The sequence below is a fragment of the Rhagoletis pomonella genome, unplaced genomic scaffold (genome assembly GCF_013731165.1).
Source record: "Rhagoletis pomonella isolate Grant_MI unplaced genomic scaffold, Rhpom_1.0 Rhpom_scaffold_00002, whole genome shotgun sequence".
Lineage (NCBI taxonomy): Eukaryota > Metazoa > Arthropoda > Insecta > Diptera > Tephritidae > Rhagoletis > Rhagoletis pomonella.
The window spans coordinates 29,479,888-29,536,138 of NW_023458556.1; the positions used below are offsets into that span (position 1 = coordinate 29,479,888).

A 56,251-nucleotide genomic window follows, 5' to 3' on the forward strand; every position below is an offset into this window, starting at 1 on the left:
TACTATAAAAAAAAATTGCATTTCTTCCGTAAAGCAAATACCGGGGTCTTAAAAAACGAACAGCATACATATACTCAACGGCAAAGGCAAATTAAATTAAGGATATAACTTAATTCGCAATTTGCTGAATCAGCAAAATTTGTATCTGTGTAATATAGCGCCAACAGTGGGTTTTATTACTTCCTTTCAGCAAATACTCAAGCTTCCTCTAAATATTCACCCCAGAAGCGGAATTTGCGGTTATTGGAGTGATAAGGCGAAAATAGGAAGGCTATAAATGGTGGCGTTTGGGTGTGCATAGAACACTGAACTATACAGTATTTACAAGTGCTTAAGTATATATGTTTATCCAACTGACGCTTGCACACTAAGGTGGTGCAAAATAAGTAAATTCGGAATTTTAATGCGCTCACCCCTTATATTTAGAGGTCGCTCAAAGCGCTTAAAAATTTTCTATGTATTTCATATGAAAATCTCCTGAAAAGAAACTTCTAGGAAAAGTTATTTTTTCCCCATATAAAATACATGGAAATCTTTGAGCGTCTTGAGCGACCTCTAAATATTTTTTTGATTTCAAAATAAAAAAAATGGAGGTATATTTTTTTCGGTATAGAACAATCCTAGGAGGGAAAGCATAAAAATTCCGACATTACATTTTCACATACATTTTGGGACCACCCTATTGTACACATTATTATGCAGATTGGTAAACTCAACCCGATGTCAATAAAATCAAACTCTAATTACACAGAAAAAATGGTGAGTAATGGCAAGTGGTCTAGGTATGTACTTAAGAGTCCTGTGCGATAGGTAAGTTTGGTACATACTTAGGTCAGGTGTACGCACGCACAAAAATGTGAAGCTTAGCTGCCTTATGTATTCTTTAAATGCTTCAAATAGTTCCAACCAACGCTCTCCGCTCGGCATAATTGTTTTATCGTCAACCTAATCACCCATCGAGTTGGTAATCAGTATTAGCAACCTCATTATCGTCATCAACAACAACGGTCGCATTTTAATCAGCATCACTTGTTAATGTTGTTGTCGGCAGACGCCTCGCTAGAACGCCCGCCTTAAGCACATGTAAGCTTATGTGTATACAGATAGCACCAGAGTGACCAGATGAGATTTTCGCGGCTGGATTTAGGATTTAGTTTTATGCCATAGCCTCATAAATTTAGATCTGACTTCGTGGCTTTTTTTCTGGCTTTTTTTTATTATTAAAATCTTCATAATAAAATTCGAACCGGAAATATAACAAGTAATTTGTAAGCAAAAAACCCAACCGACTTCAATTTTCATATAAAAATTTAGGAGTGCCGTTAATTTTTTCATGATCCAATTTTCGGATCTAAACCAAATTAGTATGGGATCACCTGTGAGACCCTACCTTTCCGATAGAAAAATTATCGAAATCGGTTGACGTTGTACAAAAAAAGCTTCAATATTTCTAAAACTACTATTTACCGTTGAAAAACTACAATAACAGTGCAAAGTTCTTTGAGAAAATATTTTCTCCGCTTTTTATAGAACAATACTAAGAACTTTGCTTTAAAACGTATTTTTCCAAATTGAGTTTTGGCGTACTACTTGTGTACTATGATGTAAAATATATTAAAATTTTTGCATTTTACTTATCCTTAACTTTTTTTTTTGCATATTTTGAAGTTATGTAGCCGTTATTGGCCTGATAGATGCTATTCTGTATTTCAACGAGAATTTTTTAAGAAGTTATTTACAGAAAATCGGATTTGCGGAACTTATAGAGTTTTTAGGGAATGAATATACTAGCTTATTTTTAACTTAAATTTTCATTGCGTCTAACTTGTTCTAACCTTTTTTGAAAACGAATTTAGCTTCGCTTTTTGCGATCATCTGGGCACACTGGATAGCACATTTCTCAGCATTCGATGAGCAGCAGCCTTGGCTGGCCTGCCAAATGTTCGCTTTAATTAGAGTCAATATGCGACACGGAGGCCAAATGAAGAAAATCCCATGTTGTCTTTTTTTTTGCAAGTATATGCCTGCGTACGCAATTACTTTCGTTAGCAATTTAGTATGCCTTGTATCGCATATCACATAGTTAAATGTCCATTTGTATTAGTAAATAATCGGATGGCAGACTTAAGTATTTGTTCATGCACATACATTTCTGTGCACGTTATACCCAAGTAAGTAATTGGCGAAATGTATGTATGTTTGCAGCTCGGAATGGCGCCAAATCGTTTTCGTTTTGCCTTATTACAACGCATCGCAGATTAAAACCGTTAATTAAATTGAAAAGCGCTAGTAAAACGTTTGGGGATTATGGCTTAGCTGTAAATTATCGTGAATTTAAAATCAGTTAACTTGTGCATTTAAGAGTCTTTCTTTATGTCCATTTTTGTGAGTTTTTTAAGCCATTAAGAATTTGCTTTAATTCTTAAATTACGAAGGTTTTTAGATTTCAATTCTTAAAATGTGATCGAATGTATAAGAGATTTTTGTAATGCATAACATTTCTACTACTACTACATTACTAACTGTGAAGTTACACGATCAAGATCTCACTTTCAAGTTGATCACTTGGAGCGGCCTGATACCGTTTAATTATTCCTCAGATAGTAAACGCTTCGTGACCCTATCCTATACCATTTGGCGCTGTAATCGCCTAATCAATTTTGGCTCAGTGCAATGAAGGACGCCAGTCTTTTCTCTTTTGTGCAAATTGGGAATGCCTAGTGAAACTAAATCCTACGAAGAGAAGGACTGCCTCTTCTACGAGCATCGTGTCCATTCGTACGTCATGGCAGTGCTGGCGGAGCCGCTGGCTCTTCGTTCCATCCAAAATCCCGGTGGCTCCTTACACATATAATGGAGTAGACGTTTATTAAAATATTGTACTTTGTCTACATCCCAAAAATGAGCAGCCAATCGACTACATTCTTAATGACAGCTGCCTTAGCCGGGAAAACCTTACCGTTATCTGGAAACCTAAACCTACTTTTTCCCAACATTTTTTTTTTTCATAGGCAAATACTTTATTAGCAAGTGCTGTATTCTTACCGGTTCAAAATTGACCTTAAATACTAAATAATAATTTGGGTCAAAATGACCCAGAAATCCTGTGGGTGCGTGGAAAAATTATGTTGTCGCCTAGAAAACAAAATAAAATAAAAACCTTTTTATTTTTTGCAAAATTATCATAGCTGATTATGCTTTTAACGAACAGACAACGCCGCAGCTTATTTAAAATTGCCTAACTCTGTAATTGAAGAATTTGTTCATGAAAATTGAGTCATTTTAACCCAAAAATTGCAGCAGGGTTAAAAAAATTTCGTTATTTTCAAATAAATAAACATTTAAAAATTCTCGAGATTATATATTTTAAATACATAATTAAGTTCCTCCAATGCTACACAAAGTAGGCGGTACTGCTTCTCATAAATCAAAACACAGTAAAAAAATACAGACGCATTAGGTATTTCATTCCACCAAAACTTGTACCAATGCAGGCATGAAGTAGACATTTGTCCAGCAATTACGAGTAGCAAAAGAAAAATATATCAGATTACAGTTGCTATCTCGCAGTGCCCATCGGTAGGCTATTCGTCACGAGCTCATTGCGGTCTCAAATTCTTATTACTTACATACCTATGTATCTGGGAAGGGAAATATCTAATGCAAAAATGAAAATAATTTCTTGAGGAAAAAGTAGAAAAAGTTGCAAAGCCGAATTCTTAAATGTAGTGTAAAATATTATTCAGGAATTAAGATATGGCTCATTAGCCAGGAGGAATGGAGATTAGTGGAGCACAAAAGGAATTTAAATGCGCAGAGTTCACTGATAAAAAAGCAACGGCAACGGAATTAACAGATCAAGCAAAAAGACTGTCCTTACAATGCGTGTGGACAGTAAATGAATGTGGGAAAATAGAACCATTGTTGACTTAAAAAATCGATTTTTAAAAAGTGAAATGAAAATGCCAGGCACGTGTCTCGATACGACTTAAGGGACATTAAAGCAAGTGGGTAAGAAATGAAACGCTTACTAATTTTATTTAAAGGCATGAATATTCAATTCAGAGTACATATTAGGAATGTTAATCCCGGGATCCCGGCCTTTTTAAGGTCCCGAAAATCCCGGGATTATTGGAATATAGTCCCGGGATTTACGGGATTTGTAATTTGCACTGATGGCAATAAAAGAAACTCCTTTTCTTGACCATTATTGGTTATATTTCTTTTTTTATTTAATAATTAATATTTTTCATAAATGTATAGCTCGAATTAACCCTTTGAGGTGCGAGTGCTACGTTTGCTATGGATTAGCATCAATTGAAACACATCTTAATAAATACATATGTATATACAAATGTATCCTAAATTTGTGAATTAAGTACTTCAAAACTACATTCAAAGAAATTAAACTGCATTTATTTGCATTTTCTGCAAACAAAATCAAAAAAATATTTTATGAAATAGTTTTAGGAATTTATTTTGTTTTTTACTCACCTAATGTGCTTGCACGTTTAATTTGTTATTAAATACCAATTTAATGTTTTCTTTGAAATTTATATGTATGAGGACTTAACTCTAAAAGTTTGTTTATTAAATTTTTGCAAAAACAAATTTCTTTCGCTTTGAAGTTGTTCTGAAATTTCGGGTGCCTCAGGACTGGGACTACGCAGGCATGGGAACTGCACCTACATACATGCGTATATAGTTGGCTGCAATGGGCAAGCAATAAACTCACCCGAAATGTCGAAAAAAACACAAAAAAATCACTTTTTTAGTGAATTTTTAATGAATAAATATAAAATGCCAACGGGAAAATGGTTAAAATTTGTTCATCATTTGACATTGCAGTCGGTGTTTAAAATTGCCGAAATCACTTCTTCCCTTTTTGAATATGCCTTGGTACGGACTAAATAATATAGTCACTTACAAATACATATGTATGTATGTATGTGTTTCTACTTTTGTATTTAAGAGTATTTTAAGTTTTGAGTAAAGAATGCAGAGTTAAAATATAAACTAAAAATAAAACTTAGTTCCCGGCGATTTGATGTTTGATGTTTGTGTAAGGCTAATATGAAAAAGTCACAAATATTGTACACTTTATGCCTGCATTTTGTCAGTTTTATTCAACGAAACTTTTTAGACAAATTTTAAACTGTTCACAATAAATTGACATCGTTTAAATTCTTGCCGCAACAACCCAATCTAAACAGAAGTAAAAAAAAACTTTGTTTGCTCAAACAGTCAAAAACTTGCTCCTCCTTCACCTTATCTATAAGTTTGAACTTTCTGCTTCGCCCCTTCTACAAAAGTACACGAATAAATGTCCCTTGAAAATTGTTGTCTGCTGCCACCGCAAAATTCGCCAAAATTCGCTTGTAACTCCACCAAGTTTTTGCTATTATTCGCTCAGCGAGTTGTCTGTTGTCTCGCCAAAATTGAAATGTTGCTGCGATGCCTTCTGACATTTTTGAGGCTATTTTACAATGTCATTGTTAATGATGTTGTTGTTGAAAACGCATACATATAAGCAACAATAATATCCTTTTACAAACACAATATATATGAAGAGATTCTAAACTAAATACTTGGAAATTGTCAAATAAAAAACAGCGCAAATAAAAAGTCCGAAGAAACTTTGACAACTTTCTTGCTGGTTATGCATTTCATGTGAAACAAACCACATTGCCACAGTTGAGAAGACTTCAAGTTGGAATTAACTTGCTTGTCGCATAAAATATGTATCTAGTAGTATGAGTTACAGCGAGGGGAAAATGTCTTAGTTGTTACACTATTATACGTTATTCATTTCTTTTCAATGGTTCTGGTGCTGAAGGCATTTGGCAAATTTAAAAGTATTAAATTATTGAAATTAAAAATTAATCTCTTTCGAGTTCTGGAAACGTTTATGCACAAATGACAGTACTTAAATTCTTTATTTAAATTTTATTTAACATTACAAGACTTTTCGCGCATACATGGATCGTTGAAATCGTACAGGACACATCCTTGTCCGTACGAACGTTCTTTCCACATTTGCTGTTTCCCCAACCACAGGGCACTCTCCATAACAAAGAGTCTATCTATCAGTGGCATGTGGCAGATGAAATTCTAGGCGTTCGTGGAACATGATCCGCGGACATATTCCAGTTTAGTTTCGCTGTAAGTATGAGTCCCAAATATTTTTCGCTGGATCGTGTACAAAGAGCTGCAGAGGGAATACCTAGCATGCACACTTGAGTAAGGTAGGTTGAAACTAGGAAAATTTGTGTCTTTTGTGTTGAATAAAAGTAGTGCTGTCTTCGAGGGATTTACGTTGAGTCCGCAGCTTTATCCAAAGAACTCAACTCCCTGGTTCCCTCTGCAGCATTTCGCTTATTAGCTTATCACCTTTATGCACAACCCGAACGCCATAATCACTTGGACTCCATCACTATTGCGCCTTAGAAAAATGTTTCTTTAATAAGCAAAACCTCAACATAGACGACAGTATAGCGTCTGGCAGAGTCCCCCACTGTGGATATTTGGAGACTTCGCTCTGGACAATCCCCGTATGAAATATGGTTGAAATCTACTACGGCACGAAGTGCTCAAACTCTCGACTGCTGTGTGTATTATCGCCTCTAGGGGGATGTTGCTGAACGCTGCTTCTGTGTCCAGGAAAGTCACACACTTTGCTGCCGCCGCTTTTGACTGATGCGACCTTCATAAAGCCCAATTGCCAACGGAGTTTTTAGGTTAGGTTATTTTTTGATTTTCTCTTAGTTCAAAACCATTCCATGTTACGCCTTGGCATGGGAAGTCCAAATGCTAGTGGCATTAACAAATATTGAAATTGTTGTGCCCTCGAATGGTGAGCTTGTCACCTAGAGAACTACGTCTGTTGAGCTTTTTGTGGATAGACACAGGACTACCTTGCTGACCTATGACAGTGCCAAGAACTTCACTATAGAGCCATCCACTGAATTCGAGGTACCGATCGTCACCTGATCCTCCCTCATCACTCAGGGAGAATCTGGAGGACTTCGTGAAGGCGTAAGGGGAAAGGGGACATTGTATGAGCGAAATCAGTAACTTTTAATTTTGGAATTCAATCGTATAAAAAAGGCATAGGACGCTAAATGCCAACGAGTGGTATATGAATTTCCTGAAACGGCACCGAGGAAAGCCGAAACGCTCAATATCTGGACTCGATATTTTCTTGCGATAGCAAATCTTAGGAATATCATAGGCGCAATACACACCTGGTAAGTTACATTTGGCGATAGTAGAACCGTGTAGCTGTAAAAACTAGCTACGGTCTACGCAGAAGTTCATATAGAAGATATTGTAGCCCCACACATCGCACAATGATCAAGTTGGTAATCATCGCGTTCAGCTGAAATCTTTGATTTTTTTCAAAAGTTTAGGCTCTATTATCGAACAAATATCATGTACAGCTTCTTAACAACTTAAAAACTTTCCATGTATGTATATGCATACGATATTATGCCAGAAAGAAAAAAATTTAGAGGTCACAACAAAAATTCTCATATTCTGAGGCATCCTAATGTATATACCATTTTAATGGAACAATTTTAAATGCCAAACATATGTAAGTCGCCTCGAATTGCCTTAAGAGCAGGAAATTTAATTCATCTCAAAACTTTGCCACACGTGGTTGGAAACCCTAAACCTATCTAATTTTTCATTTGCGCTATAACCGCCAAAGTGAGTTTTGTTAAGCTAACGAGTAAAAACTACACATAGGGGTAAACAAAAGTTGAGAAGCTTGTATGTGTAATGTGAGCTTGATAAAGAGTAAATTGTTCTTTTTAAAGCAAATACCACAGAGTCTGCTGTGCAAGGGCTAATAATGAATTTAATAATTTTAAAGAGATTTAAAATTAATTTAGATGAAGACAGCCTTTCTAACTTAAATGTTGATGAGAAAATAATATATTTGAATATTTGTGGCATGTTTTAAGGTATTTAAGGCTATCCGGCTTGAAAAAATCTAAACGAAGAAATTAAACAAGGAAAGGAAACGAAGATGGTAAACTATAGATTTTAAATTAATTTTGACTGGAGGTAGACCAAAAAATTATAAAATAAAAGCAAGCAAGGTTTGCGGAAGTCTCAATGCAGTTAACGGGCACTGCTTTGTTTGAGCTGAATCGGCAGGCAGTTTCCCCGTCAGTAAGGAATGGATGAGTGGAAGGGGACCTACCACTGCGGCTTAAGGCTGGTTGTCACTATGTCAAATTCGGTAGCATTTTTCCTCAAATAAGTGAAGACACATTTTCAAATGGGATTAAAAATCGGTTTAGCGATTGATTTGCTTGAGGATAGGTCTTTAGTCGGGTACATGCGCTTCTGAATCGGATATCTGTCAGTTTTTGGCCCATAATATCATCGGTAAAGGTATGGATAAAGGAGATAAAGATGTATCAAAATATGTCGCCAAATTTTTACGTTAAAATATGACATAGTGAAAACCAGTCTTTTATGAGATTGTTCACAGACAAGCCAAACTTTTATGGCTGGAGATCAGGAAGCTATTTTTGTCTAGAAATTTTCATCGTTTTTTTTTTTAGATTTTCAGATTACTGCAGTGTCTTTGAATAAGAGAAGAAGCCTGCAATCAGGGCCTTACGGTAAGTTCCGACGAACACCTCTAGTTAGTCTTCATTTTGGATGTTGATTCTTCTGACGAAGTGAGAAGCTGGTGGTTCATGTTTGGGCTGAAAAGAAATACGTTTCGACGTTGTGCCGTCTTCAGTGTCGTTTTTCCTGCTTCGATCACAGCAATTATTTCCAAAATACACCATATTCTTCTTTAGTTGTTGTATGCATTTCTCTGGCTTTTGCGTCTTTTCTCGACATTTTTCTGATAAGTTTAAGGGAGGTTATGAATTGTTTGTTATCTCTCGGTAACTAAATTTTACGAATTCGACATAGGCCTTGGAATCTCGCTTAGTAAAAATTTAGAGACTTTTACGTTTTTACCCCTAAGTATTGTTAGGTTTGTTAGCAGTTTATTCAAAATTGTGGAAATAATTCCATGAAGCGAGGTTACAGGAAGCTTTATGGATGACAAATTGGCTAGGTGTGATGGCCGTCTTGAGTAGGAAAATAACGCAGCTCGTTTGGGTAATAGTGCACCATTCCTAAGCGGAAGGGCCCAAAAGCTCTTAAGCAAGCCTTTGACTTAGTGATCTTTTAAGAGTTAAAGGATCTTTTTCGGGCGCGCGCACCTATGTGTTTACAATAGGGTGGTCTTTCAAACATCAACATATATATTTTATATGGACCGCCCATTTATTTTGTTCTACGTTCAAATTAAAGACATTAACGAAAACCAAGGTTAGAAAAAATTTCATTTTTTTTTTAATTTTTAAAAATTTACTTTCACCACCTATAACTCAGCGTATTGGAATTTATTCATATAAATTCATAAACTTGTTGAGTTATAGCTGGTCAAGTCAAAATTTTGTAAAATTTTCGCGATAAAAAAAAATATTTTTTTCAAACCCAGATGGCGACCCTAAACAATCGTAAGGGGTGCCCCATGATTTCAATATTTTTAGGGACCACCCTAGCATACATATCTCGTCCATTTGCCAAATTTCTCTATTAATTCCAGAGGTGAAGTTTGATGTACAGCTACAAAATTGGAAAACCGACTTCAACTCTCATATAAAAAAAAATATATATATATATATATCTCACGATCCACTGATCGGATCTTAACCAGATTAGTATCGGTTGACGTGGTCCAAAGTTATGCGGTAACATACATAAAAAAAAAAAAAAAAAGATTCCGACTAACTGATAACCTCCTCCTTTTTTGGAAGTCGGTTAATAAAGCTGTTCATAACTAGAAAGTCAACGCAAACTCAGTTACAAAATGAAGCACTAGGAAATCACTACTTTCAACAGAAGTTGTACCAAAAACATACATATGTATGTACGTTCCAACTTTCAAATGAAAAACTTCATTCGCCACAAATGCACTTTGATAACTATGAAGAGCAAGCAAGTATTTCAGTTGAAATGAAATCATAGAACGTGGACGTCGTCTAAGGCTTTAGAGCAACAAATTTATGAGGTGCAGAGTAAAATCATGTGCAAATTAGTTGAGGTGATGTTCGGTGTAGGCGTCCTGGCAGGCGTCGATCGTCAACACCTGAAATAGCATTACGACGTCGCTAAGGCGCCATGCACTAGAGGCGCCTCGACAAACTGGCGCACAGGAAGTAGTATTAATGACACGCAGACATAATATTTACTTTGGAATTGAGGAATGAGTTTTCAAAGCACATACATAGACACATAAATAGGTATGTATGCATAAGGTGAGTAATATAAATAGATTTTCATGTATGCATGTAAGTGATTTCATGCGACTACTGGCCAGTGGCAGGGACTACACTACTAGCGAAAATTTTACGTTTTCTGGCGCGCTACTGTTGCATGCCAGTGGAGGCAACACTTCTGACGCCTTGCCTACTCAAATGCATACATATGCACATACATAAGTATGCATGCACATCGGTTAATGCTTAGGTACATACATATTTAAAGCATACCCCTGTGCCCTTGCACCTTTTGATGGTACCTACTGGTGGCGACAAGCTGACTGGCAGTTCATGGCACCCTGACTCCTTCGACCACTTTGCTTAGTCAGTCAGTTGGCGGCTGGCAACAGGTATATTACACGCACAAACAAAAAGCAAAAAAAAAAACTGGAAACATTCTTAAGTGACTGCAGACAGTTATCCGCATGAATGCACACACATACATATGTATGCCTGTTGAAATCAGCTTATTTATGTGAGCGTTACTGAGTTGAGTGCACTTCACATTCTTAGCTGCTGCTTCATGCATCCTTCGCTCGATGGCAAGTCCTTGTCACTATTATAGTACGCTTTGTGTCGTTGCACTTGTCGACAATGACCTCTGTCCGCCTCAAGAGCATTCCACTCGACGCGCTATTGTCATTAAATTGTTGTCCTATAGCTGCATTGTTGGCATTGTTTCTTCTTTTTTTTACGCCTAATTGTACGCATTGCTGTCGCAAATAATTGTTGGTGAGTATTTTTGGTGTATAGGCTTTGTTTTTGTTGCCACCATTGGGTAGACAGTTGTATGTATATGGATAGTTGCGTACGTAGAAAAAGCAGTTACTTCTTAAAATAATGCTTATTAAAATTATTTGTATTTTTAGACAATGCGTATGTCCTTGTTGTGGCCTTTCTTGCGTTACCCAAAATTTTGGTGAATTTTATTACGGCGACGTCATTTTTTTCAAGTCACGAATATTCTTGGGCATTTAATTACATATTTATCTAAATGCCATAATGATTTACAGAATTTTTAGTTTACTCATTCTCAAACAGTGAGTTAAGAAAACATATTCGGAATAGTGAATGCATAATATTCATACTCTCTCACGGGCTCAATGTTTATTGAGTTGTCGAAATTTATAGGCACAGAAAATTATCAAAATTTACGGATAGCTATCGAACTCTAAAAATTTATCGGATTATCGAAATTTGTCAAGTTAATGAAATTTATCATGTTATCGATATTTATTGAACTATGATTATTTAGCGAGTTAACGAAATTTATCGAGTTATCTTAATGTATCGAGTTTCTTCAACTTGTCGAGTTATTGATACTTATTGATTTACGAAATTTGTGGATTTATCGATTGGAAGTTTTTGGAATTTCCAAAATATATCGAGTTATCGAAATTTTAATGTTGTATAAGTCTATCGAGTTATCACTGCTTATCGAATTTCATGGTGTTTGTCGATAGCTTTCGAAAAATATCGAACTATCAAAATTAACAGAGCTTTCGAAATTTGTAGAATTATCCAAAGTTTATCGAGTTGTCGATTTATATCGAGGTATATACATTTTTGAGTTATCGACATTTATAGAAATTAGTCAAGCTATCGAATATTGTTGAGTTATCGGATTTTAGTGTTTTTAAAATTTATTGAATTATCGATATGTATCAAATTATCGGCATTTATCGACAAACTGGAATGCATTGGGTCAACTTCAAGTACTGCCAAAGTCCTCCAAAGACCTTTACATATGTAAAAAATTGTAGACATATTTCAGTTCCAGAGCAGGAGACGTGCTAAGTTAGAAAATCTCCCTAATGGTCTTGAAAAAAACTAGAAAAGTGGTTGAATTTCGACAGTAACTGGCGCTCCTAGTTAATTCCTAATTTCCTAGTTTTCTAATTAACGGGGAACTGACTATGGATAGTTGGACGTTTGAGCTCATTAGGGGGTCAACTCGAGGGGTTTGACTGGTCATATTCGGTTTAACGCGCCCCAAAAAACATTGAAATACACAAACATTTCACAATTTTATGAAAATTTAACATTCAACCTCTCCGTTTCAGGATGTATTAAGGGGGTTCTAGAGAGTGAGGGAGCGGTCTAAGTAATTTTTTGTAGCCATTTTCGATTTAAGTGGCGAGGAAAATATAGGTACACGCAGCCATCTATGTAAACTTTTCATGAAAAATTAAATTCACAGGGGTGGTTGAAAGGGGCGCTAGGCGGGAAGATGGTCACTTGAAAGTATTTTTTTTTTTGGTCATATTCGTTTTCAATGGGGTCTACCCTCTGGTTCACAACATTTCTGTTTTGTGTGCCTATGTAATGAATATACTACTGCTCTCGCATTTTCCACCTAAAAGTGTCCAAGACTTATTTATTTTTTAGGATTTGATATCTCCACAAAAGTTAAGGCCTGAAATAGTTTGAAGAACTTTGCAAAGAAATTTCAGCGAAAAAGCCAACCAGATAAAATTTAGTCACCATAAAAGAGGGTATAATACCAGAAAAATTCACTTGTAGGCAATATTAAAAAAAATATATATATATATATATATTGTAGTCGTTCGATTCCATATACCCGAAATAGGTTGAAACCGTCCTCTCCGGCCATACCTTCTTTTTACGGCTGTGTTATTGTTAAGATTTCATAGATCTTCTGTGCGCTTAAATCAATTTTATGTCTTATACACTCGCTCGAAAGACTTCAATGAAAATCACGTTCACAGAAGTTAAATTAAAGGTTAACAAGCAAAATTACTTCACTCTTCCTTTAGCAGTTTTGTGCGATTTCACAAATATTCGCTTCGACCACAAATTTACTGTCTAACCATAAAGTTTTATGGCCACAAACACCTGTCTGTTGGTATTTTCAGACAACTTGCTTACTTTGCGGAATTGAACAGATGATGGTGAAAATATGCAAAATAGTGTTGCCAAAGTAAAGCTCAAACAAACAAATTTACAACTCAGTGTCTACAGCAAATAAACCTGCAGCAAAAGTTTTTGGCATAGTTTTGTTGTCCTATAAAAGTTATAATCTACAGCTATGTAGTAATGGTATAATAATGGACAAGATTGAGTTTAAAGCAAAAGGTAGTTATTTTTGGCAAAATTCAAGCATGAAAGGAGAAACAGCTTAGTGCAGGAGTTAATAAAAGTGACATTGATAGGTCAACATTGTTAAAGCTTAACTTATTTGCTTGATATAGCAATGCACTGGGCCGGCTTTATTTTTTGCAAATATTTATTTTCATATAAAATTGTGGAACTTTCTTAATGACTGCATTTTTCTTTAAAAAACCAATATTTTTTTTAATCAGCTGATATTTGCCTAGCTAGTTGTGCTTTTGCATGTGCTACTTCGGAAAACATAGAATATTTAATGTTTTCATTCAACAAGTTTGTAGCCAAAAACAAAATACATAACTGCTGCGAAAAAGTCTGGCTGAAATTGCAGACACTTCCATTTCCTATGCGATGGGTAATTTACAACCAGCCAAGTTTGCTTTGGCGCATCGCCAATTTTGAAACAGGTGTTATATGTACGTGTTTACAAATTGCTCATTCATGAGTGCATACAAACGTTATTTAATGAAATATATATACATTTGAATAAAATTCCACATGAAAGACAAATGAATTGTGAACGGCAAGTTTGAGCCCATTTTAACTAATTATTTTACCATTCTTTCATTTCAGCAGCCAAACTGGAGAAGTTATTAGAGCGACCAGAACCAACGCCAGGAGTTTCAGAAGGTAAAAAAGCTATAGTTTGAGCATTAAGCAGGTAACACAAGATTTGTCCATTTGTATAGAGTTTTACATTTTGACAGTTACAGAGTAGGGTTGTTTGGAAATTTTTTCATTGAGCTGAACTTATTCTTGATACAAACAACAACGCTATACAAATCTGTACAAATGTACAAACCGTGGAACTTTGCTTTAATTTTTATTTTATTCAAACAATGAGTATAATCTCTCAAGTTCATTCCTTTTAGCCCGGGTTAATCCGCAAACGAACGAGAAGATTTGTAACTTCTAGGGAATTTCGTAGTCATAAAAAGGTCCACCCCAGCCAAGGATGCCAACCCTCTTAGGGCTAATTCCCCGAAATTCATTAAAAAATTCCCCTATTTTCAATGAAATTCCAACGAAATGAATTTTGCGATATATTTAAAGCACTTCATGATAATTTTTTATTAAAAAAAGAAACAAAAAATATCATTAACTGTGATATATAATATAAAAAAATCGATGGCTTGGTGGAGAAAACGCAACAAGAAAAAAGATCGTCAAACGAAAAAGTGAAAAATGTCGCAGTCAGTGTTGCCAGAAAATTTAAATGCTTATAGCCAAATTATTCGAAAAAAAATTACTAAAAATAGCTAAAAATTTGTTTCTTCAAAAATAGCTAAATAAATTAAATAACTAAGATTATTATATTGTCGCACGGAGTAATTGCTATAACAAAAAGGGGATTAGAGATGCCAGAATACCAACTTTTGTATTGTTTTATATCCATCAAAATGATAAAACTCTGTGTAAAAATGGGGAAATTATAAAAACAATTGTAGCTAAAATAACTAACTCGATTTAAAAAAAAGCTTAAAAAGTAGCTAATAGCACTAAATGCAAATTTCTATAGCTAAACGTCCAAAATAATAGCTAAATCTAGCTACAAAATAGCTCGCAACACTGGTCGCTATGCACAGTTGCAAGTTCTTTAATATTCCCACGGTTGCATGAGGCAAACCCGTAATAACAAAATGAGAGATTGGTATTACAAGTTGTAATTTGTAAATGCAATTTTATCCTCAATAGTAATGTTCTAATCAAAATCGTTTGATATTGAATTCCCCCAAAGCTAAATCCATTACCAAATTCAAATTCCTCCGAAATCGGGGACCGCAGCCATTGCTCTAATAATGTTCTCTTCAAATGTCAAGCTTGGTTGAACGCCAGGCACAGTCTTAAGTGATACCGCACAGGGTTTACAGTAATGCCCGTTTCGCTAAAACCCACTTATTACTCCCAATCTCCTGGTTTCTTTATAATAATAATATATTGGCGCTTACACATATGTTAGTGTTTGGCCGAGCTGCGGAGGGACCTACAGTTTTACGCCGACTCCGAACGGCGATTGTATTTTTATGAGAAGCTGTTTTTCATGGCAGAAATACACTCGGAGGTTTGCCATTGCCTGCCGAGGGACGACCGCTGTTAAGAAAAAACTTTTTTCTATTTTTTTTCGATGTTGCTTTGCCCAGGGCTTGAACCCAGGCGCAGCGGAGTGGAAGCGCGCACTGCTTACCACTACACCACAGCGGCCGACAGCGGCCTGGTTTCTTTATAATGTTTATTTTTTTTGGGCTCATCCAGATCATCAAAGAAGTAATTGCCAAAAATTGTAGCTCTACCTTTGCTAATAGAGGAAATATTTGAAAAGGTGTTCGATGGTTTCCATTCATTCATTTATAAATTACTACACTAAGGGCCGGTTTTTATGTAACCTATAACTTTAAAGCTCACTTTATATTAAAATTTATGTTTTTTTCTAAAAAAAAAACATTTTAGTATCGGGTTTAAATTGCTTTACTGCATACTTTAAAACCCGATAATAGTAGTTCTTTACTCTAGACATAGCTATATATTTTAAAGCAATTTTTAAGCATGATGTGAGCTAAACGCTATACTTGAGAAAACGACGCTAAATATTTTTCTTCTCGATCTACTTTTAGAATGGGGCTCTGGTTGGACTGGACCAAATTTTATTGTGGAAATCGAAGAGACTGGAACTGCCTCAGCAACGAACTCAGATTATATCAGCAGCCACGAAGATGTGACCAACGAAACAGCATTGAACTCCACCGCGGCGGGGAGTGGTAAGTTAACAAGAAGTAAATTAAGATATGTGGTAACGATAGATTATAGCTACATATGTGCATACATAGATGCATAGTAGAGGTATACATTGTTATATATATTATTAACGGAAAAGTGATGAAAGTGCTTAGAGGTCTAGACTCTAGAGCTCTCCACGCCACTAACAGGAATGTAGAACATAAAATGCATTATTTTATCCGTGAACAATTTAAGGATCATTTGGGAATTTTCACAGGAAACTGAAACTGCACAGCACATATCGGAACAGTGCATTGCATAGAAGAACAAAGGCAAAAAAACTAGGCCCAACTTAAAGAAGTGTTTTGATTGTTGGCTTAGTGAAAGAATTCATAAAACTACTCTAAAAAAGGATTAAAATATGGGCGAAAAATATTTTTCGGAAAATTCCATCTCTTTGTAAAACGGTAAATAAAATCAACTTCGAACTTCGTCCCGCCTAAAACCTTTTTTCCCATTTATATCTTGGTCAAAATAAAGATATGAAAACTGTCCATGTTGCGAATTTTTTTACAGCTTTTCTTTTGTAATTTTATGGAGATGTCTTAAAGTTTCATTCCTCTATCAACAAGGCTAGTTATTTATTTGCTGGCAGAAAGCATTCCAACTAACAATTTTATGACGAAAAACATCGAACTGTAACGGTTTTAAGGAAAGGAAGGAAAGGTTTAAAGGAAGTAGCAACTTACATATTTCGTGAAGCATGCCAATATATGCATAAAGGGCAACTAGAAGTTTATTCACCATTTGATACAAATATCAAAAAAAGTCGATATTAACTATGTATAAAAAATTTTGTGATATTAATTATTATAAAACGAATTTTTAGAGCCTCTCGTTAATACATATTTAAAAAATTGCGATAAAAAATTTGGACGGACTTTTTAACTAATCTAGTTCAGGTACATACACTGCTCGAAGAATTGACTGTGTTTCGAATATTTTTAATTTGGGAAAAACTAACTGAATATACGAGCGAATTTTGTATGTGTTCTGAATAATCTTATATTTTCCTGGTATCGCGTTCATATGTACCAGCTGCACTATATGTATCATTAACAGGTAGCCTTTGATTATTTTGAGGAAACTAATAATGAATAGTGTGAGGTATAACATTTTTGTTTACCGGTTTGGGGAGTTCTAACTAATACCTGTGAGTTAATTAAATATTTGTACCTGTTTTTCGTTCGTAACGAGTCAAAAGTCGCTAACAAATTAATTTTGGTTGTATAAAAAGATCACTGCTTTCGAGGATTGCCACAATCTGCAGTAGTTATTCGACACAAACACATTTTATCTTGAATTATTAAACTCCGTAGCCATGGGCGCACTACAGTCTAAGAAAAAAACTATCAAACGAGACTCGTGCATACAAACGCCAATATTTGGGCGTTACATCATCAAAAATGAAGATACCTTGGAACGCTCTACACCTCTTACTAAACCAGTTTCTGCATCACCAGCCGGTGCAACTGTCGCTGCTCGAATTGCGACTAGTAGAACAGAACTACCACCGTTAAGAAACAACCAAAAATACGTACCGGTTTATGCGCCCTGGATAGAGGCTTTTAAAGATTGCGAAACACGCAAGCCCCATAGCGTTTCTCATAAAAAAGTAGAAAGTGCACTTCCGCAGCATGTATCAGCTACAAAACAAAACAGTCAACAAACCCGAATTTCAAATCACACAGGCTCCATGAATGGTGAGAGCCGTAAAGTGGAAACTCTGTGTTATAACATTAAGGAAAAATCTTGCCTGCAACAACGTCGCCTGTCTATACGAGAACGACCGCCATCAAAGAAGATGATGGACTCACAAGTACCCGCACCATCAGCTGTCCATGACCAAACAATTGAAAGTTGCTATGGATCTATGCTAAGCAATAGTAATAGTGAGAGTGTTGACACCAACAACAGTAAGCCTATGGAGAACGATTTATGTGAAGCAGTCAAAGCAGCAGACAATGAAACACCATCGAAGGAGGGGCACAATAGTCGCAAGCCACATTTTTTGTACAAGATCACTCCTGAACGAGCGGTCATCATCGAGAAACTCATGACTGAAATCAAGCAGCACACTGAGAAAAAGAGTGAGAAGAGTAAAGTGAACGTTACTCCGTCGCCAAAGCAACCAAAGCAAATGATCACTAAACGTTCGCCGACTGCACAAAGTCACTCGCAGAATTTTTTGAAGAAGTTACGAAATCGGAGAGCATATATAATAGATAGAATTTACGTTGATGTGCAGAACTCAGATGCTATACGAATGAATGAATAATTGATACTACAGTGAGCAGTTTAAACTTTTAGTTCCTTTGTTCTTCAAAAATTGTAATCTTAAAATAAAAATGAATAATTAAATTAGTACATTTCATTTGACTTGTATGTACAGTAAAAAAACATAAGAACAATTTTCGTATTAGTTCGCAAATAAGCACTCCCTTAAACTTTCGCTATAAACCATGAACCTGAACTTGTGAACTTTTAGTGAAGGCGTTATACGTAGTTATTTTCGATAAAAGTTTGGGATTTATTTTAGTATGACCTTTTATGTTGAGGACTGCCGTTGGAGAGAACATATTTTGGCCACTTGAGTTAGTGCCCTGGGGCTGATGTAACTGGAATTTTGAAGAGAGCATCCTAATGGGCTTGAATGTATTACGTATTGCTCCAATGACTCGATATTCGAAAAAAAAATTAAATTTGTCGCGGGAAAAATTATTTTCAATTTCAACGCAGCATTTGCGAATGTATTTCATGTTTTATCCCTTCGGTTCATTTGAGTTTGCGACAGCACAAAAACAAATAATTTTGTACCTTTTTGAGCGCTAAATACTACCCACAAACGTAGTGTATAGAGATGCCTAGATACTAAAGGAAAAAACATTCAGGTACTCAAGTATATGAAGGACGCTGAATACTAAAGTGCTATGCTGTCTTGTCGATTTTTGTATACTAAACCGTTAAACAAAAAAATAATAATAATCGGTTTTTAGACATTTATGATATAATGAAATGGTCCGTGGTTTTCGTTATATTTCAAGACTTCAAGAATTCCTCGTGATTTTTGGGAGGCTTTAGGTAATTTTCTGAATCCTTTTGCTACCTTCCTCGATTTTTCAGAACTTTTTGGGGTTATTGCAAAAATTAAAAATAAACATAAAACGTTTTGCAAGCTCAAACACTCGCAATTAGCTTTTGTGTTTCAATGCGTTCAATGCGGCAGACGTTTTAGTTAAGCGGAAAATGAAAGAGGCAAAATAAAATTCGTTTGTGGTGCGCCTTCGGCATATTGGAACAAAAATACTTTTAATATAACTTGAACCGCTTGCTTTAAGTTATTGATTTAGCTTTTGTTTACTTTATATATATACATATGCAGGTATGTATAGTATTAAAGCACCAATCATCGGAGCTGAATACATACATATGTAAGTACAAATGCGTACATACATATATACATATATATCTACTAATGCAAACAAAAGTGACTTTAAATTATGGGCAATGAAAAAAATAAATGAACAAAAGAAAATAAGTTAAAACAGAAATGATGTTTGTTTACGTTTTCAAGCCTGTTATACTCTTGAAAAAGAAAGTAAAGAAATACGAAATTGTATTAAAGCCGGTGAAACAATATTTGATGAGTAGAAACCCCTACATTTAAAGGAATGCGAATTCAGCATCGTAACTGAATATTATATACGTTAGGGTGGTCCAAATATACACAACTTTTAGAAATCTTCCCGCTGTCATCACTATAACTAAAGACTATATGTGACCTGGTCTACGGAAAGGGGGCTTAGGTGTCAAAAAATCAATTTTCACTTTTTGGTTGATTCGGATGGAAGATGAGATGCTTTTTCACGTGGTGAAAAGCAGAAAATCCTAACTTGCTTAGAAGTGTACAAAAAATGTAGAGAAAGAAGAGTAAAAACGAGTAAACGAAACGAGTTGCTTACTTTTAACAGCTTTTTCACAGAAAACTAGTTTTCGCACGTAAGCTCCCTTTTCGTAGACCAGGTCACATATAAAAAGAGGAGACCCGATTTTTTTTTTATTTCGGAATCTCCACTTCTGGAGGGTACTGAAAACAAAAACTTGGGACCATCCCAATATAAGTAGTATCTACACAGAGAACACCTGTAGCTAATTGCGTCGCGAGCGACAATCGAGCGATACCGGAGGCCTTTATGAAAGGAAGACAAGAGTGGCAGAAAGTCCAGTACACTTGAGCAGGGCTTGAGATGTTGACAGAATTATAAACTAAAAATTCCACAAATTAAATAAGATAAGACAAAGACGGAAGTGTGCTATTTTTATAGTTGACTTTTAGTTAGTTTATTAATTTTTTGGGTGTACTAGAACAAGAGACATCGCGACCTAAAAGATCTTTTGTGTCTCTTAAAGAGAGTCCCTAACCCAGTGTGGCCAAGATACCTTCGGCTACCCTAATGAATATTAAAAGGGCCTTGGTAGTCGAATTCCTTATAACAAAGGATTTGACCATTGAAGATTTAGAATAAATCAGTCTTTGTCTGGCCAAAGCCGGACAGTGACAGAGAATATGAATATGCTCCGAAGTTTCATCACCTTCGAGGCAGAGCCGGCATTGCGACTCTGCGATCGCATCTATTTGACGAAAGTGGAATTTCAATTGGTTATGGCTGGTCAGGTACCCAGAAAGTAGCCTGATGGACGTATGGTAGTAGAAATACGAAAAAAAAAATTAACTGTAGAATAAAATAGTGAAAATTTAGAGCTCATAGGCATTTATTACCTTCTCTATGCAACAAAAAACACACAAAACTAAAAATAAATTAGTCATGGTTTCACACTTGCTAGAAGGCCAAAAATTTCGTGCATGAAAATTATGGAAATAATTTCCAGTAAGGTAGCTATGTATTGTGTTATACATACGTAGGATATGTATATATATGCCACGTGGCACACACATGTGTTTGACAACCCAGGACAGGAAAAAAAGAGCGGAAATTATATTCCTTTTCCCAGCCAAAGGTGAGCGTAAAGATCAAGTTTTACAACGCGCGTACGCAATTTCTACTCAAACCGTTGCCGCACGTGATGTGTACATATGTATGCCCATATGAATGTATGTAAGTAGATAAGTGCTTAAACATACATATATTAAATATATACTTGCTAACATATGTTTAAATGGGAAAGAGGAAATTGCTAACAAGAATGAACGAATATACAGTATCGGTCGTATCTATAGCACGCCATTTCAAAATGATATTATTTGCCACTTTTTTCATTTATTTATTTTTAAGAATTTTAATTGAAACAGAGTTCATTCTCTAACAAAGCCCATATGAACCCAAGTTTAAAACTTTATAGAAAACTACAAACAAATGCAACACATTTTGCGTTTTTTTTCATATACAAATAGATTGTGTTTATTCGTTACATGGAAGCAAATGCGACAAAAAAAAAAAATTCTAAAAAATCGGCGGTAATTTTCAGCCACTTGAAACTTGCACATTATCAGACTAAAACTTGGGGTTTTACGGGTTTTGTAAGAGAATGAACTATATTTTAATTGAAAAGTCTTAAAATTAAATAAATAAACATAAGTAGAAACCAGTGTATCTTTGAAATGGCGTGCTATAGATGTGACCTATACTGTACATACATACTTGGACACATATGTATGTACATTAGGGTGGTCCAAATTAAGTAAAGTTGGGATTTTAATGCTCTCCCCTCCCCCCTTCCCACCTAGGATTGTTTTATATCGAAAAATATACCTTTTTTTAATTTTATAATCAAAATATATTTAGAGCAAAGTTTTCCATGCATTTTATATGGGAAAGAAACCATTTTTCGTGGAAATGGTGCAAAATTCTCTAAAATAAATATTTTTCGAAGAACTTTGTTTGTCTTCAGGAGACTTCCAAAAACAATAAATAATTGTTTATTTAACCATTTTTAATACTAATTTTTTTTTTTATCACTTCATTGCATTTTCTGAGGGTTTTGACGGACCTTTAAATTAAAAAAATGGCATTACCCATTTTTTTTTTAAATAAAAAAATATTTAGAGGTCACTCAAAGCGCTAAAATTTTTTCATGTACTTTATATGAAAAAAAAAACTTTTCAACAATAGTTTTCTTGGAAATCAATATTTTTCAATCGAAAAACTTTCCAGAAAAAACTTCCAGTAACAATACCCAATTATTTATTTAACCAGTTTTTAATAAAAATATTGATTTTCAAGAATTCTAAACCATTTCCGGAAAGTGTTTTTTTCCCCATATAAAATACATGGAAAATTCTGAGCGCTTAGAGCGTCATCTAAATATTTTATGATTTCAAAATAAAAAATAGGGCCATATTTTTTGCGGTATAGAACAATCCTAGGCGGTGAGAGCATAAAAATCCGACTATACTTTTTCCCCCACCCTCAAGCATTTCTGGACCACCCTAATGTACATACATCGGTAATTTGATCGGCGATGGGAACATCAACGGTATGTCGTTGACAAGCGTGGTCGACTTCGTGCCGCATATGTGACTCTCATGAAATTCAAGGATATTCTTCTGTTTACACAACCTACATACATATGTGTAAAGGTGTATACAAAGTTATATATACATAACTGCTTGTATACATATAAATATTCATATTACGAAAAGTATTTATCTTCTCTTTTGCCACGTGTGCTTAAGTATATACCTACATACACATATGTATATCGAATTTAATGGCATTAACCATTTCCCGTATTATCCTGCAACTGTTACTTGGTTGCAAGTAATTAAAACAAATTACCAATATATCCACCTGCCATTACAGTAGTAATTAAAAGTCGTTGCAGTGATTTGTTCAACAGCGCGACTCATTGACTTCATTACTATTTGTTGCTGTATTTCCTCAACGCGCGCTGCCAGACTAGCCATTACGGGTTGTTTGTTTTTCTTTAATGTAATTTTCATTACATTTGTCTCCGTTTGTCATTTTCAAAGTCAATTTAAAAGAGAAATTCGCAACTTAGACGCTACGAGTAGCTTGGTTATTTTGCTTTCATTGATTTTTGCTCTAATTGAAATTGGTGTTCATTACAGTCACACAAATTGCTTGAAATTTAATTGGTGTAAATGCATTTGCGGAAAAAATAGTGATGTTTTCAAATCTTTCTGGTTATTAGAGTGCCTGGTTGTGAATTATTTATTATTCTCTACCATATTTTATTGTTGTAATCTGAGTAAAACTTATAATCGCATAACTAGATAATCTAATAAGAAGACAGTTTGAACACCCAATATTTATTTATCTGATCGTTGCTTTTCTTTTCAATCGAATTTCAAAGGCCCAAAAATCGTCGTGCGACCAGAGGAGGTAATCATTGTTGGCCTCGTATTGATGCTTTGGGTGGGCGCCATCGTTTTGTTCTTTAACCGTTGGGGTAAGATACGTATGCTGGAACCGTATCAACCGAAATTTCAGCAACAACATCGGTCTTCCTGTCCGCTGGTCGATATGGACGCAATACCAACACATGGGGTGAGTATTTTTTTGAATGCAAATTAGATATATACATATATATATATATATATATGCGATGTCTTTTCCGTCATCCATTATCAAATTTGTGTTTGGAGACAAACCGGTTTCGGCGATATGCCATCTTCAGTGTCATTTTCGAGAACGCTGAAGGGATGACGGAAACTCCTTCCAAAATACATCGTATACAAACCCTGCCTGAAACAACAACAACCAAAAAGAAAGTATATATATACCTTTCATAAACATGAAAGTACCAGATGAAGAAGAGATACACCCCCGAAAGAATTCCTATGAACATTCAGACTCATTTTAGATTCAGAAAAGTTTCAGATTTTTGAGTTGCAACCCAAATTATGACCTAAAAAAAGTGTCAGGAAAGAGCACGTTTCCCTTCTTAGAAAGGCACGTCAATATGGGTCCAAGTTAGGAGTCATATTGGAGTCGGAAATATGACACTTTCTGAGTCTTCGAAACAAATATTCCTTACAACTCCGATTATTAATAAAATTTTACTTCTACGTGAACTTTGTTACTTTGTTCAACTCAGCATTTAAGACATCAAAAGAGTCCCAAAATGAGTCAGTCTGGTTGATTGGTCTCAGAATCATATTTATGAAGAGAGAAGGACTCACTTTAGACTCATAAATTCTGAGCACTCATAAAATTTTTTAAAGGGATATACCAAAATGATTAGAATATCTGTCTGTCTGCGTGAATAGAATCTATTGCCTCAGTTTTCAAGGTATACGACTGAAATTTAGTAAGCGGGTGCCTATTTATGATGTACCTCACATATAAAAGATTGGTCAGATATGAGATTTTGGTAGGAAAGTTATACCAAACAAAAATATTGTGGGCAGTGTAGTTGCGTCCATTGAAATAAAACACCTATAGTAAGCTCTCGATAGTAAACTGAAGCATAAAGTTATGGATTTCCCTTGCTACCCAATATTCGGGTTGTCAAAAGGCCAAGAGATACATTTCTTCAGCCAGCTCGAAAGTTTAACGGAGATTGCAAGATTAAAAAGTCCTTCGAAAGCCGAAGCCATACCAGAATTTTTCAAGAAATAATGAAGATTTTTATTAGGAAATCAAAAATTCGAATACATACTGAACTACGTTCACTGTTAAGTAATTTTGTTTTCGTATCTATTTCAGCGTGCATCTGTGTCTCGTATGTCAATGGGCCTAGTCAATAACATCAATATGCCAACATGTCATTTCGCTGCATATAATCCCACGATATATGCTAAAGGTAAGCATAATTTTTCAAATCTGATTTTGAATTTATTTATTTTCAAATGTGCAAAATTTTATAAACTTTTCGGGTCCGCTACTTATGTATTTTGGTTTTCAATTTATAGTTATAGTTATAGCTTTTTCAAACTTTCTTAGTACTGTTTTCTCATGTACTAGGTTTTTAAATCTATCTAACCTTCAAACACATTTTTTCAGTACAAAATTTGTTTTTAAAGGACAGATAAATTTTAAAACCTACAACAACTTTCTTTGCCACAGCAGCGACTTAACATAGAAAGGTGCTTGTTTGATAATCCACAACTACTGTCTAACGACATAAATTGTTAATTTATTGAAGCTTAAATATTGCACGAAAGTTGGTTGCTCTCTGATGCCTTATCGCTGTACAAAACACGCTTTCAAGTGATTCATGTACTCGTACATGCATATCTCCATGTGTATGCATTCATTGACATACATAAGTATTTATGTACATAAGTTTGCATACCAAAGTTTTCTTCGAATCAACCACACGAGTGTGCTTTTTAATATCCCTAATACTTCAACCCATTCACTGACGTTGATAAATGATTACAAAATTTTTCTACAGACCTCCCACTGGTCAGGCACATCCATTTGAATGGAATTGCATAAACAGACATGCAAGTGAATTTGAAAACAAATGAATGTACACATGCAAAACTCCAAACGTTACTTAGTTTACATTTACCCGCCCGCATTCCTGAAAAAGTATTGAAATTGCACTCAAGCACCAACTATTAGGGAAATGTTGTAAACATCGACTGCAGAAATGAAAAGCAGAGAGCCAAACAACATGGCTTGCATAAGCAGAATTGCAACTTGCATATCAACAAGGAAATCACTGTCTCTATATATTTACTATGTACATATGTATGTATGTATGTATGCATGCACGAAAAGCAAATGACCTAACCCAATTGGCAAAACAGTAGCGGTTCAAAATACATGTGTCCAAGAACAATTCCAAAAATTCCTCCATTTCTCGAATTACTAACATAAACCGTAAGTCTCGCAAAATTTATAAAAAAATTCTAAAGGTACCGAAAGAGCCCGAAAGCATACCTAAAGCTATGACATGAAGAATCCCGAAAGTCCGAAAATATAAGTACAAAGAACACCGAATATTCCAGAAAAATCGCAAAAAATTTCGTAAAATTACGAGCGCACCTAGGAACATCCATAAAAGTAGAAAAGGAAGAAATTCGAAAAGTCCTGAGCAAGTCACAAAAATTTCCGAAAAATCCTGAAAAGTAAAAAACCAAAAATTCTGGGAAGAATACCAAACGATCGCAAAGAATAAAATACTATGAATCCCGAAAAATCTTTGAAAGGTTTAACACGAAGTAACCCGAAAAAAAATCGAAAATTTAAGCACAAAGAATGCCGAATGGTCGGACAAATTCCGGAAGATTCCTTTAAACAATTACTAGTCCCAAAAAATACCTAAGTTTTCTGATAAATAGGGCTAAGTTATCCACGAGGAACACCGTCAAGTCCCGAAATAAAATTCTGCATGGTCCCCAGAAAATTTTGAAATCACGAAATATCAAAATTTTTCCGGTCGTACTACTTCATTAATAGCGCCCAGCTAATCCAGCTATAGATAATCCATTTTTTTCACTAAAAATGAGGAGAGTCAAGTTTTGTAAGTCGTAGGCAAATCACATTCTTAAATTAAAGAGAACACCAATGGTATCTTCAAAAAAAAAAAAAACTGTACAACAGTTTTCCACTACATCTTTTTGATGTCAAAATATAATCATAAATTGTATCTATAGTCTGTACTAAAAGCAGCCATAATCCAGTATTATTCTTGACTTTTTTTCAAACTTTATTTTGGTAATTTAGGACAATAAAATATTGAAGGGGTTTTACAAAATATAAAATGTTATGAAAAATATCCAATTTTGGAAAATTTTAAAACTAAGCTTAGACGAACCATTCTCAGACGATAAAAACCTCCCCAGTTATGCTTTCAAACTAGGCAGTAATTACAAATTTTATTTTATTTTTTCTTATGGGGATTGACGCGATCTAATGCGAACCAGTCTAATATATATCAGCATGTATTAAGTTGGAATAATAAGTGTACATACATACATACGTATCTTTAAAAATTCAAAATTACGATGGTAATAGTCATTGACAAGTGTTGTTTCTGATTGGTGACCCTCACATTGTCCGATTTACTGCGAAAAGCGCAAAAGCTTGTTGATACATTTTCTTGTATTTTTTCGAACGAAATTTAAAATTGTAAGGCGTGACAAAAGGAAACACTAACTGACTGAGCTTGCAAGTGCAAATTTGAATATCTGTATTGCATGTTGCATGCAAAGGTACTTTTAGATAGATCAGAGATGGGATTAGGGATGCACAAGTAACAAATACATCGATGTTTTTTATAAAAGTTATAAAAACTGACTTACACCCTGTCAAAATTACAGCGCACGAAAAGATTTTTTTTTTGTTATTTAATTCTAGTCATTTTTTTAAATATAGCTTATTCTTTAACAAAAAACGTATAAACACAAATATATCAAACTTTGTGCAATATAAAAGAAAATCAACAAACAATTATAGCTTTTTAATGAGATTTCTTAAAAAGATTTTCAGTATGCAGTTTTGTAGCCCATTAAATTTTTGTATGAAAAGTTCCAGGACCTTATCTGGCACTTATCGCTGATTTTGGGATATTTCTGTTTGGTAATGGCGTTGCTTATTTTCGTATATAACGGGTGATTTTTTTGAGGTTAGGATTTTCATGCATTAGTATTTGACAGATCACGTGGGATTTCAGACATGGTGTCAAAGAGAAAGATGCTCAGTATGCTTTGAAATTTCATCATGAATAGACTTACTAACGAGCAACGCTTGCAAATCATTGAATTTTATTACCAAAATCAGTGTTCGGTTCGAAATGTTGAAAATGAAATGAAATGTCGAAATTTTGTTCAGCGATGAGGCTCATTTCTGGTTGAATGGCTTCGTAAATAAGCAAAATTGCCGCATTTGGAGTGAAGAGCAACCAGAAGCCGTTCAAGAACTGCCCATGCATCCCGAAAAATGCACTGTTTGGTGTGGTTTGTACGCTGGTGGAATCATTGGACCGTATTTTTTCAAAGATGCTGTTGGACGCAACGTTACGGTGAATGGCGATCGCTATCGTTCGATGCTAACAAACTTTTTGTTGCCAAAAATGGAAGAACTGAACTTGGTTGACATGTGGTTTCAACAAGATGGCGCTACATGCCACACAGCTCGCGATTCTATGGCCATTTTGAGGGAAAACTTCGGAGAACAATTCATCTCAAGAAATGGACCGGTAAGTTGGCCACCAAGATCATGCGATTTGACGCCTTTAGACTATTTTTTGTGGGGCTACGTCAAGTCTAAAGTCTACAGAAATAAGCCCGCAACTATTCCAGCTTTGGAAGACAACATTTCCGAAGAAATTCGGGCTATTCCGGCCGAAATGCTCGAAAAAGTTGCCCAAAATTGGACTTTCCGAATGGACCACCTAAGACGCAGCCGCGGTCAACATTTAAATGAAATTATCTTCAAAAAGTAAATGTCATGGACCAATCTAACGTTTCAAATAAAGAACCGATGAGATTTTGCAAATTTTATGCGTTTTTTTTTAAAAAAAAGTTATCAAGCTCTTAAAAAATCACCCGTTATAAAAAAAACGCACAACACCGAATTCGGAAAATAAAATGAAAATATGTGCATACCTGGGTTATGATTTTTTAGTAGCTACTAGGTTAAGCTTGTGTTACGGTTTTTTGCAGAAATATCGTTTAAAAAAAATTGCAGAATACGAGAATGCAAAAAACATTCCAACTTATTTTGATTCATACATTATTGTGTGAGTAAATTAGTAAATTTTTGATGGTTTCTTTTCGATTATTTTGAAAAATTAATCGGTTAATCGCTCGATGAATCAAAAGGAAAATTTCGATACAATTAAATCGTTAACCGAATGAAAATAATCGATCGGTTATTCGATTAATCGTGCCATCACTAGCAACCACCATGCCTAAAAGCGAATTCGCAAAACAAATCACCAAATAATTTCATGCAAAAGTGAAAGGAAAATGTCAGCGTGTAGATAAAAAAATTTTACTTTATTTATAACATAAAATTTCCTAAATTTTATCACATAAAAAAGCAATACCTAATTCTTAAAACTAATTAACAATTATAATATAAAAAAAATTATAAATTTTAACTCTAATGTACATGCCTCAGCACACACTTGCAAGCATTTGGTAATTTCACCATTCGCTCCTGCATTACGCCTTCGACCAACACCACCAAACTTCTATAGACAAAATGTTGCCTGCATCTCGTCGTTATACCAAATGGTAAGAGTTCTTCATACTTACAGGGCGTATTCTCGTTTTCACACTGCTCCACCAGCACGCCCTGTCTGTATTTTTGATGTTGCACCACCATCAACCAGCGCGATTCACTTGATTCAGCCACCTTTGGGTAAACTACGCGCGTTTTACTATTGCAAAAGTAGCTCTCCGCTGGTTCAACATCCATGCGATTTGTAACATTTGCTGGCCGTACAAAATCATCTTTGAAATAGGGTTTGAATTTTTCAAATTCTTCTAAACTGAATTTATCTAACTGCGTTACTTCCAAATAATTTTCCACCTCTGTGCAAAATGGCGCTCCTGCACGTCGTTCGGGGCAAATAATTTCATCGTCTATTGGCATTTCTTTGGTAGTGTTGAAAACAGCAAAGCCTGGACCCACTTTAAAAATGCTGCCCAGATTCTCATCGATATTTTCTTTTGACGCTGGCGCTGGCCGGCTGCCCGTTGATTTGATTGTCAGCACAATAACGAACAGTAAAAATTGTGACTGTCTACAATAATGCAGCATTTTTGATTTGACTAAGGATCGCCTGCCTCTTTGGGGTTTTCCACCGCGAAATGAATGATTTAGTAAGTTATAGTTTTTGTTGATTTAATTGACGAGTGCCGTTAAATCCTTGGATTTTCCCACCGCTTTAAATTATCCGTAGTTAGAGCAAATTTTTTTTTGGTTTTTCCACAGTTGTATTAATTGATCAACTCAGTTAAACCTTGGGTTTTTCCCACTACTGAATGGATTTTGTAATATTTTTAGTTTTCATACTGCATGGCGCAGGTAGTCTTTTGTTAGAGCAGCATCCGGCGGTTGCTGTGTAAATGACAGACAGAAGCACAGGTACTGGTAGCCCATAAAGAAAAGGTATTGTCTTCAGGCATACAAAAAACTCTTTACTAACAATTGAAAAAGTTTCGGTTAAGGCATAAATTGTGATGCAATTAAATTTAACGAGCGCCATACTTTAACTAAATTGCCACTTGAAACACAATACATATATGAACAAGTTTTATTGAGAATTTCTTAGAATGCTGGTCATTAGGACCATTTACATATATTTGTGGTTGTTAATCTTTACCGCGTCTGGAAGATTGACGCGAATAAAAACGGTTGGTGCCTGCATCACTAGCGAACGAATCTTAAAATCTATATACATAAAACACATTAAAAAAGACGCGCTATGCACTACAGCTGTCAAAAATTTTAACACCTATTCTCTGAAGTTAATTATATTGGCGGCGACAGAGTTACACCGCGACTCCTTCTGAAAAAAAAATTATAAAAAATTAACGGCATTTTGCAGGCACTTGAAACTTACACTTTATCGTGTTAAAATTTAATTGGCTATAAAATTTTTCTTAAAATTCTGAATAAAAAGTTTTGTGGTATTTTATTAGCAATGATAATTTGTTACGCGCCTCTTCTTATACCAAACTCCACCCCAAACAGTGCGGACGTGTAAATTAATTTGCCCTGAGGGCGGTTACCGAAGCGTAATCGAAATATATGGGAAACAAACACCAAAAAACACTTGTGTTTTCATAAAATTTTTAAAATTGACCTCGAGCCGGCAAAATACTAAATTATAAGTAGAAAGGTTGCTAAAACCATCAGTAGTTGGTTAATATGACAATGTAAGAGCAAAGCAAACTACATTACGAATGTGAAGCAGTTGTTGATAATATTTTGATAACAATATCAGAAAATCAAAAAAATGGTTTTCAACTATACATAGTAGTTAGTGAAAGCTAGCTCTTAAAGTAATCTTAAAAACGAAAATGGCAGGAGAAGAAAACAATGAGCTCTGATCAATGAAAAATTTACACTTAAAAGCATATAAATGCTCGGTTGTGCTTTCTTTAATACACATATGTATGTAGGTAAATATTTTTTAATGAAAATGTTATAAAAAATTTTCATTTACTCACCCACAAATTTGAATGTTGATAGCTCTTTGTTGTTTGACAGTTCCATACTGACAATACAAATTTTTATTTACCACTCATATGCATATCACTACACTACACTAGCATCTCCATTTTCAGGTGTGAATTTTTACCATTACGTACGTATGTACAAATATGTATGTATGTGTACGTATCATCATGCACTTATTGCTAGTATGCTTATGAATTTGCAGTCCTTCATATTAATTTGCATTTAAATTCGAAAATCATATCTCAACACGCTCAACGCAAATTGTGCATCTCCTTTGTTTTCCTAGTTGATTGCTGTTGTATTTTCATTTCCCAACACTTTTTATTTTAACACGCCATAAAGTTATATTGCTATGCACCTAGAAGTATACAATAGTGAAATAAAGACATTAATAATTATCTCACCGGAATTATTGTGGATTTATTTACGTGTGATATAATAATAATAGATTGGCGCTTACACATATGTTAGTGTTTGGCCGAGCTTCTACTCCGATTTGTGGCGTGCGCCTTGATGTTGTCACACAAATGGGGAGGGACCTACAGTTTTACGCCGACTCCGAACGGCGAGTGTATTTTTATGAGAAGCCTGCCGAGGGGCGTCCGCTGTTAAGAAAAAACCCTTTTTTTTATTTTTGCAATGCTGCTTTGACCAGGGCATGCACCCGGGCTCTGCGGAGTGGTTAGAGCGCACTGCTAACCACTACAACACAGCAGCCGCAATATACATAAGCATTTTATATACAAACTATCCATAGCCAATTAGCTGAGAAACCAAGCAAATGCAAAGCGTTATTGTTTTCTTCTGCTTTTAAGTAAGTTAATGGTGTGAAAATAATTAAAATACATTTGTGCATTGTACATTTAATCAATAAAAAGTCTCTGGTTACATTACTAAATTGGTCTCATACAATTTTTTCGTATTGTTTTCTGAGCTAGCTCTCCTTTCCATAAATTACCCCAACTCCAAGGTGGAATAGCGTATACCGATGGCTGCATAGGCCAGGATGGTGTAGGCTTCCTTATCCAGACTCCAGTTTTAATCACACTTGCCGTGGAAGTGGATTACCGCGGTGTGCTTTTCCTATTTCCATTACTTGTGGGTACAAAATTAAAAGGAGCCAAACAAAAACTTCAAAGAATGAGCCTTATGATGCTCCATTATAATAATTCCCAGGCCAAGCCTGCACGGCAGAGCTCATCTTCTTGTTGGGCGCTGTAACCAGTCGCTTATCTTCTGTGCCAGCGGCAAGTAAAAGCACGTAGATCTTGCTCAGAATCTTCGAGAAAAACGAACTAGTCTACTTTTTCAAACTTATCACTTTCAACGTGGGTGTCAATACGCTTATGCTCTGAGTGTTTGCCTGATGACGGGTGACACTTTTTATGTATTCATCACCATACCCACCCGCTTAGCTTTTCTTTTTAATTCCGAGAAGGCAGAGCCGAAGATGCCGAGGTCATCGGCACACGCCAGCAATTGTACGCTTTCGCAAAAAATCGCAATTGGGGTGCCTACCGTTAATTTCAACGGAGTCCTTTAGGATTCCTTACAGAAGCCGATGGTGTCTTGGGCATACTGTCTTAGGGACTCTCTTTAGATATACAGAAGACCTGACATACCCGTGCTTTTATCTATCTATCTATGATCAACCGAATGAACTGGGGATCCTCCTGAATGCGAACTCAAGATCACTGCTCTAAAGACTCCACTATAGCTCTCAGGAAAAAAATGCCAAACTTGAATATGTTTCACCTGTGTGTAATCAAATCTTGAAATAAATTGTTAACCAACTTCCCGATGAGCTAGAGTGGAACTTTAAATTTAGCTCAGGACAATGCAATGGAAAAGATGAACTAATCCTAAAAACTCCCTGAACAGTTGAACCCTTAATATTAACATTAAGTACTCGCCCAAGGCGTGCAAAGATTTCCCATATAAAATACACGTAAACTTTGATTGGTATAATCTTGGTCAATGATGGGGTTTCTTCAGAATTGAATGCTCTACAAAAGTGCTCATTGCGGTGTAATCCTTGCTTCCACCAGCGAGGTAGTACGGGTCACTAAACCCAATTTTTTCATGAAATTCTCTCTTTTTTTTGCCCCTATCTCGAAATCACTAATATCCAAATTTTTTGAGATATTGGGTTTATATTGAAAACATGCAGGTTTGCAGGAGTGGGTGTATTAAAAAAAATAAATACAATTTTCCATCAGTTATACGTATGTATGTAAGAGTGCTTATCGAAAAACTGTAAATGTATAAAAATTTAATTAGTTGCAAATACGTTCTTGGTTATCACTTAATCCAATCGGGCACAGGACAGTCGTAGATAGGTATGCTGAAAAGTGTGGACACCAGATACAAATGGATATAACTTGTTGTCATAGTTACCATTGCAAAATGGTTACCAGAATTTCCTAGGTGTCTTCCTTCAGCATTTCCCTCTGCTTTCTGCCTTAATACTCGTAAAAGCAATTTTCGTTGCATACCAACAGTGTGTTCCATTAACATGTTGCAACATGGCTCCCACTCTTCTATCCGTAATTACGCAATTGCTTTTTTTACCACAAACTACATATTTTTTATTGTTTGCCAGCCGCCCTCAATGCCGAAGCTTGTCGTGCCCTTTAGCACAGATTAAAGTTAAATGAATTTTCGACTAAAAGAAAATGTCAATTGCAGCGATTGTAACTACGTATTTTTGCTTTAATCTGCCAACACTTTTGAGTATATAAAGCGGATATAAATTATATAATTCAGGGACCAAAAATAATTGTTATCTCGCATTTACAAATTGAAAACGTTGCCCGAATTCTGAAATTTAACGAAAACGTTGCTTCATAACAGTTATTAGATGAAAAGTATTTTTTATTTCGCCGATAAGAGTTATAACCCAACGTTTATTTTTTACGTTGTTTGATAACAGTTATTGCCCAACGTTTGTCTTTTACGTTGTTTGATAAACGTTGTAAGATAAGAATAATGACGAAAATGGAAACGAAGAAGAATGTAACGATGATGAAAATAAAATTAGAGGAGTGAAATAACTGTTATCGGACAACGTAAAAATAAACGTTGGGTAATAAATGTTATCAAGCAACGTAAAATATAAACGTTGTACAATAACTGTTATCAAGCAACGTAAGAGACAAACGTTGAGCAATAACAGTTATCAGGCAACGTAAAAAGTAAACGTTGGGTTATAACACTTATCGGCGACATAAAAAATATTTCTCTCTATTAACTGTTATGGAACAAAGTTTTTCCGAAAAAACTTATGTCTAATTATTATGTCCCTGATATAATTATGTATTTAAGTAATTATGCGCATAGAGTTTTTACACATCACATCTTAACATAACTATTTGTACTTTTCTACTTTTCCAGGCTATGCGCCGCCTGCGCGTCTACGACAAAATTCCGTATTCGTTGGTCCGAGCCCCAATCTGTTTATGATGCCACGACCGCCACGCAAAACGCGCTCCGCCATGGATTTGCATTCGATGGTGTTGGACGAAGCGGCGGAGCAAGTGTAAATGGAGAATATGCTCATTTTGAAAATGAGGTGCGACGGCTTTGTAAGATATCCAGCGTCATGTTGTGTTGACTATTTTATGCAAGTAACTATTGTTCGAAATGCACACTTGCACTTATTGCCAATTCTAAAGTTTCTAACATACATATAAAATTTGGTGGAAAAAACGAATGATTCTTTGCTCACTATCTCTACACAAGCTATAAATATTTTATAACAAAAAGATGTAAGTTCAAACACTGTACTTTAGACTTGACTCCCTAAAAATTGTTTGCTCTTGCACTTGTTAATCTTTGCAAGTCATTATAATCTACAAATCAACATTTATATACATATGTCTTTATATTTGTAGGTATATTTAGAATTTTTCCTCTTCTACTACTATGGTATCACTTACTAATATACTGTATGATCAGTTGATTTTTCTAAAAATATATACTTGCACAGAATAAGTGTTTCAAAACCTAATCTAATTTTTAATCTAAGTCTTAAACATAATTTAAATGTACCTTAAGTAGTTGAGTGTTTTGTACATTTTATATGCATAAATATGTATTTAAAATTTGAAACATAATCTCTAATTATTCAGGAAACCACATAAACATTAAAAAATGTTGTATGAGCAACATAGAAATCCTAAGATCAACTTACATATTTAGTATAGTAGTAAACAAAAAGGTAACGATGTAGTCCTTCTCAACAGATCAATCAATCCAATTTCATATTAATTAAGAATTCTCTTATTGACCAAGCTGTGACCGAAAATTACCGTTAAATACCCAGATTTTTATTTATAGAACAATGCAAAATCGTTAGTTTTTGATTTTTATTTTTTCGATCAAACATAATCGTGCTTATTATTGTGGCGTATTTGGACTTACATATATTTTTCATTTTGAACTCTGTTTGGATCTCGATTTTATCGTTCAAATTTAATTGTTATTTTGTGTTTTTATTTTTTTTCGACCAAAAATATGGCGTATTTGGATTCATATAAATAATTTTTGATCATTTCGAAGCTTTCATGATTTAAAAAATAAATCTGAAAATACAATTATTTGATCACAAACATAATATAACGGTTAAACTTGATCGTAAAATTATAAATTCCATTTTAACGGTTAAATATATATATATTTCAATACTTGAATAAAAAATTTGGAATACACTAGGACATATTTTCGAACATACCCTTTATATTTACAATGCCGGCTTTGAGTTAAAGCCCAATCAGTGGCGCAATACCATAGCCATAACCATAACCATGTGTAGTCGTAGCATATATCTGTTCAATTATTACGACGGGCAAAACCAACAAATTTTGACTGTTATATCAAACCCCCCGTCCCCACCTTAAAGAAATATCTGAGTGCGCCCCTGACTTAGTGCTACACCCAGTGCAGCACGTTACACCTTGTTGCATCTCTTGCAGGCGGACCTATCGGCCAAGAACATAGCGTTCAAAACCGAAGCCAGGTTCAATGCTACGGGGCAGTTTGTGTGCAAGTCCTAAGTCGAAGCCACTAGTCGAAGTTTTGCGAGAGGGCATGAGGAGTGCTGGCTCGGTGGACGCCTAAACAGGTGGGTCGAAAATGGAAAAAGGCAGTCGTCTGCGCAACAAATCCTATAAGCTGCCGGACCACTGCAGCGTTTTCCAGGCAGAAGTATTAGCCACAAAGAGGGCGGCGGAGCTAAATACTAAACAGCAACGCAACAAATAAACGACGAAATTTCTGTATCGACAGTCGGGCTGCGATAAATGCGGTTGTTGTCGATTGCACTTCCTCAATAAGTGTGGCAGAGTGCAGGACATATTTAGATTTGTACTCAGTTCCGGGAACACGTAGCAGCATTAGAGCAAAAATAACAAGCTGCGTGTATTTTGTTGTTGATTTTTTTATATAAAGCGGACGAATTTTCTCCTATCCCTCAAAAGGGCAGACGCTAGGTTACAGCTTGGTGTTGTAACCAGATATGGCCTGCTGGCATCGTACGCCTTAAAACTGGCTCTGACCAACGATAAGATCTGTAGGTGGTGCTGCGCGAAAGAGGATACAATGTAAAACATCCTTTGCGAATATCCTGCCTTTAACAGACTGCAGGCTAGTCTCCAAAATAGGGTCAACAAGATCTTCCGGTTTACCAAGAGGTCTGCTATGTTCTTAAATATTTCTCCTGGTACTCAGTGATTAGCTGTGGTCAAAGTTTATCTGGTAACGCTACGTAACTTAATGGTCTCTGCGGAGCCACGTAACCTGACCTAACCTGCCCCAGACTATTTTTTTTTATTAAAAATTGGGCAGCGTGTGAGTTTTTGTGGCGTAAATCAGTTTCAAACATCTGCAACGTAAGTTTAGTGTTAAAAATTACAAAAGATCTTCTAGAATAAAATCGATTTCTTAGGCAAAAATTGAGTAATAAATATTTTTGAAATTGATCAAATAGTTGATGCTTTTTCGCTTTGGAAAACTTCATATTTTTTAATACCTATTCGTTTGGTGAAAAAAATTAGAGTTTGTTACTAAAAATGTGAATATGAAGAAAAAGCTGCAAATAAATAAATATTGGAGAAGGAAGAAGAATGTACTTAACAACAGAAAAGTGAACTCTGTTGTAAAGTTTTAAAAACTGTCAGAACTCCAATTAAAAACTAGCTTTGCACTGTAAATTAAGAAACACTATTTCATTGCAATGCATTTAAGCCAATTTTATTTAGAAAAATTGTGTTTTAACATTAAATTATGTAACTGAAAACTTGAAGAACGGAAAAGCTTTAAAACAAATAGTTATTACATTACACTTGTAAAAAACATAATTTAGTGAGATATGTATGTATGTAGAGCTAGAGCAAAAGGGAAATATCAAGCAACATAAGCAAGGGTTAAACAACAACAAATTACGATAAGAATAATTTTAGACAAACTGTAAGCAAAAACAATTTTATGCAAGCAGGAGAGATAAAAAATATACATATTTCTTAAATATTTTTTCTCACTTTTACATTAAACTTTAAAGTATGTATGTATGTACTATTACATAAACAAGTAGAAACACAACTAACCGAACGAAATACTACACTTATACATACGCATGTGTATTTTTAAAAGTACATTGCATAATTTGGTACCAGTATGCATACCTTTTAACCTAAACTAAATATTTAAATATGTAGCATAGCATAGCGTTGATCGTAGATCTTTTCTACCTGAAGTTGCGTTACTAAAAAATGTTTGTTAGTAGTTTTTAGCTCAAAAATGTTCCGAGAGTTTTGGAAAACATTTATACATATTTATATAGAGAATATAGAGAAAAAACACATCCTAATATATATATATATACCAACTAGCAGTAAAGTGGCCAATTAGTTAAGTATACATGTAGCAGGAGATTAGTAATAGATTACTTCAAAAAAAAGAAAGAGCTCTTTTGGTTTCTCGACTATTTACTTCTATTGTATTCTTCTTCAACAACAAAAAAAAACAAAAAAATTTTACAACAAGTTTTGGTTTCACCCATGAAACCAAAACGAGAGCAATGGCAAAAAAGCTTTATGGAAATGTGTGAAAACATAAAAACTAAATATACGTCGAATGTAAGCAAAACGTACTCCGGAGACGTTAACAGGCATTGAAGTTAGCGTATATACTAAATAGTGGAGTAAGTAACAAATTATATAATATCGTAAGAAAATACATATGTATGTATAATAAAAAGTAAAGTTTTAAATTGTAGTATTTACATATGTAAAATGAAATATACATACATACATTGAAACTACAGCATCGGTCATATCTATAGCACGCCATATCAAAGTGATATTGTTCGCCATCTATGGTTATTTATTTTTTTGAAGACTTTACAATTGAAAACCCATATAAAAATAATTTTTTTCTTCTTTATACAAATAAATTGATTTTATTCGTTATATGGAAGCAAATGCGACAAAAAATTCGAGAAAATAAATCAACGGTAGTTTTTAGCCACTAGGAACTTGCACATTATCTCACTAAAATTGAATGGGCTATATATATATATATATACTGTATGTTAAAAAAAATCTAACACTTCTGAGAAAAAAGATTGAAATTTGGGTGAACATTTTTTGCCTTTGTTTTAGTTTTAAATGGGTTTTGTTAGGGAATACAGTTCAATTGAAAATTCTTAAAAATAAATAAACATAAGTGGCAAACAATATCACTTTGAAATGGCGTGCTATAGATATGAGCGATACCGTACATACATTAGTAAACTTCAAATATTTTCAATACTCTTATAAAATACAAATACAAGCATTTTAAATCGTTTCAAGTATTTGTAAAATGCGTGTTTTTTGTTATTAATTCCTATTTCATCCATACGTATCGTCGTCATCATTTCAAATACCTTAAGTGACATTTCTGCTTTCTTTTTAAAGAAGCGTTAAACCTTTTAAATCTTTGTATAAATAAAATGCTTCAGAAAATTCCCAAACAAAGCAAGTCCCACGTTTTCTACTTCAATGTGGAATATATACCTACAAACTAGTTCAGTACTTCCAATAAAATGTCACTTAGCGCCTTTAGTAATCATGTTGACGATATGCATACAAATAAGTACTTACGTACTTATAATTTTGTTGTAAGCAATTTTATAATGAAGAATTTTATTTTTTAATATAAAATAAAACTGTACTATGAAAAAGTATTTATCCATATATAAATATGTACTTGAATGTATAGCAACAAAATATTATACTAACTATATAGAGTAAAGTTGAGAAATAAAGTTTATTATTAGAAATATTGTTTTTACATTACTGCAAACCAAATCTGAGTAAGTATTTCTGATAAACGAAGCTTTTATACCCCATTCCACTCTTAGTGCCATTTTCACAGTGGCGACCTGCATATATAATATGTATGTGTGTCTTTCGAAGTATAGGCTGACACATAACGTTGAGGTTGTTTTCGCAAAAATAACCAACTATGTCAATGAATGCCCGAAACCCCGGTTATGCTGATGGCTTGAAAACCGACCATGTGGTTGGTCTATGGTATACAACAGATAAACCTTCCTTTAAATAGCATGGCCGCAATATCCTTTTAAGCCGATGAAGTGCGGTGACAGATTTAGCCGAAAATTGGAATATATATGCTGTGCCGAGAAAATTGGGCACGGAAAGAGTAGACTACCTCAGCGAGGTCCTCAACCTGTCGATGGCTTCTCTCTTTGGAGCAACCAGTCAGCCAAGGGAAGTCCTATAGCCCGATAAGACGCTTCTCTCGTTCACGTACAATCTAACCACAGCGCATAGTGCACAACACCACCAACGCACTTATCGCCATATATGCGCTCATGGCCGTAACGCCAAAAGCTTCTGAGAGAGAATGGTGCAAGTAGTCTGTAGTATACCTGTCAAAGGTGTTACGACTCCGTTTCTCATACCGCACTTCTAGAAGACATTCAGACCTTCTCTGTTCCACAGGGATCCAAACCATAGATCGCCATTTATCTGACTTTTCGAAAATCGTCAGTAAAATTAAAACCCATAAAAGTTAAACTGGGCGCCACAGAGGGTGACCTGTTCTTCTCGCATCTGTTTAATTCTTACATTTCGAAGCGGCCCTAACACCACAGTGAGTTTTTGTGATCGTTGACGATTTTCCGATATTAGCTTCGGGAAATTTAGCTCACTTCTCCACTCTGAAAATCCTCATCCTCTTACCTACGAAGCAACATTTTTTACCATCTGGACGAAAGCGGTCAGGTTGCGGCTGGAAATTCACGTCTATGGCCTAGAAATTCCAAGCATGGATAACTCGAAAATTCTTGTCTCTACCTTCGAGAGCCCCTGCTCTCTTTCTCCGCGCACAAAGTCGCATTTGCCAATAGAGGACAGAGTCGCAACAAAGTCATTAATTCGCTCCCCGGCAGTACTTTGGGAAAAGACAAAGAAATGTTGTTAGCAACATATGAGGCAATTAGCCGGCTTAACTCTGCGGCGCATATTTGCTAACCAGTACGGAACTAGTGTGCGAAGTTTCAGATATGCCACAGAACAGCACTTCGGTGAGCTAGGATATCACCACCACCAGAGCATCCAGATTCTTCCAAAAAGGGAACATAATGTAGCACCTAGTAAGCAGTTTCTGGTCTGAGAGACGGCATCCACTAATAAATACATACCACAACCACTGGACCCGACGCTTTACAGGCTGAAAATTTACGACATCTACGGAGAGGTCATTCATACCTTCATCAATTCTCGTCTCGTAAATGCCGTCATCAGAGTTCAATCAAAACTCATTGAGTAGGAAGAGCTTCAGCTGTTCCGATAGACCCCATTACTAAGCCACAATCACGGTCTGGATATTGTAGACAGCGAAACTCCTATTTATACAAATTTCAGCCTATGAAAAGAGGCACAACTCAAGAAGCAGACTCGGTTATATACATTAAGGCTTAAAGTTTTATATGAAGAGAATTTAATCGTGATGCAAAAAATTGCATTAATCGGAGATAAGTCCTACTAATTATTTCTGCAAAAAAATCTACCTATTATTCAATTAGCGAATAAATGGGTAAAGTGCGCATAAATGTATACATGTTTGTCTGTAACTATATAACGTTATAAATTATCTCACTTAATGCTCTTGAAATATAGTACTATGTTCCGTCATTACCCGCCTCAGAAATAACAAAAGTAACCCACATACGTTTACATTTACATATGTGCATACATTTGTACATATATATAGAGATACAGACCTCCAATTCAACGTCACAACGATGACAACAGCTGAAGGAATGACTGACGACAGCATCAACTTACTGACTGACAGACTGACATACTGATTGTTTTTTGCGTACTTAAATGTCGGAGCAATCTCAAGGTCGGTTGGTGGTAAAAGTGGTATGGTAACGCACAGGGTTAACTGGCGAAATTAAAGTAATTGCGAAAGGGTGATTATTTACAATGCGCGTGCAGTGCATGAACTGCATAGTATGTATGTATGTATGTAAGAATATGTAGATGAATGAATGGCACAACGGAGCCGAGCATGTAATGAGGACGTTGATGACTTAGACATGCCGATATACTTAATAGTGGTTGCAGCAGAATAATGATAATTGCTTTGCATATTTCAATTAAGTGCGCATATATAAAAACATATGCACATGCGTGGAAAGGCACAAGGCGTGGGTACATAAATAGGTATGAACACATGTACGCGTAAGAAAGTTGTGGAGGTGAAGAGACAACTGTGAACAGCAAAAATAATACCTTAAGCGGACGGCGGATAGCAAAATTAAATAAAAGGCAAGGAAAAGGAATTATGTAAGTGTAATAGGTTGCCACAATGACTTTTTATTTGTCAATATCATCAGAAAAAGTTACCAGAGATAGGTTAGGTTAGGTTAAACGGGCAGCTCTGAAAAAGAGTTCACTCGGAGGCCGCAGAGGCCCATTGTGATGCCCATGGGGGTTACCCCAAGCCTATCCCTACATGTCTTCCAACCATTTTGATTTTCTGGCGAACCCTAGCAGTCCTTCCAGAGGAGCTTTCCCCAAGATATCCAGATTCTCGAAGAAGTGGACCCCAAGAAACTTGAGGCGCTTTCGAAGTGCTGGACACTCGCAAAGGAAGTGCTGGACGGATTCTAACTCCTCCTCATCCCTGCAGCTTCTACAGAAATCAGAGATAAATAATATTGCAATATATATTAAGTTAATGGCGTACTAAATAAAAAATTATACATATATTCTAAAATAAAATAAAAGTAAGTTTATAACCACCACATATTATTGTTCACACTTGGAAGAAAAAAAGTTAGAAATGAGTTTTTGAAGGTGCCGATGTCCAACGCGTTCTTTGCGGACAATGCAAGGGAGTTCCAGAGCCTTACCGCATAAATAAAAAACAGTCTTGAAGTGCATAAATAACAAAATCACGGAATAATAAAATTTGAAGTGTACTCTTGGCAACACCTTTTAAAAATATTTTCTACACAAAGCTTTCTTAAACTTCTTTTGTTTGACTTGGCATCATTTTAACATGTTTCATTTTACTGATTGACTAAATTAAATTTGAATTATAAACAGATGGCAGCCCTATTCGAAATACTTTCACACTAAAGCTTTCTCAAATCTTACTAGTTTGACGCCCACATTGTAATGCTTTATTTAACGTATTAATAAAATTTAACTTTATAAATAGCTGGCAATCCCTTTATAAATGTTTTTGAGATAAATTTTTTTATCAAGTTTTTTTACTAGTTCGCTTGACACCAATACTGTAAAGTTTCGTGGAACTTATAATTTAAAGCAGAATTTAACTTTTTAAAAAGATATGCTATTTGCTAATACTCACACACTTATTCAAAAAATTTCACATTTAAAATAGTAGCAGAATTTAATTTAACTTGCCAATTAAAATGATTATAAATTATTTAGCAAGTGGCAACCCTCGTCAAAAATATTTTCGAAATAAATACAACTTTCTTAAAACCTCTCTCGTACGATACTAAAATATTTTGTTTGAATTGTTTTTAAAATTGATTTTGAATTTATAAACAGGTGGCACCCCTTTAAACATATTTTAGAAATAAAACTCTCTTAAACATTTCGCAATTGAACCTATTTTAAAATATCTCCTTTAATTTATTAATTAATCGATTTTAAATTTTTTAACAGGTGCCAACCCCTTAAAAATATTTTGGAAATAATACGCTTTGGAACCCCTTTAACTTGAGACTCACATTGCTGCAATATATTATTTAATTAATTGATACTGTCGTGGACATGATTGTTGCAAAAAGCGGATTATTAGGCGTATACTTTTTCCTAGGGGCGACGTTTTTTTTTTGCTACTAAAATGGTCGTATTTATCCGAATAAACATCAAAATCTGGAGTAATTCTAGATCCGGGAAAAGACGCGGTAGCTATAGCAAGAGTTTGTTAGAGTAACAAACGAACGTTGGAACTTACATAAAACTGGTCTTTCTACTATATACTATATATATAAATTTTAACCCGAAACGCACGTCGTTTTTCTTAAGTTTAAGCAGACATGAATTTTTCCTCCCATTGAAGACTCCTACGGCCCAGTTCCTAATGTGGAATAAGAATGGGCGTATATTGGTAGTGGTAAAAAAAATTACCAAAACGGCAACGCTGCTTTGTAAAGACGCAATATGTAGTATTTTAATCACTCATACGCCGTGTAGTCTAGAGGGTTGTTTCACCTCATAGCATGTACGTGTGTTGTTACACGCACACAAACATACGTACCCCTACATATTGAATATTTGTTTTCAAGCGAATATAATGAATTTTATTAATCCCACCAAAGGCTTAGTTCAGTGTTACCACTTCAACTAGTTTAAAACCTCGCCAGTTGGAAACCTCAAGATTTTCCACAAGAATGCCACTTATATATATATATTTTAACGTTATATATCTAACTATAATTAACTCCAAGTACAAATTAAAAGCGTATTTGTTTAAGTACTTATGCATTTATGTAATTTTTAAATTACCCCCTTCAGCACCATTTTATTTTAGCTATAAAAAGTGAATCATCAAAACTACCACAGCCACGAATAAAAAATGCTCTTAATATTGTTGAGCTGAAGTAATTGAGGAATTTTATTTTACGATGAAAGCTTTGGCGGCGAATGGCAGTTTTTCGGACGAGTGAAGTGGATAGTCTGGAGAACAAGCGCGTTGTCTGTTGTGAAAACAAAGAATTCCAAGAATGCGGAAAACACGCTTGTAGTTAATACCAATAAATGCCGCAAAATAAGAACAGTAATTTTAATTTTTTATTATTTTATGTGCATGCATGTGTGTGCTAAATACACTGGGTGCAGCGATGAAAGATTATGTTTGATGGTCAATAAACAATTTGACGATATAAGAAAATAAGGAGCCAAAATGGATAAATAATAAACAAGAAAACAATTACCACGGAAAGCGTAGTTTATCTAGCATGCAGCCCAGTAAGTAGTAGAACATGAATTTTCAATCTTAGTTACATTGAAAGGATAACGAAATTTACTTGAATGGTTTATTATTTAGTAGACAGAGCAAAACATGATTTCTATAACTAATAAAAAAATATATTGAACACCGTCTTCAAAAGAGTCACCACTCAAAATTTGGCTTTTTTTGAGATTATGCAATAAAAATATACGCAGAGCTCTTATTTACCTTTCAGCAAAGGAGCTGGAGCAAATTTTTGTTATAATTTGTTAAAAAAAAACCTAAGGTAAAGTCGCTTTTGCCCATATGATTATCATGTGCTAAGAAAGAGTTTTCCACATTTTCTGACAAACGAACTATTTTGAGTTGTGCCTCTTTTGAAGACGGTGTGCGATGTATTCCCTAATGACCCATAAGACCTTAAATTAAATTAGAACCCAGGGCCCACAAAATATAGTTTTCATTTATTTGTGGGAATTTAATTAAGAAATTATTTTTAATAAGCTATGTCATGAGTTCCTCTGATCTGGCGACCAAATATAGAAATCTACGAAATCTTATAAATAAATAAATTTCGGAACATGTATCCATATAACTTTAGAATGGCTTCAGAGATTTTACCCTTTGTTTTGGTATTGTTATTTGCAGTAGTGGTTGAATTTCAATCTCTGGGCGAACACTATAATATGTATACATATGTATACCATGTTAGGGAATGAACCAGAGATGGGGAAAATTACACAGAATATAAATGAGGATACATCGACTGAAAATATGTGCGCTGGGTGACAAGAATAAAGTGGCATTAAAAAACAATAAAGTAGCGAAAGCTTAATAAAAAATGGAGCGTAAAAGAAGTGATAGCAACGCCATTGGTCATGACACTCTGATGATTATCATCGTTCTGTTCGCGCGTATAATAAAGTAAACGCTCTTCTGGGCCATAGAATTGGATGCTGCTGCTGCTGGCATCAGTGTCAATAAATAACAATACACTCTAGTAAATAGAATAAAAACATCTAGTGCTAGTTGGTAAGTTTCAATTGGAACTAATTTGTTAACAAGAGTGAGTCTGATGATGCCTAAAATTTTTGGTATAAAAATTTAGGTATAATGAGATGTAGTCTTTTAGCAAGAGGTTACTATTGAAATAGGGATAATTACATGCATTTAGTGGTAATCGTATACTCATATTCAATTTTCATTTTTAATGCCGTGCAAATACCCAATAGCAAATTGTGCTATTGGATGCAAACAAAGTTCGAAGAAATGTACCTAGTTGCTTGAATTGCAAAACGACTTGAGGGCGCACGTCTCAATAATAAACTATAGTTGAAAAATTATGAGAGCATATTACTCTGCCTGTGTTGTACTACTTTCGAAGCACGTTTCGGCAATTGGTGATCAATATAAATTTCTCGCAATATTACGCTGCATAAAAGGTTGAATAATATCTATCTATTTTCTATATACATATGTAGGTACATCATAAGTGAAAAAAAAAACACAAAAACCGAAAAAAGCCCTTAAAGTTTTTAGTGCGGTTAACGGCATGGCTGGAAGCCAACAGAAGACTGCACCCAATAGGTGTGCACGGTAGTGAAACAGCAGATGAGACTGCCAAAAGCGCTACGAGTAGAACTCCAACAAAGGCTTTTCAAGCGTCCAGCGCTTTTCAGGCTGTCAGCAATACATTTTACATTGCCGCATGAGTGCTGAAAGCCATAACGCGATGCGTTATCAGGAACACTTTAAAACAGTGAAACTGCAATAAGGCTTTCTAACTATAATAATGCCACTAGAAGCGATTCCAAATTTTATGCTGGACAGTGCCGGCCACACGAATACTAAAACATCTGCATAAGTGTGCGTGTGCCAAGCGTGTGAGAAGCGAAAGCATAACATCTTGCTTACACATTGTTAGCGTTGGTGTGAAAAAACGAATATGTACTGATACATATGGCGTTACGCATACGCCCCGGCATACCTGAGCGAGCAAAATAACGCAGAGTACGGTCAAAACAATCAAAATTAAACACTAACTAATCGTAAACAATTAGTTTTACATTTTATTTAGTGAAACAGAGCCATATATGAGTATAAGGCCAAACGGCGAGCCTTAAAGTGGCAATTTCTTTGTGAAGATGCTAGTCAGGTGTTTGAAATTTCTGCAACTCCCAAGAGCTAAGCTCATGACTTTCGCACTGGGTACTAAGAAGTTTGCATGCAGCTTGAGTGTTTAAGTACTTGAAATTGCTTTGCAATAAATTTAACTATTTGCAAGGAAAATTGCGTAGAGTACAATAAAGCGGCAAAGGTTATTTGAATGCAACATAAAAAATGCATAGCATAAACGTTTTAAAATTATCTGGGCCTTTTTGTGATACTTAAGATTTTTGAGATCTTGGTTTGGCTTAAAATTATACATAAACTTGAAAGTAGCAGTAATGATGTGTGCTAAAGTTAGTAATTTTCTTGCTGCTCATAGAAGCCATTAAGGCAAGCAATTAAATTTAACAAATGACTTTCAAATTAAAGAGCTGGAATTTACTACCTATTAGTACAGGCAAACCAGAGGACAGCTGCATTTGATGTCTCACAAAAAGCTGCTCAAAAAGCAGTATTTAAAAGCCGAAGAGAAAATTTAAACACATTTTGATTCTTTGTGAGAATGTGAAAATATGACTATTGCATTTGCATAGCCCCCCACAAGACAGATAGTATTAAGCAGTATGCTCATATGTACATATATATGTACGTATCATTTGTGCAATTCCGTATTTTATGGATAGTAAAAAAAAGAGTGTCTAGCTGTGATTTTCAAATAATAGCTTCTCTTTACTTAACTTTTATGATAATTTTCTCGATAATCTTAGTTAAAGTTTACAAAGGGCTTCTTTTTATGCATTCATAATATTTTTGGTTGGACAATCCAAAGTTCCGATATTCCAATGTTTTTCATTTCATTATATTTTTGGCATTCATCCAACACTAAGTGATCTTTCCTAATAGACTTTCTAATGCGAAAACGTAAATGTAACTACAGCTGGTTAGTCCCTCTTCCTAGGGCAACAGAAAATAATTTTCTTTGTGAAAACAACCCACTCCTTTCATTAATTGTGAGTATAACATTAAAATATTTCTCATAAATTTCATACAAGTAAATGCTCCTATCTAGATACAGTTTAAGTTTACTGCCCTAAATCAGCACGCATACGCAATCACATAGAAGCAGCATACATATGTATGTACATATATATGTCTGTATGTATGGATATGTACGTATACATAAGTAACTCAATGGAAATCAGAACGCATCTGAAAAAAAAAGAAATTATTTGAATCGTAAAAGTGTTATTAGCTGTGACATAAAATTCAACACACTAATCAAATTTTCAAATCAAGAGAATTAGCATATCCCATTTTGTCTATTCAAATCTGCATAAAATGAGTAAAAATCTCCATGCAGCTATTTCGAACGTAAATTTATGCGTATAAAAGTGAAAAAAGCTATTTAAAATAGAGTGAGAAAATTGCCAAGTGACATTAAAACGTAAACAACAATCCAATTAGTAAGTCTTCATTTTCTTTGATTTTTTTTATTTTGTGATGAACTTTATGTACTAGTGGAGCTTATGCAAAATTTAATTAAAATTCAAAATTTCGAAGATTCAAATAGCGATCAAATTTGACAGCATTTTTCAATTGAACAAACAGAAATGAATATGTTACGCTTTACTGGCTAACCAGAATGTAGTATCACAGCCACAAGCTATATCGCTAGCTACATCAGCAATAATACACCATAACCACAGCTACATATTGTGGGCAGATTAGATCATTTAGAATATTTTAGCTTTTGACAGCTTTTGCTACATACCACAGCCTCGCCATTCTGGTTAGCCAGTTAAAACTAAAAGTCTACTAAGCTGTGATAAGAAATATATCTATATGTACATGTGAAGGTATAAAATAATAAACGCTTTCTAAAATCGAAACAGTTTTGCCTGTCCTTTCAGATGTATCTCACTCTTATCCGCGTAGAAAAGGCTTGGAAGCAAGTAACTTTATGGAAAATCTGACCCAAATATGAATGTATCATTGGAGTTCTGGACTTTTTAGCAGGTTTTAGAGGTCTCCGATTACAATTCTGGATGCGAATTCTTTGAATTCAATGTGACGGATTCTAATCATAGTTATTTTTTAAACCGAGGGAAATCTTAGGAGACCTATAACACCGTGCGACAATAACAGAAAAATTTCAACATATACGAAGCAATTAATATACACACGAAACTATATGCTAAATATAGAAAAACTGCGTTTTTAGTTTTTCTTTCTGACGCCAGGATTTTTTAAGGACTTTGTAATTTCAACGATATGATTAATTCCAGAAATTATTTAAAAAAATTCAGTGCAATGTAGAATAACAGTAAGGATACCAAATGAAAGAGAAAATTCTGTAGAAATGAAAAAAAATAAAACTTTTTGTGGTTCACAAGGACGAATATTTATTGAAGATGACTTTTTAATTAATTTCATATGTTGAGGTAAATAAGTTAGAAGTTAGTTATATTAGTTCTTAACATATAAGTTCTCGAACAAGAAGTATTGTAAAATTTCAAGTATATTCAAGGATAAAATTTTAAAAAGACATTTACAATACCTTCTCGCCGATATGCACCAAAAATTATAATATGTTTTAATTCTACACAATTTTCCCCTACCAAATTTTTCAAAATTCAAGGTCTTTAAAAAAATCATGACGTCAGAGAGAAAAACTAACAACGCAGTTTTACTATATATCTGGCCCATAATTTCGAGAATATGTTAATTTTTTATGCGTAAAATTGAATCCCGCACGCAGTAATTGAATTTCATTTTTGAGACCTTAAGATTTATAGTATACAAATAAAAATACTGGGGATAGTATGAAGGTATAAATCAAAACAGTTTTAAGGCTAAAACCTTTTATGGACAAATTATAGTACTGATAAAGACATTTTCTGTGACATAATTATTAATAAATAGCATATCAAACAAGAAAGTCCCGCAAAAAAACGCGATTGAGCTATTTTTAGTGGGTGCCTAAAAGAACTGTTACGCCCATAATTTTCTCTAAGCAAAATGGTTCAAATAAAACTAACACACAATAAACTGTTCTCGGTGATACGCCGTAGTGAACATGATTTAAGTGTTTTTGGTAAAAAAAATGGTGACACACTGATCTTAGAAAATGCATTATTTTCAGTTTTGTATAATGAACAAGATTCCATCGCGAAACTGTATTTAAAGATACATTAAAAAAAGTAAAAATAGCCACTCTTGCTCATATACTCGTAGTTGCTCATGTAACGCCATACGCCCCGTAACACTTTACGATGTCGTATAACACATTTACTTACTCGCATGCCTTAACTTAAAAGTAGTGTGTAAAAGTAATTAAATTGTATTGACATGGAAGATTTTTACACACATATATATTACTTTCTTCATGTATATAACAATCTTAGAATGAATTTCGAGTGTGCCAATAAAAATAATAAAACTTAAATTTTAGTTTCTCAAATCATTGTCATCTTTCATACAATGTAATTTAATTTTAATATTTTGTGATATCTTAAATTATTAAAATTTGAAAAATCGTAAAATTTCAAAAATTAACAAAACTTTGTACATACATACATTTACGTACATATGTATATATAATCCATCTTTTTCCATCGTGTGGATTTTTTATGAATGTACCTTTACTTTTTTGTAAACAAACATTTTTAGTGTACTCGTGTGTGTGTTTATGTGCGTAAATTTACACACTTTGTTGACACTTCATTCAAGGTTTTGGCACATATGTAGTATACTAGTATGTAGGAATATATATGTATGTCGTATACTACTTCGACATAACATTTACCGTGCGCGGATATCCGCTACAGCCATAATGGCTTTACGAGCATATGAAAAGCAAATTCCTTTGAAAAAAAAAACATGAAAAATGCAAAAGGAAGCTTATCATATTGTGAGTAAACTGCTTCGACAGCAAACGCATATTCTGCCATTTTTCAGCTTATTCACGCATATTTGCACGTTGTCATTTGAAAAATAAAATGCCAAGAAATATTGTCACTCTTCCGCTTAGCGCAAGGCAAGTAGTGACTAGCGTTGCGCAATGCAGGATAAAGTGCGGGGTAGTCAAAAAAAAATTCATGGTATTCCAAAAATTCCTGACATGCACACGAATATTTGGGTGTGTCGCATCCGTTGAGACTAAAGTAGCGGCATTTGAACAAAAGCCGATTAAATATTTAGTGTGCGTATGTGTGTAAGGAGACTTGGCAAAACATACAAAAAATCCCCAAAAAAAAAATTCATAACCAAACAAAGAAATATTATCATTTTACATTTTTCGTAGCAAAAAGCAGGTATTAACGGCCAGCTGTGTTCTTTTTCATCGCGGAGGATCTATGCTGACTTCTAAAGCAGCACAACTAAATAAAAATCACAGCTGATCGCTAAAATCAAGTTACATAAGTATGTATGTATGTATGTTCTTGTTTACAGTATTTGAACAGAAATGCTTAAAGGAAAAAAAGCTAAAGTTAAAATGCGCTGGTAAATATGTTGACCGCTTTTGTAAAGAAAAATAATTTCATGTTATGTCCCCTTAACGAAAAAAAAAACAGTTATGTTTGCTTAACGGCGTGTCACACATTGTGGGAATAGCAGTGTTTGCTTATACTTTATACCCTTGCCCTTGATATGTGACCCATTTTTCCGCATCATAAGCTTTGGTGAATGAACGTGGGACTATTTTGATGCCCTAAACCGAAGCTTATTTATTGTTGTGAATAACCCCGTGCGCCTTTTTAAACAAGAAGCTACTGTCGCGTGTATATCTCGAATGCTTACAGGAAAAAGGTTCATCTAAATATTTATTTTCAAAGCTTTTCTTTCCAAGTTTATTTTAAATATTTGCTAAGCAATTTGCGAAGTCAATTTTATTGGTGGACAATACATTTTTATTTAGTTCGTTGCATATATTTTTTGTAACGATAAAAATATATTTTTGACAAAGACTGAAAGAAATATGTATTGGTTGCATATGCATATGCATTAATTTGAGTATAAATATTTCGCATACCTATTTCTTTTTTATCGCGAGTTTATAAAAAAGGATCCCGTAGAAGGTTTCATTTTTGGTAATAGCTTTTCTCAAATAGCTTCAAGTTTTTTAAAGGCAAATATACATACGGGTATGAAAATTGTTGCCTTGCTCAACTGAATGCTTGTCAGGCACATTCGTATTTATTGCTACAACTATAAGCAACTCGCATTACCACTTAGCTATTGAACAACAAATCAAATGGTTGATAAAAACTATTTGGAAGAGTTTTTACAATATTTTTTGTTCAGCTAAAAACATTAATTGACATTTAAAGTGGCACAAAATGGCACTAGGAAATTGGTGTCAATTGGGGGGTGAAGAGTAATCATATAAAATTTTTCACTACGACTAGTCTCGTACTGGCAAGTTTACATGAGCTTTTTCAAAGAGTGCTTCTAGTATTTACGGTGTTTTTTTTTTTAACATATAGGCATACATACATACGTACGAAATCAACAATTTTACTCTGACTGATATAAGAAAACTTTTCTTCCTGTTCTATCAAATGCTCCATTAAAGCCAGAAGCTATTCCAAAGTCTTAGCAATTACTAAATAGTATGCCATACACAGCCAAAGTAATCGTTAATGGTTCATAAGAAGTTAATAGAATAGTGTCTTGCGGTAATAATCTAGCAAGAGCTTATGGTAATCAATCAAATTTGTATAAAAATTCCCAAAAAAAAGACAAAGAATGAAAAATCTTTAAAGCACTTTCAAGCGAAAAAAAACTAAAACGCTAGAAATTTTAGTTTTTTTTCATATTTTGCATACATTGCATTTTCCGCGCCATAAATCATGCGAACACTGAACTAAGGCAATTCAAAAGGACTTAGTGATCAAGTTTTTTTTATTCTTAAGATATGCTGCCCTTCAAAAGGCACGCTTAAATTAGCTTCACCAAATTTATTCAACTATATAAAAAGGCATTACATGGCTATTTAAGTAAATATGTATGTGTACGAGTAGTTTTGCTATCAGAAATTTAAACTTCTATTCGCTCTATCCTTCCTTTGCTATTTACTGCTTGCCCACTCAACAGATTGTTAGTCCAACACATAAAATATTTACATCATCCAAAAGCATTACTTTAACATATTTCCAATGCGTTGCGCATATTTAGTAGGGATTTCATTTCGATAGGCTATCGAATTTCGCATTATTCGAATTACATTAAAATTGAATTCGCCCCATGGCTGTAAGTAAGTTTATCTTGCAGCTAAGCGTTGACTAATGGTTTTGATTTCTAAATAAACTTTTTTCGATAGTCAATTTTAGAAAATGCTTCAACGCTTTGACTTATTATTACAGTTGAAGAATTTTAAATTGGTTTATTGCACATGACTAGAATTCTGAAAGAAAGTTGAACTGCTCATAAACGACAGAGCATGTAAGGATAGCGCTGTTGAAAATTTTGCGATATTAAATAACAAATACGTGTACTACAAATACAAATAAATGCCTTAAACTAATAGTCATCTTTTAGAATCGTTTGCTTACAGTGACTCAAACAAATGTTCACGTACAGTGTTTTATAGTAAACATTTTTTTGTTAGTTTTTTTATTTGTGCACAGAAGGATTATTCTTGTAATCTAAGCAAATTTGGAGTTTGCCTAATTGCGAAACTAGGTTTCTTAGAATTTTGCGGCAATGTCGTAAAGAAGTGCTTAAATTTTGTAAAAAAAAAACCTGCTATAAAAGTTTTTTGGTATAATTTATGTATTGCTGCACTTATCTTTTTCCTGAAACTTACAGCAGAGTAGGGCCAACAGTGAAAATTTTCACATTTTCTTCGAAACTTATTTTCGCAATTTTACAAACTCCAAACTGATTTTAGACCTATGGTTTCTTTGGAAAATTTGCTTAGAATTACATGTGGAATCCTCCTATGCTACCCGCCATAATATACATACACCAAAGTTCTAATTTTTATACCAAAATTAGGTAAATTTTATCAAGATTTCGAACTCTTTAATCTTAATCCATAGAAAACGTATGTGCGTTAAAATACAATTTTTGTAAAGTGCCAGTTTGAAGTGGCTAAGTAAAAAATCCCGTTAATTTGAAATAGTTTGCTTTGCCGCACGTCTTTTGTTTTTTTTTCTTTTATATAACAAGTCAATTTATAAAAACTGGCGTTGATTTTTAGAAAATCGAACGCTATTTTTCAGCCGACTAAAACTCGCGATTTATTGTAATAAAATTTTATGGGCTATAAAGCTGCATAATTAAAAATTCGATAAAAAGTTCGAAATTCTGAATAAAATTTTGTTGAAATTTTTCAAATTTTATATAAAGTTTAAAACTTTGATTTATGTGCATAACGGTGGTCCTTTGCAATAACGGCATAACTCAAAATTCAAAAAGAAACAAAAAACCTTCTACTTTCAAGTGCTTCATGTCTTTAATACTTGTATAATTCATTCCGATTTTAAAGTTTTATAAAGATTTAAAAAACATGGCAACATAGCGGTATGCTTTTTTAATGACCTGCAGTGCATAAGTTAATCAAGTTCCGAGTGGCTACAAAATACCGTTGATTTTTATACATTTCTTTTTTGTTGGTAGTGCTGCGTATTTTCTTCCATATAGAAATTTTGTCACTGTTTGACAGGTTTTGCTCTTTTATTTAGCATAAAAAAATAATAATGTAGTAGGTTGGCGCTTACACAATATGTTAGTGTTTAGTCAAGCTTCTCCTCCGATTTGTGAAGTGCGCCTTGATGTTGTCACGGGGATTGTATTTTTATGAGAAGCTGTTTTTCATAACAGAAATATACTCGAAGATATTGCATTGCAAAAATGTACAAATTTTTATTAGGCACTTCTATTAATTACTAGCACGGGTCAAAAATCAATATTCAAAGTAAAAACATTGCGTGCTAGTAATTGTTTGAAAAATAATTATTAATGTACATAAATATGTATATACCCGCAGTGAAAGCTGATTTTCATAAAACCAGCATATTGAGTATATGTACATACAAAGCTTTAAATAATGCTTATGACATCCTAATAGATTTTAATCCTAATGTACATGTAGAGACGTATATTAGCATACACATACTCGTATGTACGCACTTTTATACCAGCATAATAATTTGCAAAAGGTTTACGCATATTTATCCCCTATTCGTTGTGATAATGTTTAGCGGTTATTTACAAAATTTGTATATTATAATGGCGGTGCAAAATGTTTTCCGAAAAACGAAAATATTTACGCCATTACCGTTGGGACATTTGTGTCAATTACAGACATTTCCCGCACTAATAAAATGCAAACCAGCATGGAAGAGTGCGTGTGCGATTTTACAAACTCAGTAATACATACCTATGTACAAACATCTATAGAAGGTTTTTAAAAATAGCATGTTTTATTGTAACAAATAGAAAAAGCAGCGAAATTTTTTTTTAAAGTTTCCAAATTTTAATTTAATTTAATTGATAAGATAAATTGAATATTGCAATATGGGTATTAAACTGAAGAGGTTTTGGAAATTTGAACCCCGAAAATATTTTCGAGGAGGGTTGCCACCTGTTTGAAAATTTGCCTTCAATTAAATTGATAAAAAAAATAATAAATTTACAATACGGGTATCAAACAGCATAAAAACACTTTTAAGGCGCAGTGAAGCACATCAGGTTCCTTTGCGATTGCTCCCGGTGTCGCATTTTTTGCAGGGAACAAAAAGGGCAACGCCATGCAAGCTGTGAAAATAAAACGCAAACATGCGCGCACACACCCACCCACACCGATTGGATGAAATCAAATGAGGCTGAAAAATGCCGTTCAATTTGCTCTTTTACGGTCGCTGCCACCAAAATTTTATGACGGCGGGCGCTTTGTTTCATTGTTACTTTACCGTTTTTGCTTTTGCTTTTCATTCATCACTCAGTCATGATAGCTTAATATGCAAACATACATATATGTATGTAGAATCGCCGTTGATGTTTTTAACAAAACAAAACCTGACACACAATAAAGAAGTGATGGACACACAATAAAGAAGTGATGAGCGGTAAAATGTCAGAATTTGCAGACACAACATTTTCAGTGGCGCTACTCTTGGCCTACGCAAGCACGCATCGACAATTTAATAATCGATAACGACATTATGATAGGACGAAGACGAGATGAGGATGAAGATGAAGATGAAGTTGAAGATGAAGATGAAGATGAAGATGAAGATGAAGATGAAGATGAAG

General features: G+C 34.5%; 1 protein-coding gene across 1 annotated transcript; it reads left to right on the top strand.

The window, feature by feature from the left end:
- Positions 1–14,046: 14,046 nt before the first annotated feature.
- Positions 14,047–35,241, top strand: LOC118734618. Its single transcript, XM_036464322.1, has 5 exons — positions 14,047–14,099; positions 16,082–16,225; positions 23,580–23,773; positions 24,935–25,031; positions 34,769–35,241. The coding sequence occupies exons 3-5, from the start codon at positions 23,633–23,635 to the stop codon at positions 34,915–34,917; spliced, it is 387 nt and encodes a 128-aa protein (XP_036320215.1). The 5' UTR covers positions 14,047–14,099; positions 16,082–16,225; positions 23,580–23,632; the 3' UTR covers positions 34,918–35,241.
- The last annotated feature ends 21,010 nt before the right edge of the window (positions 35,242–56,251 follow it).

Coding starts and splice junctions, on each gene's coding strand:
- LOC118734618 (XM_036464322.1), top strand. CDS start 23,633: ATGCTTTGGGTGGGCGCCATCGTTTTGTTCTTTAACCGTTGGGGTAAG. Junction 23,774..24,934: donor ACGCAATACCAACACATGGG/GTGAGTATTTTT, acceptor TATCTATTTCAG/CGTGCATCTGTGTCTCGTAT. Junction 25,032..34,768: donor TCCCACGATATATGCTAAAG/GTAAGCATAATT, acceptor CTACTTTTCCAG/GCTATGCGCCGCCTGCGCGT.